General features: G+C 35.9%; 2 protein-coding genes, 1 non-coding gene and 1 pseudogene across 3 annotated transcripts; 1 reads left to right on the forward strand and 3 right to left on the reverse strand.

Annotated features, from left to right (window-relative positions):
• OR6T1CP (olfactory receptor family 6 subfamily T member 1C, pseudogene) lies at nt 6,491-7,451 on the forward strand (annotated as a pseudogene).
• OR4D5 (olfactory receptor family 4 subfamily D member 5) lies at nt 12,356-13,300 on the reverse strand. Its single transcript, NM_001391507.1, has one exon. It carries the CDS (start codon nt 13,298-13,300, stop codon nt 12,356-12,358), a length of 945 nt encoding a protein of 314 aa, NP_001378436.1.
• Nucleotides 13,301-28,513: 15,213 nt separating this feature from the next.
• Nucleotides 28,514-28,727, reverse strand: LOC111774503 (small nucleolar RNA U3). The gene has a single exon (XR_002809503.1). It is a non-coding gene; the product is annotated as a small nucleolar RNA U3 (small nucleolar RNA).
• Nucleotides 28,728-60,917: 32,190 nt separating this feature from the next.
• On the reverse strand, nt 60,918-61,853 carry OR8D4 (olfactory receptor family 8 subfamily D member 4). The gene has a single exon (NM_001391509.1). The coding sequence runs from the start codon at nt 61,851-61,853 to the stop codon at nt 60,918-60,920; it is 936 nt and encodes a 311-aa protein (NP_001378438.1).
• Nucleotides 61,854-72,089: the final 10,236 nt, after the last annotated feature.

Raw genomic sequence — 72,089 nt, forward strand, 5'->3', positions numbered from 1 at the left:
ACAAGGCTGGTTCTTCGTTCACTGCTCTTTCCTCTATTAAAAGTGAATAGCTTTTATTGACCTCATCATTCTGTCTAAGTTAATAAGACAAGATTTGAGAGTCCTAGAATGTTTGTAAATTTTTCTTTAGACAGATCATTCTGGTCAGTGCAAAATTATTTCTTATTTATTATATATTTTAAACCAGGATTTCTTTAGCATATGAACCCATAAGAGTATCATAGAATAGCTTCCTGTTTTCAAAGAGAAAGAAAAATCATAATTTACTACAAATAAAAATCACTAATACATAGTTTGACATGACTTTATATTCTGAATTCTAACCGAGATGAGACAACTATGAGTAGAACTTTTAAATATGTCCTTTAGATTTTATTGAATCTCTGTTAAGCCAATACTAGTCACAATTCACTTCATGCTCCAGAATGTGAAAAATCTTTCAGTAGAACTGCACCTAGAAAGATGCAAGCTTTTGTCAGGTTGTAGTATTGTTTTGACGAGCTTCAAGTTCAACATTTATTGGGGTGATGAAGGGTAGAATAGACAGAGGATATTGGATACTTGAACTTACAGAATTGATGTAAATGAGAAGAGAATTTTTATCTACTTGAGGATGAGCAAGATTCAAATGATTTTGCTAATCTCCATTGATCACCTTAGTGCAAATTATACACGATCCATTCTTTTGAAAATTCTGTGAAATCCCTTTTGCAGATGATGAAACTGAAACTCAGAGAATTCAACAAACATACTCAAGTTCGTGTAACTAATATATGCCACAACTACTGTGGGACTCAACATCCAGTATTTATTGAAAATAGGGCTTGTTTTGTTACTAGTACTGATTACCTATATATATGTATATATATATATATATATATATATATATATATTTAAATTTATACCTTCATTACTTTGTCAAGATACCCTAGGTCTCACTGAGTCATTACCTAGTTTCAGAGAATTTCCCAAAGTTTGAATGCAGTAGCACATTATCCTTCACCCTGTACTCAAGAGATAGCTCTACCTTTTGGGTAAAGAACTATGGCTGCCATTCTCTGACAAATCTCAAACAACTCACCCCCTGTAGCCTCAAAGGACTAATTGCATTGTTTATTTTTAGTAAAGTTGTAGGGAAGCTGTTCCCCTTTGGGATTTCAAAGCAGGTTCAAAACAAGTTAAAGCAAATTTTAATTGATTGGGTGTGGGAAGAAGTAATCATGCAAAGTTATAGGAACTTCTTTTTCAGCACTGCAAGGGGGTTTTGCTTGGTATTACTTGAAACCAAAAGACCTATTGATGCAAGAAGGCTTCAGTGTGCTCCATTGACCATAAACAGGAGCCAGATTGGTCCTCTGAGTGCACTTTCTTCAAACTCGGCAGGGGAAGAAGCTGAATAAATGCAGTATTGGAACAGGTACAAGAGCCAACTTATATCAGTCTCCTATCTCAGAAAACTTTGTATATTCAAAATTTATTCTTACTCCTGACTTAGAACTAGACTTGGAATTAATTTTTGTTTATACATGTTTTAAGGCATATAGATTTGGAGTACTGAAAAATACAGTACATTTCACTGTAGACACTAATGCAACTTCTGTTTTTCTGAGGGAGGATAGGACTGGAGGGTTATCGTTCCTCCTGTTTAATTCCATATACATACATCAACACTTGAGCCAATACAATGCAGTACTGCACTATAGGAAGCTCTGATTTTCATGTTTTGCATAGCCAGATAATGAAACTAACTTCCTCCTTTATTAAGGCCTGAAATATTAAGCCCTCAGCTTTTGGGAAACTTTATCCTTACACTTCTCACTGACGTTTCATATAAAGATCAAGTTTTGTGTATAGAGGAGTATTGTTAACCTCTTGTATTTGGGAGACACAAGACAAAGTACTCTGCCCAAAATAGCACAATTTCAGGGCAATGTTCATTCCACAATTATTGTGCTAGCCATTATATCTTAAAGCCTTTAAGAACTAATTATTTCTAATAAGAAGAAAATAACTCAAAAATATTCACTTCTCTTAAAAAGTTAACATTAATAAGATTATGTGACAATTAAAAAAGTAAGAATACCATATAATAGGTGTATTATGGCACTGCTAGCAGAGATGGGAAGGATCCAAAGATAAAGTTTAAATTTCTTCTCTCTCCAGAGTTAAGTCAGCTTATACTCCTATGAACCTTTAAGTCCATTAGGTTTAAATCATTCTTTCACTCAACAAATAGTATGCTCTGGTCTTTCTATCTTTAAAGTGAAATATGCTTTTATAATAACTATGAGTGTGTTTTAAAGAGTAGTTTGATAATCAAGACTGAATGATATTATTAATCTTTAATCTTTATAATCTCATTTTCCTATTAAAAAACTCAAAAGTTTTGGTACTTTAGGTCACTTTAAACTTAAAAGACTCATATTCCTTCTTGATCTGGAAAAAATTATTCTTAAATACTCAGTTAAATGTTCATAACTTTATGAAATGTTCCATGATGCCCCAAAACAAAACTTGTACCTTTCTCTTCTCTGACCCCATAAGACTTTGATTTTACTTTTATCACGGCCTTAAGTGAATTCCAGCGGAATTTATGAATTGCATATATCTAACCCCTACTACACTATGTGCTCTTCATCATCTTATTCAACACTGTATCTCCAGCACCTGGTAGAATACTCGGCACAAAGTGTTCATGATTATATCTAATGTCTCCTGTATGGGGGTGCTTAGCCCACATCTGAAAAGAATAATCTCTCCATATCCGTGCTTATATTGGAGGATGAGAGAGCCATAGGAATGTTGTGAGCATTCAGAAGCCTAGATTTATTGCTGCCCTGGGTCATCTGTAAAGTTAGCTCTACCACCACCTTAGATGTTTTCAGTTTTTAGTTTAGTTTAGTTTCTGAAAATGTTTTTAGTTTAGAAAACTAAGCCTCCCATTTCTAGGCTCTTCTATATCCTACCTACAACTTACCCCTATCTTACACCTCTGACATTTTCCATAATCACATTCAAACCTGTCTAACACTCTTCTTACTTTCTAAATCCAGTATTTCTCAAACTTTAATGTTATTAAGAATAACCCAAAGAAATTGTTAAAAATCTTTGTTCCTGGGCCATAATCCCAGAGAATGATTGCAGTTTTACAGGTAGAGTCTAGAAATCAGCATTTTAAAGAAACAAACTAGATGATTCTGTTGCAGGTTTTCCATGCTCTTTGGAAATAATTAAATAAGCCTGGATTTACCCTTGATTAATAAGGAGTAAAATTTATTCAAACCTCGAGATGCTAGTAGTATATCTAAAGAGTGGAAAAGAGAAACAAACCAAGCAAATATGTTCCCAGTAGGCTAAGAAGGCTTTGACCCAGGGAAGCATGAGAGGAGCACTGAATGAGAGGTTAACAGGGCTTGGAGGACTAAACATACACATGGACATACATCAGTTGGCCCAGGAGAAATTTCCAAGACCAAATGACCCGTGTGGATGAAGGGATTGTGAAAGGATCTGATAAGTACAAGTTTATGATATGTCTTGGCAGGACAGTCCCATCTTCCAGAAAGGAAATAGATTCCATCCAGATTTAGGATAATACCCCAAATGTATAATGCCATGAGGGAGTTCTTATTGGGATTGATAAAATAGGAAAGCACTTGTGTATAAAAAGTACTATATCACTTTCTACATGATGTAGATCCAGCACAGCCTGTGATAGAACTTGAAGGACAGGGAGGACAAGTTTCTATGATGTATTCAGGGAAGGGAGGCCATCTTTTGGGTATGGGGAGTGGTGACTGGGGTAAGAACACTTACCTTCCATTGCTCTGGAGGAAGGGTTGAAAGCCTGTTGGATAAGGCCTAGTCTAGCACACATCTTGAGGGATATTTTCACTTTTTCAGGATCAAAGTTTTAAATTACAATAATTAATTTCCACATGCAGAATTCCTATCATTAGCCAGCAAATGAAGCAAGGCAACAATTAGAAGTTGATATCAAATCAAATTTATAGTCACAAACTCTTTCTCATTTAAGACATGGCTTAGCAGTTAAAAGTGCAGTCTCTGAAGTCGGACTTTCTAAATTCTAATCCCTAATTCTACCACTCACCTGACATGTGTCTTTAATCTCTCTAACTCTAATTCCTTTGCCTCTAGGATGAAGGTAGTGTTACCTTGTATAGTTGCTAAGAAATTTAACAAGAAATGAGTAGAAAGTTACTGACACATAGTAACTACACAATAAGTGCAAACTGTTATTATTATGAGACATTATTAGATTGTTGCATTCCAAATCCTTGTCCTTTTTCCCCCTGTCAGGTTCAAGTTTCAAGTTCAAATAGCCATGTTTACTAGTGCTTTGGTTTGACATCAAGGTCTGACAAGTTTAAATGTGTGTCTTAGCTCTACCTCTGAGGTCTCTTAAACCTGCTGTGTTCCAATTTGCTTAATTGTAAGGAGAATAATAATAATACTAGCTATTTGATTATGTAAATTAAGTCATTGTGTAGATTGAATAAAAATGTGTGTATGTGTGTGTGTCCCTCATAGCTCTAATTCCCTTCTTGATTCTCACCTTGCCAAGCAGTGTTTTTAGTGCAAAGCGCATGGGAACAAGAAACCATTTCCAACAATAACACTAACAATTTCTCATTGCGTGACTTTAAGCAAGACTTCCTAGACATTGATTAGGTCAACCAACAAGATTATTTTGAACTTCAAAATGATAAAATTTTAATCATATGTACGCTGGGATTATATTGTTGTTATCTGAGGTAAAAAGAGCCAGCCAGCCAACTGATGAAGTTATTTAGGAACTTATATGTAGTCATTCGGGTTAACAATCAATAGAATGCTGTGTAATAACGACTTTAGTGTGTATATTTATAACAGTAGCTAAAAGCTAATATTAAATTTTTGACAGCTAGGCTTTATAAGCTGTTTTTAATCATAGTGTTTACCTGACACTTTGGAAAGAGCCACAGTTGACACATATTTCTTATCTGAAATGATTATGTTATCCTAAAATAGTGCTCTAGCATCCTTTTCTGGGTTTTATTGAGGTATTTCTTTGATTTTTGGAGATACAAGCTCTAGGCTAGCAGAATGAAGCTTTATTGTTTTCTAGCCACTTAAATCCCAGGACTTATTCCTACCAAAATGCACTTAAACAGAACACACCCTGGGTACCTCTCTCCTTCAGCCTTGGAACCAGGATCCCTTGCCTCAGCTCATAATCTTCATTAAGGTGGATTCAGACAGAATTGAGAAAATATTTGTGCTCCTCGTCTCTAATGCAGGAAGTCTGGAGTAATAGATGACCCTGGATTAAATTTTGCCACAGCTCTCAAAACTTCATTCCTTGTCAATTAAACAAAGTATCTTGATGGTAGTTTGCATTCTTTTTGTCTTAGAATATTTTCCAACATTTTCCCTAATTGACAGGTAGGATCTATGTAATACTGAGTATTTGGCACAGGATGTGAGAAAAGAATCCTGGAACCAAGATGTCTAGTGAAATCCATCTTTCAAAACGTATAGATGAATTTTACAAGATGGCAAAAGCTCCCAGGGCAAGATGAACATATCTCCAAATGCAAGCAAAACTTGAAGAGTCAAGTTGATACATCCTATTTCCTTTGATAGCATTCCCTCTTCCTCCTCATCTCACTCCATGACAACGTTGGCAGAGCTGAGGTTGAGAGACAGCTAATAAATTTTACATTAGGAAGAGAGATTTCTTGTAACCTATAGAAGGAAGTGTTGGTAAAACCAACAACAAAGAAACACAAGAAACACCTTATGACAACACTGTGGCTTTGCAAAGTTCAATTCCATGTAGGTCTCTGACTGGTTAAGGAAAATGAAATCTCTAAAGGTACTGAAAGCCCAGATTTTTATTCTCTTATTTTATGTTAAGCCAATACACAGAAGGACCATCAACACTAAAAGAAGAGTTCTTGATACTGATAAGATTGTGTTCATGGTGCATTTTTTCAGTCAGGTCTTCTCTGACCCCTCCACTCTTCTGAATTCTTCTAAGGCCACACTGCTCATGTGGTACCCAGCATAAGTGAAACAGCGGAAATATGTATGCGTTGCAGCCAAAGAAGTTAGCATGAAGTCCTGCCTCTACCACCTGCTTCCTGTTTGATCATAGAAGAATTCCTTAAGCTTCTTCAGTCATCCTTTCCTTATTTATGAGAACAGTAATACCTATCTTTAAGGAATGCTGCAAGAGGAGATGCACATATAAATTTCCTAATACACAATTAGTGTTCAAAATCATCCATGTTATTATCGGTATGCTTCCTGATATAATTGTTTCTGTCCCTGTAAGTCACTTGCAGGCACAAATATAGATTGATATATTCTCAGAATGTAAGGAAATGCTAGGTACTCAATACTAAGTTACTGGTTGATTAAATGAGGATTTGGCTATGGACCCAGTTACAAAGGTCTAGTTCATTTTCCCCACAGGTGACTGGAGATGAGCCCTGAAAACTGGACTCAGGTAACAGAGTTTGTCCTTCTGGGATTCCCCAGTAGCCACATCCTGCAGTTCTTGCTGTTCCTGGGGTTGATGGTGACCTACATTGTAATAGCCACAGACAACCTGCTAATTATTGGGCTTAGCTGGATGGACTGACGCCTGCACACACAGATGTACTTTTTCTGTGGAACCTGTCCTTCCTGGAGCTGTTGCTCGTGTCTGTTGTGGTTCCCAAGACGCTTGTAATCACCCTCACAGGGGATCACTCCATCTCATTTGCCAGCTGCATCATCCGGTCCTACCTCTACTTCCTCCTGGGCACCACCGATTTCTTTCTCTTAGCTGTCATGGCTCTAGATCGTTACCTGGCAATCTGCCAACCACTACGCTATGAGACACTGATGAATGGTCAAATCTGATCCCAGCTAGTGCTGGCCTCCTGGCTAGCTGGATTCCTTTGGATCCTTCGCCCCACCATCCTCATGGCCAGCCTACCTTCCTGTGGCCCCAATGGTATTGACCACTTCTTTTGTGACAGTTGGCCTTTGCTGAGACTCTCTTGTGGGGACACTTGCCTCCTGGAGCTGGTGGCTTTTGTGCTCTCCACGTCAGTGTTACTGGGCTCACTGGCACTAACTTCAGTCTCTTATGCATGCATTCTTGCCACTGTTCTCAGGGCCCCCACCGCTGCTGAGCGAAAGAAAGCATTCTCCACTTGTGCCTCACATCTTACAGTGGTGATCATCATCTATGGCAGCTCCACTTTTCTCTGTATCCGTCTATCAGAGGCTCAGTCCATGCTGCTCAAAAAAGGTGCCTCAGTCTGAGCTGTATCATCACACCCCTACTGAACCCGTTCATCTTCAGTCTCCGCAATGATAAGGTGAAGCAAGCCCTGAGTGATGCCCTGAGGTGGCACAGACACATGGCTGCAAGAGACTATAAGGGTCACAAGTAAAAGAAAATAGTCTTATTATATTGGGAAATTAACAATTTATTCAATTTTTTAGATGTATTTGAAGAACAAATCACTCAGACAGTACCCTGCACTTTTTTCAGATAAGAGAATAGTTTTCATAAATATACAACATGAAATATGGGAGTTAGCCTTCATTTTCCTCCCTCCAATCTTCCTTATGCTTCTACCTCCCCAAGGAGAATGCGGCACCAACTGGTCGAATTCAGAATGCTGGTTAGGACACATTTCCTTTGGGATGGGTGAGCATGGGCCTCTGTGCAGGACAGCTGCTCCTCTTATTCGTCATGTGTTCTCTTAAGTACGCTTACTACTGCTTCAACATCCTGTATCACGAAGCCAATCAGGGAATGTTAAAATCTGGAGATTCAGATATGGAGATAATAGAGGAGTAAGAGGCCTTCTGAGGGCTTCCATCTAGACTGAATATGACAAACAAGATTACCTAGAAGCTCTGTATTGGGAAATCAAATTCTGGGTGCAATAATAAATGGTTTCTTGATCCTTATCGGCTACTGTTCTTTATGTAGCCACCCCTGATGCAGGAAGGGTTAATAATCACTGGAAAAGGCTTGCCAACAAACTGTGACCCAGAGGTAAGAAGGCTGGTCAGCCAATGACAGGTAAGACCTCCAGGGGGAGGCAACCTAAGACAGGCATGGTCACCTGGGGGCACAGACGGAGACATGATATCGAGATCCAGAGCAGGAGGGGCTGTTGCCTAGGAGACCTTGCCTTCTCCAAGATAAAATATACGAGCACAGCAATAACACGATAATATCAAAACAGAGGCCAAGGGAGGGCTCCTTGAGAAATCACTAAGAATTCTTGGCATTTGCTAATTACTTCATCCAGAATGCCTGTGTATGTTTAACAGATGTAAGCTATGTATATATTGAAATGCTGGTTATAATAAAGTCAGAGTGGCCATCAGCCCTCTCCGCATCTATCCTGATGTGTACATTGGATTGTGACACCGACACTTTATGTGACTAGCAGCTCCGGCAGGAGTCTCATAAAGGAGGAGTGCTGACACCAACAAAATATTTAAATATCCCAAATTCCCAAGTCAAATTCTACCTAATAGATCCTAATAAGGGAACAATTATTCCTTTAAGAAATATCATTAAATATTTAATATCTTTAGGCACCAGGCTAGGCAGAGATGGGGTTAGAGTGAACCAAGGAAGATTTTTCGTGCATAAATTTTAAAGAGACGCATGCCCATACTTGTTCACGGAAGTGCAGGGTCAGACTGTGCACAAATGTGAGAGTAAATGCCTCCTCAATGCAGTACCTGAGGCGCCTCTGCTGCTCTTAAACCTAGGCTGTGGAGCTACGCCCTGGGTCTACAGTAGTAAACAAGGTGGAAACAACTCTCACTTTTATGGAATTTATAGTGTACTTGTGATGGCTGGCAAAAAAACCCTAAATGCATGTCAGTAGGTAGTTGTAATTTGTGATAAATGCTTTTGAGAAAAGAGTAGAGTTTTGTTAGAGGGACTAATAAAGGAAGATAATTTGAATTTAAGATCAGGAAACATACCTCTGATGTGACCTTTAAACTGAGACCTGAGATTGAGCAGGAGCTAGCCAGGCAAAAAAGTAGGGTAGGAGCATTCTAGAGAGAAAAGAAGTAGTATTTGCGAAGACTCCCAGTAAGAAAAGAGGGACTCAGAGAAACAAATGGAAATGAGGAGTGGAACTGGAGAGGTGGCTGCAATCAGTTCAGGCAGGTTTATGTGGATCTTTCTTCCTTTTTAAAGGCAATGTAAAGCCTTTGAAAAGTTTTAAGCAAGAGAGTGATCAAATCACGTTTTAAAAGATCAATCAGTTGTTGTGGGGACAGTTGATTAGAAGGAGGCAAAAGCAGATTTTAGAGAATCATCTAGGCAGCTATTGCATAGTCTAGATGACAGATGTGCTAGTTATGACTTTAGAATTGCAGTGGTGGTTGAGAAAAAAGGACAATACAAATATAATTTGGGAGTAGAGTTGATGAGATAAATACTCTTCTTGCCCATAGATCTTACAGTCTACCAGTAAGAATTAGGTTAAAGCACTACAATTTGGGAAGCAAGCATTCTATGGGACACAGAGAAGGGTACTTAATACACAAGGAAGGGGACAGTGGAAGCTTCCAAGAAGAAGTGATATTTCACCTAAGATCACAGGAGTAAGCCAGGTTTAGAAGGGTGCTGAGTGTTTTCTATAGTACTTCTGCAGGTACGAAGCTCAGAGGTGCCCTGAGTATAACCATGAAACTGAAAGTAACACAATATGATAGATTGTGGGGCAAAGAGAAGGAAGACATGAGACTGGAAAGATGAGCAGGAGCCAGTCAGTGCAGCTCTGTTCTTAACACTTTAAGACATACTGCTTAGTAAATACAGTATGGAACTAGAATCAAAACAAATTCTTGTTGTTCCAACTTGCTTTCCCTGTGCACTTGAACAAATGACTTTCTCATTTTTACTTAACTTCCTCATGTGAAAAGTAAATAGACTGAATTAGGTGGTTTTTAATATTTTGAGGGATCAATATTTAGGGTGAAAAACTTGGTTAAGGAATGGATGAAGAAAGTACAAGAGACTAGGCTAGAATGGGAGCATCACTCAGCCCTGAGCAAAAAGAGAAACCAGACCTTGAGCATATCACTGACAGACTTTATCATCGGGGTCAGAAGAACACTCAGAAACAGAATTACTCCCACATCCAGTCCTGAGTGCAGAAAGCAGCCCAGGTCAGCCACACTGCAACAGAGACCACCAAGCACCCAGAAGACACTGTGTGGATCTGAGGCCTCTGTCTTCCTTCATCACCATGGGGTCGAGTAAACTGCACTCCTACTCTATACATTTTGACACCACTTTAAAATAGGACAAAATTGGAAAGAAGAAGGCAGAATCCTAAGGAACTGAGTTATTTTCTGAATGACCATTTACTTAAAGAAATTATGTCATTTTAAGCATAGAAGTAAGTGGTATTAGACTTGCTTAAATTTTAGCTCTTTTTCCCTACTATTTAGCAAGATGGTATTTGTGCAGCATTTCATACCAGTTATTGAAAAATAAAGAAGCTACATTTTATTTGCACATATGACTTTTATAATTAAACATGTGACCCTGCTACAAATTCAGGGTATAGTGGAGAGAATTAGACTCTTGTTCCTAAATTAAACTGCACAGAAAGAGAACTCTGACTTGAATCTTCTGATTCCAAAATTCTCTTCCCACTAAAGTATATTCTCTTTAAATAGCTCAAGTATTTGCTCTATGCTGTCATATCTTCTCCTTCAATATTCCAACTCCCTTTTCTCTAGTCCTATGCCTGTCTTCTTTGGAATTTGACCCATGCCCTAGGTCCTGTATACTAGACATTCCCTCTCAGCTGGATTTTATTGTTGAAAGGAACTTTTCTTATACTAATTTACTAAAATATAAATGATGGGTGATAACTAATTGAAGATATATTTGTAAAATGCCATCCTCTTCCTGTTACACATCCCTGGAGAGTATCACTGATTGATTAAATCTGATTGATTAAATAGCATTCAACAAGTTAAAAAAAAAAAAACTTGCTTTGTTTTATTTTAAAATTAACTCCTAGGTGCAGAAGTGAGGATAAATGTGTACTGATTTCTTCAGTACATTTCAGATAAAAATCCTGTGATGCAGGTAAGAAGACAACTGATTAATTTGGTGATAGAAGATGCAGAAATCTGGATCAAGGAGTTAAGGTGTTGTGGTGGAATAGAGAGAGTATGGGAGAGAGGGCCATGACCATTTCTCCATACCCTCTTAAACTGAAGTAGAGCTGCTAAGGGTACTTATGTATTATCCGATACCACTCTTGATTTAGGGACTAGAGGATAATCCACCTTCCTACATTATAACCCAATTCTGCATTCTTCATTGGGTTCAGTTGTCCACAAATGGTCTTTTATTCCATGTCCCCATATTCCAGTATCTAATCTGTATGACTCTCTCAACCATACTAGGCTAAGATCAATTTAAAGTATCATATCTACCCATGATGCCAATTTAACTGGCACAAACTCACAAAGAGATATTGACCCTTAGTAGCTACAAGGAGTTTTAGATATCATCAAGAACTTGGGCTCCACAGTTAAATAGACCTGGGTTCCAGAAACAACCTCTGGGACTTAAATAAATTTTTTAATGTCTCTAACCTGCAATTGAGTTGTCTTTAAAATGAAGATGATACTTCATAAGAATACGGAAAGAACTAAAAAAATTAATAAATGTAAATCATTTGGTACAATGCCTGACACATAGTAACCTCTTAATAAATATTATTTAGATGATGATGATGATGATGACGATAACCTTAAGAAACTGTGAGGAAGAAAGTAATTTGCCCAAGATAATACTCTTTCCCTTCATTGACATTAAATTCAATCAGCCTCTTGAAATAAGGACTCAACGCCCCACATTTATTTTTACCTCCAGGTCTCTCCTGTCTCTAGGAACTTTAAATTGTTTTTGAGCTCTACAATGTATTTTGTGTTTAAGAAGCAATATCATAAAAGAAACACGAAATGTAGCACCTGCATGCATATTGCAGTTGGAACTTTCTCAGCAGGACCAATAACGTGCTCATCTGGGAAAGTACCATCTGAGCTAAACATTGTTTCTGCATAGCACTTGAAGCTTTTTCTCTAAGAGACGCTTGGGTGAAGTTCTAGGAACTCATTCCATTTTCTGGCTTGGTTAAAAGTTCAAGTACCAGAACTTGACTAAAACTAAGAACAATAGTGAAACAGTAGACAAATAGATTTAGCTATATTGTGGGTCTTCTCAGGAAGGTTAGTTCACTGAAGCATCTCTCAGATTCTCAGGTTCCTGTCTCTGCTAATCTGGGGGTCAGTGCTTCAGGGGATCAAGAAGGTCCTTTTGCCTCCTCCACAGCTTCTTCATAGCCATGATTACTTCTTTGTTTCTCAGGGTATAGATAGCAGGATTCAGCATAGGAGTAACCATTGTGTACAGCACAGAGACCAGCTTATCCATGGGGAATGTCTGAAATGGCCTTGCATAGATATAGACACAAGGCACAAAGATTAAGGTTACCACAGCAATATGAGAGGCACAAGTGGATAAAGCCTTGCTACGGTCCTCCTGAGAGTGGCTTCGGAGCATGACTAGCAGTGCTGTGTAGGATCCTAGGAGCACCAGAAAACACATCAGAGTCACCAGACCATTGTTAGACACCATCAGAAGCTCTAAGACAAAAGTATCTGTGCAAGCCAATTTGATCAGCTGGGGCACATCACAGTAAAAATTGTCCAGCTTGTTAGGCCCACAGAATGGCAGCTGGATAGTCAGTCCAACCTGTACAATGGAGTGGGTGAAGCCCCCCACCCAGGAGGCTGCCAGGAGGAGCCCACAAACTGTCCGATTCATAATTAGCGTGTAGCGCAGGGGCTGGGAAATGGCAACATAACGATCGTATGCCATGACAGTTAGCAGAAAGATCTTGATGCCTCCAATGAAGTGGAAGAAGAAGAGCTGAGTCAGGCAGCCACCAAAGGAAATGATGGGGCTGCCTGAGAGCAAGTCAACCAGCATCCTAGGTGCTGTGATGGAAGAGTAGCAAAAGTCCAAGAAGGAAAGATTGCCTAAGAGAAAGTACATGGTTGTGTGCAGGCGTGGATCAGAGGTCACTATGGCCACAATAAGGAGATTTCCAGTTACAGTCATAAGATACACAACAGAGAAGACAATGAAGAAGAGGAACCGAAGTTCCCATACCTGAGAGAGCCCCAGGAGGACAAAACCTGTCACCTGAGAATGATTTGCTGGATTCATCTGCTTGGTATGACCTGGCAAGAGAACCTGCTAGGGAAAATGGACATATTCATCATAAGATCAACAAGCTTCTCTGAAATAATTTCCCCTGCTTCTCTGGGGAATTCTCCCCTATCTCATTTACTATAAGAAGAATGTTTTAAGTGGTTCTATAGGACACCAAGCATTTGATCATCATATATTGATGTAATCAAACACCAGGAGCATAAAACTCAGGATAGCACTGACACTATTTACAGTTTATGAAAATCAAAAATAATCACTTGCAAAAACTGAAAAGTGGTATGTAGAGAAAATATTGCTAATTCAATTCTCTCAGTAACTAGTTGCATAAACAGGAACAATCTTCTGAAATTCTCTAATCCTCACTTCCCTCACCTATGATACAGATTAGCCAAAATGTCTGCAAAATTTACTGTGTTTAATATTTTCTAATTTATGTGTCTTTTATTTAGAAAACCTGGTAGAATCCCACATACCAGATATTTAGAGAGGGTTTCCATGGGGTGACAGAAGTCTCATTTATAGCCCCAAACAACAAAAAGGGCAAGTTTCCCCTCACTCCCTGGAAAACATTCACCTGCCTCAGAGAGCTAGCTCTACTTTGCATATAAATTTTCAGCCCTAGGAAGATGCTAAAGTCATGGGCAAGAGAACTAAATAGAAAACGCTGTTCCTGCACTTTAGAAGGGTAGTAAAGAACTACTGTTTCTGTAAAGTTAGTTAAGAAAATATGTGGAATAAAAGTTTCCTATCTGTGGCTCTAGGAAACCCAGAGGAACTACAGTCCCCAGGGAAATATGAGGAAGGGCAACTAGAATATCAAACCACCCTGAAAATTTTGAGCATCAATCTTCATTTCAGGGACATTCTCCAAAGAATAATTTCTTCTTCATATGAAAAGCAGAAAGAGGAGGCCATAAGTACTAATTGAAGTTTAAAAGTCACTATCTAGGGGCCAGCCCAGTGGCATAGTGGTTGTTCATGCACTTCACTTCAGAAGCCTGGGGTTCACAGGCTCAGATCCCAGACGTAGACCAACATACCTCTTGTCAAGCCATGCCATGTGGCATCCCATATACAAAACAGAGGAAGATTGACAACAGATGTTAGCCCAGGGCCAATCCTCCTCACCAAAAAAAAATAAATAAATAATAGCTACCTAAATGGAAAGTTGCTTCAACATTTGAAAACATTAAAACAAAAGGGATGTTTTTATGTATTTAATTTTAAAGACAATTAGAAAGCTGGCTATTTATAAGAATCCTGGAATGAATCTCTTCATATCCTTTAATAGAAATGTAAAGTATCATCCCAAATTTACCTTAATTTTAAGTATGACTTTTCAATTATTTTTTCCTTCCTTTGTTCTTTCTTCATTCGATAAGCATTTAAGAAGCATCTTCCATTTATTAGGCACTATGCTAAACACTAAGGATTTTAACAGAATAATACAAAAATGATTTAATGCAACTCCAAATGTGTCATGCTCTGCAGAGGACCTGCACCTTCTGACACCTGCCGACCTCTCCAGTTTCATTATTTCATACACAGGCCTCTCACACATTCACTATGATCTGCACACCAAACCACTTGAAGTTTCTTGAACTTGCCATGCTTGACACATGCTTCCTTGATTTTCTTTCACATCTATGTATTTATTTTGTTTTAATTTTAATGAAATATTTCAAAGACACAAAGTTGTATATCAGTTTTAGCTTCAACAAAGGAAGAGCTTGGAATTTGATACACCTATCCTTAAAACAAGAATAAGCTAAACAAACTGAAAGTCAATGACTTCTTGGATCCATCAGAGAACTGAGTTCACAGGGAGGAACACCACCTCAAAACCTGGAGAGACAAGTGAAGCAGAGAGAATCATAGTGGAGATCTGCTTACCGGGAACAGAAGCCTCTGGAATCATAAACTGGGAGAACTTAAATGGCAATTTTAGTGAATTGCTGAAACCTGAGGGTGGGAAATGCCTGATGCCTTCAATCTTAGGGAGACCCTGCAATTTAGCGTCTTTGATCTCCAAGAACCCTACTAGTTTCTCATAGTGAAGAGTCAAAAAATATATTCTCCTGGCCCTAGCAGGGAGAGGGGAGGAGTAACAATTGTGAAATCAACCCAGACAATTCTCCAAAACAAACACTTATTCTCCAGGATAAATATGTTACTAGAGTCATAGCCCACCTGGGAGAAGGAGACTCCTCCCATTCCAGTCCCCTGTAGCCTTGATGGGTCACCTAAAGTGGTGGGTGTAGGGACACAGACCCTCTAAAAGATTGAGATTTAACCACAAAATTATAGAATGCTTCCCCTTTCTCATGAATCTTACCTCCACATCAACAGGTTCCAGTATGATAATAATGGATTACACCTGAAACAGCAGCCAGACACAGACTCTCTAAGAACATGTGCTTAAGGAAGCCTAAAGACAATGGGGGAAACAATAGAATAATTTGAAGACTCTGGCATCCACAGCTACAGCAAATATTAAACACAGTGCTACTACTGACCAGATTAAAACAAATTCTCCCACTACAGTTTCTTTACCTCAGTTTCTATTACCTGGTATATCATGTCTAGTTTCAGTGAAAAATTACAAGGCATGCTAAAAGGTGAGCAAAAACACAGTCTGAAGAGAAAAAGTAAGCAAGAGAACCAGACACCAAACTCATATATCACACAGATATTGGAATTATCAGGCAAGAAATTTAAAATAGCTATGATTAATACATTAAGGGTTCTAATGGAAAAAGTAGACAACCTGAAAAAACAGACAGGTAATGTAAGGAGAGAAATGGAAATCCTACAAAAGCATCTATATGAAATGCTAGAAATCCAAAACCCTGAAACAGAAATCAAGAATACATTTGACAGGCTCATCAGTAGGGTGGACACAGCCAAGGAAAGAATAAGTAAGCTTGAAAGTAAGCTTTCAACAAAAGGTTCCCAAACTGAAATGTGAAGAGTACAATTGGAAAAGAGAAACAGAATAGAGCAACCAAGAACATGGGAATAATTTTAAAAGGTCCGACATACACATAATTGGAATATCAGAAGGAATAGTAGAATGGACTAAAAGAAATATCCAAAGTAACAATGGCTTAGAATTTTCCAAAAATAATGATAGACATGAAACCACATATCCAGGAAGGTCAAAGCACACAAAACAGGATAAACACCAAAAAAAAAAAAAAAAAAAAAAAAAGCCATACCTAGGTACATCATATTCAACAATAGAAAACCAAAAACAAAGAGAAAAATCTTGAAAGAAGCCAGAGGAAAAAATTTCTCAACTCTAGAGGAACAAAGATAAGAATTATGGTGCAGGTCTTATCAGATACCAAGCAAGCAAGAACAAAGTGGATAATATATTTAAAGTGTTGAAAGAAAGAAAAATCACCAACCTAGAATTCTAAACCCAGCAAAATTATCCTTTAAAACTTAAGGAGAAGTAAAGACTTTCTCACACAAATAACAAATGAAAGAATTCATTACTAGCAGACCTGCCCTGCAAGAATGCTAGAAGAAGCTCTGTAAGGATAAATAAAATGACATAGATTAGAAACTTGGAAAGATTAAAAAATGGAAGAGTATGGGAGAAAGAATAAATGAAGATTACAAAACTTTTAAAATTTTTCTTATTCCTAATTGATCAATAACTGTTTAAGAAAAATAACAATACATTGGGTTATGGATAAGTAAAATGAATGATGGCAAGGTCATAAAGGATGGGAATACAGTCATAATGTGGAGCCGCCATGACAAACCACCACAAGCAACGTGGCTTAAAAAACAAAAGTTTATTTTCTCACTGTTCTAGAGGGTGAATGTTCAAGATCAAGGTGTTGGCAGGGTTGGTTCCTTCAGAGCGCTGTGAAAGAGAATCTCTTCCTTGCCTCTCACCTAGCTTCTGGTGGTTTGCTGACAATCTTTGGCAATCCTTGGCAAGTAGCAGCATCACTTGGATCTCTGCCTTCATCTTCACATGGCATTTTCTGCATGTGTGCCAGTCTTCGAATTTCCCCTTCTACAAGGACACCAGTCATACTGCATTAAAGTTCACCCCAAGGACCTCATTTTAACTTGATTACTTTTGTAAAGATTCTAAAATTATGATCAGACTATGAGGCATTAGGACTTAGAACTTCAACGTATGAATTTGGGGGGGGGGCCAAATTCAATCCATTTGAGGAGAAAAGATTTGGGAATACTGTTATAAGGTACCTACAGGTGAAGTGGCATAGTGTTATTTGAAGGTGGACTTAGATTTGTTAAAAACGTATGTTGGAAACCCTAGAGTAACTGCAAAAATCTTTTAAAAAGCAGTATAAACTCCTCAAGTTGATCTACAGTTTAACACTATCCCCATCAAAATTCGACCAGGCTTCCTTGCAGAAGTTGCGAGTTGATTCTAAAATTCATGTGGAAATTCAAGATACTCGGAATAGCTGAAACAATCATCTAATAGAAGAACAAAGTTGGAGGACTTACACATCTTGATTTGAAAATTTACTATAGGGGCCGGCCTGGTGGTGCAACAGTTAAGTTCTCATGCTCTGCTTCAGTGGCCCGGGGTTCGCCATTTGGGATCCCGGGTGCAGACATGGCACCACGTGGCAAGCCATGCTGTGGCAGGCGTCCCACATATAAACTAGAGAAAGATGGGCGTGGATGTTAGCTTAGGGCCAGTTTTCCTTAGCAAAAAGCGGAGGATTGGTGGCAGATGTTAGCTCAGGGCTAGTCTTCCTTAAAAAAAAGAAAATTTACTACAAAGCTACAGGAATCAAGACCGTAGTAAGATAGACATACAGATCATTAGAATACAATTGAAAGTTTAGAAATCAACCCTCACATAAATGGTCAATTGATTTTCAACATGGATGCAATACAATTCAATGGGAAAGAATAATCATTTGGAAAAAATAGTTCTTGGACAATTGGATATCCACATGTAAGACAATGAAGACCCTTACCTTACACAATACACACACACCCACAAGCACACACACAGAAAAAACTTAAAATGGATCAAAGACCTGAATGTAAAACCTAGAACAGTAATACTTTGTAGAAGAAAACATAGGTATAAATCTTCATGAACTTGCATTAGGTAATGGCATCTTAGATATAGCACCAACAGCACAAGCAACAAAAGAAAAAACATACAAAATGAATGTCACAAAAATAAAAAACTTTTCTGTTTCAAAAGCTACCATCAAAAGAGTGAAAAAGACAACACATGTAATAGTAAAAAATATTTACAAATTATATATCTGATGAGGGACTTGTATCTAAGATATATAACAAACATGTACAACTCAACAATAAAAAGACAAATAACCCAATTAATAACAATAAAAAGACAAATAACCCAAATTAAAAAATGAATATTAGAGGTCCCTGGCTCGTGGCATAGTGTTGAAGTTTGCCCACTTCACTTCTGAAGCCCAGGGGTTTGCTGGTTGGGATCCCAGGCATAGACCTACGTACCGTTTACCAAGCCATGCTGTGGCAGGCATCCCACATATAAAATAGAGGAAGACTGGCACAGATGTTAGCTGAGGGTTAATTTTCCTCAAAAATAAATAATAACAAGATGATTAGAGGGTCCAAGATGACAGCACAGGAAGATCCTAAACTTAACTTCCTTCCATGAACACACCAAACATACAGCTACATCAGGATCATTTCTTTTGAAAAGATCTGAAAACTAGATGCTAAATGAGCTGCTCCTCTACAACAAAGGATGAACGGACCACATTGAGATGGCTGGGAAAAGCAGTGACAGGGTCTCACCAAAAACCTCACTCCACTGACGGAGGAGCCCACGAAAACAGGGATTTCACCAGCCCAGAGCATCCCTCTGAGGAGCAAGGTATTAGTGCTTCACACCAGGTACCCTATCCCTTGGGATGTGCACCAAAAGAAGAGCCCGCAAAACATCTGGCTTAGAATACCAACAGGGCAGACATCCCAGTAACCCAAAGTGCTATAGGAAACAGATTCTACTTTTAAAGCGCTCATGTGCGGTCTCACTTGCCCTCTGTCTCACTTGCCCTGGGATCCAGCGCAAAAGCAGCAGTTTGGAAAGTGACTACACTATATGTGAAGAAAATTCGGTTGTTAATCTAAAATCATCTATTGGAGGGACAGGGAACAGCTGAAACTCTCTGGAGACAGAGACTGGCAGATGCCATTATTACACTGTGAGCCTAGCTTGCTAGCACAAGTGGGCAAGCTCCAACACAGCACCCTCTGGCCCTTGCTAAGACAGGAAAGAGGGAGCGGTTGAGGAACCATCCCCCATCTAGCTGAAACCGGAAAGCCAGTGCAGTTGCAGCAACACTCCCCTGCTCCCTGGCTGGGACTGGGAAACCTGAGTGGTCACTGGCATTCTCCCGCCCCCTTCCTAAAGCCAGTGTGCTGGCTCAGAGGGAGGCACTCTCCCAATGCATAACTGAAGCCCACCTGCACTAGCAGTCAAGGCATTTCCCCCCACCCCTGCTTTTCTGAAGCCTTTGAGTACCTAGCCCTCTACACTCTCTGGTGGCCTTGCTAAAGCCAGTGGGTGTGCCCAATTTACACAGGGAACACCCCTTGATTCCCTGAGATGCAGGGGACAGTAACAATATGAAAGACAGTTTTTGGCAGGCCACCAGCCCCTGGGCACTGCACAGATGGGCAGACTGAAATACATCCCCATTCTTCTGGTAAAACAAGGTTTACTTCCGCACCCTGGAACTTCAGCCTGAAGAACAGGCTTACAGTTTCCCAGGCATCTAAGAAGCTATGCAGGCACTCCCTGGGAATATAAACAGTAGACAACATCATTGTACAGCCCCTTGGCCTCACCACAGCTTGAGATCTCCCAGAAAGGAGCTCATACTCTCATCTTGAGCCCTGATTTTTGCTTGCAACTGTCACCCAGGAAACATCTCCAGAACTCCTAGTTTGGAGGCCAGAAGAGTATATGAATGCAGCCACACAGGATTGTATTTACTGGCATACTTTCAAATGTGCTGCCTGAGGGTCTGCATTCCTATCAGCCTAAAACTAAGTGCTGAATGAGATTGCTCCCCTTGGAGTACTGTCAGATCTTGGCACACTGTCAACAATGGGAAACTTTCAAGAATAAATCAGGCTGTTTAGACAGCCACAAACGTTCAAGAGACAACCAAAAGCTAGGGCAAGGTTGAATGAGAAGACATCACCTATACAAGGCCACTCCTTCAAGTCTGAGGAAGGCAGCTGTTTCACCTAATATATAGACACAAACACAGAGAAATGCGTAAAATGAGGAAACCAATAAATATGTTGCAAATGAAAGAACAAGACAAAAACCTCAGGAAAAGACCTTAACGATATGGAAATAAGTAATCTAAGTGATTGAGAATTCAAAATAATGTTCATAAAGATGCTCACCAAATTCTAGAAAAGAACGAATAAACACAGTGAGAACTTCAATAAAGAGATAGAAAATATAAGGAGGAACCAAACAAAAGTTACAGAGCTGAAGAATACAATAAGTCAATGGGAAAATATCCTAGAAGGGTTCAATAGCAGACTGGATGAAGCAGAAGAACAGATCAGTGAACTGGAAGACAAAGCAATGGAGCACACTCAAACAGAGCGGCAAAAAGAAAAAAGAATTTGAAAAAATCAAGATAACTTAAGGGACCTCTGAGACAACATTAAGCAAAATAACATTCTCATTTTAGCGGTCCCAAAAGGAAAAGAGAGAGAGAAAGTGGCAGAAAGCTTATTTGAAGAAATAATGGCTGAAAACTTCCCTAACCTGGGGAAGGAAACTGACATCCATGGCCACGAAGTCCAGAAAGTTCCAAATAAGATGAAACCAAAGAAAGCCACACCAAGACACATTATAATTAAAATGTCAAAAGTTAAAGACAGAATATTAAAAGCAGCAAAAGAAAAACAACTTTTTCTCACATACAAGGGAAAGAGGAAGCCCATAAAGCTATCAGTAGATTTTTCAGCAGAAACTTTGTGGGCCAGAAAGGAGTAGCATGGAATACTCAAAGTGCTGAAATGAAAAAATTCTAACCAAGAATACTCTACCTGGCAAGGTTATCATTCAGAAATCAACAAGAGGTAAAGAGTTTTCCAAAAAGCAAAAGCTAAAGGAATCCATAACCACTAAATTGGCCTTAAAGGAAATTTTGAAGCGACTTCTTCAAGCTGAAAATAGATGGCACTGATTAATAACAGAAAACATACATAGATAAAAATCTCACTGGAAAAGGTAAATACAGTAAAGGTAGTGGATTAATCACTCAAGCTATTATGAAGGTTAAAAGACTAAAGTAGTAAAATTAACTAAAACTACAATAATTAGTTAAGGGATACATAAAATAAAATGATGCAAAATGTGACATCAAAAACATAAAACTTGGGAGGGATGTAGAGTTTTGGAATGTGTTCAAATTTACATTTCTATCAATTTAAAATAGACTATTATATACATAAGATATTAAACGTGAACTTCACGATAACCAAAAAATAAAAACTTGCAGTAAAAATACACAAAATGAGAAAGGAATTTAAACATAACACTAAAGAAAGGCATCAAGTCACAAGAGAAGAGAGAAAGAGAGGAAGAAAGGAACAGAGAATAACTACCAAAACAGACAGAAAACAATTAACAAAATGTCAATAAGTGCATACTTATCATAATTGTTTTAAATATGATTGGACTAAATTCTCCAATCAAAACGCATAGAGTGGCAGAATGTCTAAAAAGGAAGGTTAATCTATTACTGCCTTTGAGACACACACTTCAGAAGCAGGGACACACAGAACAAAAGTGAAGGGATAGAAAAAGGTTTTCCGTGCAAATGGAAAAGAAAAGAAAGCTAGTGTAGCTGTACTCATATCAGAAAAATAGACTTTAAAAGAAAGACTGTAGTAAAAGATAAATAATGGTATTATATAATGATAAAGAGTTAATCCATCAAGAAGATATAGCACATAATTATATATGCACCCAACATAGGAGCACCAAAATATATAAAGGAAATATTAACAGACCTAAAAGGAGAAATTGATGGCATTACAGTAATAGTACGAGATTTTAACACTCCACTTATATCAATGGCTAGATTATCCAGATAGAATATTAATAAAAAAAAAACAGTAGCTTTAAATGACACATTAGACCAGATGGGCTTAATAGATATATACGAAACATTCCACCCAAAAGCAGCAATATCAACATTCTTCCCATACACACATGGAACATTCTTCAAGATAAATCACCAGGTTAATATGCAAAAGTTATACACCTGCAATGAACAATTGGCACTTTAAATTTAAAAAAAAACAATACTATTTACAATAGCACAAAAAATTTGAAATATTTAACTGTTAATATAACAAAATATGTACAGGATCTATATGTGGAAAGCTGCAAAACTCCAATGGAAAATAAAAGGAGATATTAATATATAAGAAGATATTCTGTGTTCATAGTTTGGAAGACTCAATATTGTTAAGCTTGACTTATAGATTTCACACAATCTCAATCAACATCCTAGCAAGGTATTTTATAGATATCAACAAGCTGATTCTGAAATTAATACAGAAAGGCAAAAAGCCTAGAATAGCCAACACAATACTGAAGAAAAACAAAGTTGGGTGACTCACTCAATGCTTACTATAAAGTTACCAGAATCAAGGCAGCATGATTTTAGAGAAAAATTGAAACATAAATCAATGTAACATAATAGATAGTCCAGAAAAAAAAACAAAGAAAGACAACTGATGTTTGACAAAGAAGCAAAGGCAATTCAATAGAGGAAAAAAATGTAATTTTAACAAATGGTGCTGGAACAATTGGACATCCATGTGCAAAAAGAAGTTGCACACTGATTTTATATCTTTCATAAAAATTAACTCCAAATGAAACATAGTCCTAAATGTAAAATACAAGCTATAAAATTTCTAGAAAAAGAAAATTTATGTGACTTTCGGTTTGGTGATGAGTTTTTAAATGCAAGAGTGAAAGCATAATCCATGAAAAATAATGGATAAGTTGCACTTTCCTACAATTAATGAATTATACTCTGCAAAAGACACTGTGAAGAAAATCAGAAGGCAAACTACAGCTGGGATAAAATACTCGCAAAACACATATCTAATCAAAGATTCATATTCAAAATACACAAAGAATTCTTAAAACTCAACAATAAGAAAGCAAACAATCCAATTAAATGAATAAAAGATCTGAACAGTTATCTCACCAAAGAAGGTATACAGATGGCAAATAAGCATATTATAAGATGCTATACATCATTTGTCATTAGGAAATTACAAAGTAAAATAACAAAGATACCACTACATGCCAATTAGAATGACTAAAGTAAAAGAAAAAAAGGTGACAATATCAATTGCTGGTTAGGATGAAGAGTAACAGGAACTATGATTCACTGCTGCTGGGAATGCAAAATGGCACAGTCACTTTGGAAGACAGTTTGGCATTTTCTTCCAAAGCTAAACATTGTCTTGACATACAAATCAAGTCACACTCCTAGGTATGTATCCAACTGATTAGAAAACGTATGTCCGCACAAAAACTTTCATGTGAATGTATAGAGCAACTATATTTGTGATCACCAAAATATGGAAGCAAAGGAGATCTCCTTCATATGGTGATGAGATAAACAAACTATAGTACATCCATATGATGGAAGACTATTCAATGATACAATGACTTGAGCTATCAAATCACAAAAAGACATGAATGAATCTGAAGTGGATACTGCTAAGTGAAAAAAAAGCAAGTTTGGAAAAACTAAGTAGTGTATGATTCCAATTAGATGATATTCTGGAAATGGCAAAATTATACAGATGATAAAATGCTCAGTGGTTGTTATGTGTTTACAGAGAAAGAGTGTTGAATAGATCAAGCACAGGGGCTTTTTAGGCCTGTGAAACTACTGTTTGATACTGCAATGGTGGATACAGGATACTGCGCATTTGTTGAAACCCATGGACCTTTTCATTATAGAGTGAACCTTAATGTATGCAAATATTTTAAAAAATCATTTAGGATGTCATGGGATTCCAGGATGAAATGCAGAATGTAACAAAACAATCTAACTGTATTGCAAATGTAGGACACAACCTACTGCAGAGGGCAAGGAGAAAGGGTAGTGACCTGAGTAACTATGTAAATTAGTGCACTATGTAAGGCTAAAAGCAAACAACTATATGAAAGCACTGTATTCTAGGTGATAAAGTAATTTTCCACAGAGACATAGGATAACAATTCTGGTGCCACTTTATTTGTATACTAGTATTGAACTATTACGTAAGTGAATGGTGGATGATGAGAACCAGGTTTCTCACTGTTAGAGTATAAGTTTACATATAAGAAAGGGAAAAAGGCTAGAATGATTCATGTTGTAATGGACCAGAGTTGGAGACATCAATATGGTCTCACATTTATCTCAATAAAGATACAGACAGTTACATAAAGAAACATTTATAGACATGCATACACATAAGTAAGTATAAACTCATATATTTTCTTACTTTGTCAGCTGAAGGTGCCTAGAAGCAATGACATTCCAGCAGCAGAAAGCACACCTAGCACTCAGATCTTGGTTTTGAATATATTCTCCAACAAAAGGAACCAGGGCTTCTTGGAGAAATAGCTGATTCCAGGACTGGGGCAGGAATATGCAAGATGAACCTGGAGTGTCTTATAGTGACAGAAAGAAAGGAAATGCTCAAAAAAAAAAAAAAAGAGAGATATGTCAAAAGGACACAGGAGCCAAATTAACAGGCTCCCAAAAGCCAAAGCTGAAACAATTTGTGCAACACAAAATATAAAGTGGTGTTGGATTATAACTCAAAGCATAAAATAAACATACACGTTATAAATAAATGATTGAATAAATAACTAAATGGAGGAAAATAGATAAATCTCTCTTGAAGAAGAATACCAAATAATTTAGATAGATAGTCTATCCTCAAGGAGTTAAGCAAACTCCCACTCAAGTATAAACTGCACATCCTGGGTTTCTATCAAAGTATGGAAAGTGGGGAAGAAATAGTAAGTTTCAAGGAACGAAATCTGAAAAACATTATCTCAGCCAGGTGATTACAATAACATCATCTGTGAGGTCATGTTGATAGCATGTATCCTTGATGTATGTGACATTTATATGACATATGTGACAGAATATCATGACAAAGTAGTGTTTATCTCAGAAAAGCAAGGATGGTTTAACATTAAAAATGTAGACAATGTAAATTACCATGTTAATAGATTAAAAGAGAAAATTGCATGTTCATTTCATTTTATATGGAAAAGCATTTGGCAAAATTCAGCATCTGTTCATAATAATTAGGAATAGAAAGACATATTCTCAATATAATGAAAGGTACCTACAAACAATCCATAGCCTACCTTATACTTAAAGGTGAAATATTGAATACTTTCCTCGAGGTCAAGAACAAAGAAGTGATCGCCCCTATATAAAAGAAATACCTATATAAAAGAAAAAAAAGACACAAAGTTTGGAAGGAAAGAAGTCAAATCGTCCTTATTCGCCAACAACATAATTGTTCATGGAGAAAATTCTAAGGAATAAAAAACACTATTAGAGCTAATAAATAAATTTAACAAGGCCATAGAATACATAGTCAATATTAAAAATGCTTTTGAATATATAGATATTAGGAGCAAACATTTGGAAAATGGAATTTAAATTTTTTTCACTTAATAGTCAAGAATGAATTTAACAAATGACTTCCAAGTCCACTATATTGAAAACTACAAAATTTTGCTGAAAAAAATTAAAGGATGAGTAAATAAATGGAAAAATGATAAAGAATTTTTAAGTTTAGACATATTAATAAATAAAAATAATAATGGCTACCAAGTATTGAACTTAAATATTGTGCCAGGTACTGTGATAAGAGCTTTACACGTATTATCTCACTTATTCCTCATGATAACTCATGAGATGGATACTATTTTTATCCCTATTTTATAGATAACAAAATTGAGACATGGAGAATCAGAGCAACTTGGCTTAGAATCTAGCCCAGGAGATGTAAATCTGGAGAAAGTCTCAGTCACTCTTCTCTGGGCAGAGTTTTCAAAGGCAAGGCACAGGGATCACTAGTGGATCCTTGAAATGCTATATAAAAGTTACTTTTATTGCATATCTGTTTATATTCTTGTATATTTGGAAATATTAGCTAGTATACTAAACCTGTGATTTTAGGGATATTATTACTGAAAGTAAATCTAATGTAGATAGTCCCATAGTAGTCCACTACAAGCAGTCCACAGGAATTACATGTGAGTCATCTGGGTTTGTTTGAGCTTGTTGTACTTTGTCCAGAAATATGCAAAGGACACAAGGCAGATCTGAGATCACTATAGCCTTAAGCGGTAAGAGAGGCCTTACATTACAAAGTACCTTTCCCCATGAATTTTCACAGAAGAAAGCGAAAAGCCCAAGGAAAAGAAGATTTCTATTTACTGATATTTTTGGGGGGTGGTCACCAAAGGCTATATAACCATCCTATCATTCAAAAGTGAAGCTCATCAGGAGAGAACTCCATCCATGATCACAGAGTTTCCAATCAGCTTTTCATTGTCATATTTAAAATGTGAGCAGAGAGCCAGGGAGCACCACTTAGAAAAACCTCCCATTAAAGAGAGCAAGATAAACAAACTGGAAAAGAAAATTTAGAGGAAACAAAGATAATGCAAGGAGCAAAGGAAACTTCAAACAGTGCATAATATCCTCGGAGAGAGACAAGAAGAAATAACTAAAAATCAAGAATAGAATGTTAAGAAAAAGATCAATCAGCTAACCACAAAGGACTCAAATACTAAAAAATTTATAGCTGAAATTTAAAATTTTAGTTGGAAGTTTGAAAAATAAAGTCAAGAAAATATCCCAGAAACTTGTGGAAAAAAATGAAAGGGAAAGATATGTAAGAATACGTACAAAATTCACAGGATCAATTTAGGAAGCCGAATATCTGATTAATGGGAGTTCCAGAAAGATAGTAGAGAAGAGACAAATTGGGAGAAAGAAATTATTTCTACAAGGTAAAATAAAAAACTGAACTAAAAGTCATGGATCTTCAGACTGAAATGGTCCTCTAAATATTTAATACAATGAGTGGAGAAAGACCCACTAAGTCATATCTTCATAAAAGTTTGAAACACTTGGGTTAAAGTAAAGATTCTTAAGATTTCCAGAAGCTAAGAAATACCAAAAGAAAAAAAGGGAATAAGAATCAGACAGGCTTTGAACTTCTTAACAGCAACACTGGATGCTAGGTTAATGGGGAAATATCTCCAATATTCCAATAGAAAATAGCTTTCATCCTGAAATTCTAAAATTGGCCAGAATGTTATTATAAAGGAAGGATAGGAAGACATTTCAGATACAGATGCACATTGCTTAATAAGGGGAACACATTCTGAGAAGCGCGTTGTTAGGCGATTTCATCATTGCTTGACCATCCTAAAGTGTACTTACACAAACCTAGATGGTATAGCCTACTACACACCTGGGCTATATGGTACCAATCATATGGGACCACCATTGTATATGTGGCCCATCATTGATCTAAAAGTCCTTATGCAGTGCATGACTCTACTCAAGGTCTTACAAAAATTTTTAGGAATCTACTGATGGATATGTTCCAGTAAAATGGGGTAAGCCAAGAAAGGAAAATAGAGTATACGAGAAAGTGACTGGAACTTAAGGGCATCAGCTGTGTAGGCCTCAATAACCCAGGGTGCACCTGGGTGTTGCTCAAAAATGTAGACAAAAATGTTCACTAAATAGAGGAGTCCAGTATAATTTCAAATGCAGTACACATGATGCCTCAAAAACCTAGGCTTGTCCTTGCAAAATGTGACACTTCATCAGAAAATCTAGATTATTCAGTATCCTCAAAGTCCCAAACTGGCAAGTAAAGCTAGATATATGGTTGCTTGTTTAAGTAAATCTGACAACCAAGGTCTCCTAGACTATATCAAGGATGATCAAAGAAAACTGATTGTTAGAAACAGGGGAATGGAGAAACGAATATAAATATAAACTCAACTGGCATACTACTTTAGCTGACCTATTTAAGGAACAGAAGAAGGGACAGAGAATCTATGAAAAACACTTTCTCTTAAGAAACCACAGTATGAAGGTCCTCACTCAGACTGCAATCTTCCCTGCTACATTCTCTGGATGCGGGGAGGGAGAGTAGGCGGAATGACTACCAATGGTTAACATCAGTTCCAGTAGAGCAACCCCAAAGGCCAGCTTCACTCTTAGGAGAGAATGTTCTGTCTCTCCCTCAAGCTAAGTAGTGGAATACATGACTAGTAATGAATTATAAAACTTATCCTTGAAAATACATTCTTTACCACATCACCACAACTGTTGCTGGGTTATGGAAATTACCTACATTACACTGACTGAGACATTTTTCTCAGGTTACTTGTCTTCAAAATATGTTACATAGAGATATTTTCAAGATGGAGGCATAGGCAGACTCTGAACTCACCTCCTCCCACAAACACCACCAAGTTACAACCATTCTTGGAAAAATTACCCTGGAGAGAAAACTGAAAACTGTATAAAAAGAACCCCTACAACAAGGGACAGTCCACAATGATGTGGAAGAGCCAGAAATTCCTCCTGGAGAGAAAAAAGCCATCTCCACAAGCATCAGAGCTTCACAGCTGGCTGGGCAGGAGCCACCCTAAGGTCCTCAGCCTTCTGGGAAGAGTGGAGACCTGAGAAGGGGCACATTACTGCTATAAGCATCCTTCAGACTCAGCACAACTGAAGTGAGTGTCCTACTATCTGGCTTCACTGGCTATTAACTTCAAGACATGATACCCCCAGAAAAGCTATTTGACAAAAGCTGAGAAAACCTGGCTCTTAAAGGGCCCATGCACAAATTTCCCCATCTCAGGGAGTAACCAAAAATCACCAAAAAGAAAGCTGCAGAGTCCTTTGGTGAAAAGAGACTCATCTGATAGGATCTGGGTGCATCAAGGTGAGAGGTAAGTGCTCTCCAGAGACTGAAACATTGGTGGTTGCCATTTTTGTGACCTAGTACAGGTGTGCTGACACAGACACTGGCAGACACCATTGAAGTTCTTCCCCTGGCCTGATAGCCCAGGGGTCTGCCACACCCACTAGAGCACAGATTTAATCCAGTTAAAACCAGGGCAGGCAACCTGCCCCAGGGACCAGCCCCACCCAACAACAAGCCCTCAGCTACTTATCAGCCTGCAAAGATTGGGTGCCTTGATCCACTACAGGCAGGCGTGTGTGGGGCAAGGCCTGTGTGAAGACCAGGTGAACTGGGGGAGGTGTTGGTGGAGAGTTAGGGGCCTCTTCAGTGTGGTGACTGGGCACACTGCAGGGGGTGGGGAAGTGTGCATAGATCAGTGCTGTGTTGATGATGTCTGTGGACCTGTGGGGGGTGGGGCTTATCAGTGGCAGAAATGATGCTCTACACAAACAGCCACAAAGAGGATCAGCACCACCTTCCAAAGCCTGAAACAATTGGGTGCTCTCTGTGCCTAGGGCCAGTCCAACTCAGCTACAATCCTAAAGGAGCTGACAACAACCTTGCAGGCCTGAGGTCTACAATAACGGCTAATCCCTGAGCCTACGAACCAGCCACACTGTGTACCTGCTCAATCAACAGGAAACTGCAACAGGACTGTGCTATTAGACCTTGTAGCCAATGGTGCTAGACTCCCCAAACCCAATTTACAGACAGCCTGCTAGGAAGGGAAAGACTAGACTCCCTGGGTACCCGCAGTAGGAGCATCCCTGCCACAGCAGAAGGACATATGTAACCCACACAGGGGTCACTTCTGGATCATTTGGACTGTTGATGAGAGGGAAGCACACTGTTGGGCCTCAAAAGGCATCTCTTACAAAAGGCCATATCTCCAAGATCCAGAGACCTAACTGACTCACCTAATACATAGATGTAATCACAGAGAAAGAAGCATAATGAGGAGGCACAAGAATGCATTCCAAGCAATGGAACAGGACAGATACCAGAAAAATAACTAAATGAAACAAAAATAAGCGATCTACCTGACAAAGAGTTCAAACAAAAACTCATAAGGATGCTCACCAATATTGGGAGAAGACGGGATGAACACAGTGAGAACGTCAAGAGAGAATTAGAAAAATATGAAAAAGAACCAATCAGAAATGAAGAATACAATATTGGAAAAGAAAAATTCACTTGAGAGACTCAGTAGTAGAGTAGATGATACAGAAGAACAGATCAGTGAGCTGGAAGAAAGACTACAGGAAATAGTCAAGCTGAACAGATAAAAGAAAAAAGAATTAGACAGAATAACAGTCTAAGGGAACTCTGGGACAATATGAAGCACACTAACATTCATATTATAGGTGTCCAAGAAGGAGAAAAGAGACAAAGGGGCAGAGAATCTATTTGAAGAAATAATAGCTGAAAACTATCCTAACTAAGGAAGGAAACAGACTTCCAAGTACAGGAAGCATAGAGAGCACCAAACAAGATGAACAACTACAGGCCCACATGAAGACACATTATAATTAAAATGTCCATAATTAAAGATGAAGAGAGAATCCTAAAAGTGGCAAGAGAAGGCAACAGGTGACATATGAAGGAAAGCCCAGAAGGCTATTGGAAGACTTCTCAGCTAAAACCCTACCGGCTAGAAGAGAGTGTCATGACATATCTAAAGTGCTGAAAGGAAAATACCTACAGCCAAGAATACTCAATCCATCAATGTTGTCATTCAGAATGGAAGGACAGATAAAGAGCTTCCCAGACAAGAAAAATTAAATGAGTTTATCACAAGCAACCAGTTATACAAGAAATGCTGAAGGGAATTATGTAAGTGGGAAAAAGAAGACCACAAATAGGGATAAGAAAATTATTTTTTAAAAAACACACAATAAAATTACTGGTAAAGGCAAAAATATAGTAAAGGTAGCAGATCAACCACCTATGAAGATAACATGTAGGTTAAAAGACAAAAGTACTAAAGCTACCTATTTCAATGATAAGAGGGTAGTGGATACACACACATGAAACAGGAGATTAGATATGATTTCAAAAACATAAAATGTGGGAGGAGTGGAGAAAAAGAGTAGAGCTTTCAGTAAGAAGTCAAGCTAAAGAGACCATGAATTCAATATATATTGCTATATATGTAGAATATTATATAGGAACCTCATGGTAATCACAAACTGAAAACCTATAAGTAAACAAATAAGAGGAAAGAAATTACACGTATTACTAAAGAAAGCCATCAAGCTACAAAGGAAGAGAGCAGGATAAGAAGAAAGGAACAGAGAAAAGCCACTAAAACAATCAGAAAAAAAAAAGAAAGAAAATGACAATAAATCTATTTTTTCAATAGCTACTTTAAACATCAATGGAGTAAGTGCTCCAATGAAAAGACATACAGTGGCTGACTGCATGAAAAAACAAGACCTATTTATACTCTGCATACAAGAGACACACTTCAGACTGAAAGTGAAAGGAGAGAAAATGATACTCCATGCAAATGGCAAAGAAAAGAAAGCAGGGGTAGCAATACTTATAGCAGACAAAATAGACTTTAAAACAAAAACTGTAACAAGAGACAAAGAAGGGCACTACATAATGATAAAGGGAACAATCCAACAAGAGGATTTAACACTTGTAAATACTTGTACACCCAATATAGGAGTACCTAAATATATAAAGCAATTATTAAAAGACATAAAAGGAGAAATAGACAGTAACAGAATAATAATAAGGGACTTTAACACTCCACTTACACCAATGGATAGATCACTCAAACAGATCAATAAGCAAACATTAGCCTTAAATGACAGATAAGACCAGATGGACTTAGTAGATATGTCTAGACCATTCCATCCCAAAACCACAGAATATACATTCTTTTCAAATGCACATAGAACATTCTTCAGGATTGATTATATATTAGGCCACAAAACAAATCTTAATAAATTTAAGAAAATCAAAATAATACCATGCATCTTTTCTGACCACAAAGGTATGAAACTAGAAAACAACTACGAGAAGAAAATCAGAAAAGTCACAAAAATGTGGAGATTATACAAAATGCTACTGAACAACTATTGGGTCAATGAAGAAATCAAAGGAGAAATATAAAAAATTCCTCCAGACAAATGAAAATGAGAATAAGACATGTGAATATCTTTGTATTCAGGAAAGTTATTCCAACAGGGAAGTTTATAGCAATACAGGCCTACCTCAGCAAAAAAGAAAAATGCCAAATAAAAAATCTAACAGTGCACCTAAAAGAACTGGAAAAAGGGGAACAAACAAAGCCCAAAATCAGCAGAAGAAAGGAAATAATAAAAATCAGAGCAGAAATAAGTGAAATAGAGACTGCAAAAACAATAGAAAAATCAATGAAGTCAAAACCTGGTTCTTTGAAAAGATACACAAAATTGACAAACCTTTAGATAGAATAACCAAGAAAAAAAAGAGAGAAGACTCAAGTAAATAAAATCAGAAATGAAAGAGGAGAAATTGCAATGGACACCTTAGATATACACAAGACTATAAGAGAATACTATGAAAAACTAACGAATTGGATAATCTAGAAGAAATGGGTGAATTCTTAGAATCCTACAACCTTGCAAAAGTGGATCAAGAAAAAGTAGAGAATTTGAACAGACAAATCACCAGTAAGGAGATCAAAACAATAAATAAGAACCTCCCAAAATATAAAAGTCCAGGACCAGATGGCTTCCCTGGTGAATTCTACCCAACATTCAAAGAAGACTTAATACTTATCCTTCTAAACTCTTCCGAGAAGTTGAAGAGGAGGGGAGGCTTCCTAACTCATGCTACAAAGCCAACATTATCCTGATAACAAAAGCAGACAAGGACACCACGAAAAAGGAAATTACAGGCCACTATCACTGATGAACATCTACACAAAAATCCTCAACAAAATACCAGCAAATCGAAGACAACAATACATTAAAAAGATCATACATCATGATCAAGTGGGTTTCATTCCAAGGATGCAGGGATGGTTCAACATCCAGAAATCTATCACTGTGATATACCACATTCACAAAATGAAGAATAAAAATCACATGATCATCTCAATAGATGCAAAGAAAGCATTTGACAAGATACAGCTCCATTGATGATAAAAACTCTAAATGAGTATAGAAAGAAAATACCTCAACATAATAAAGGCCATATATGACAAACACACAGCTACTATCATTCTCAGTGGAGAAAAATTGAAAGCTATCCCTCTAAGAACAGGAACCAGACAAGGATGCCCACTGTCACCACTCTTATTTAACATAGAATTGGAAGTTCTAGCCTGAGCAATGAGGCAAGAAATAGAAATAAAAAGGATCCAAATTGGAAAAGAAGAGGTGAAACTGTCACGCTTTGCAGACAACATGATTTAATCGAGAGAAAACACTAAATAAGCAACTAAAAAACTTTTAGAACCAATAAATGAATACAGTCAAGTCACAGGATACAGTATCAACATACAAAAATCAGTTGTGTTTCTATACACTAACAATGGAGTAGCAGAAAGAGAAATTAAGAATACAATCCCATTTACAATGGCAACAAAAAGAATAAAATACCCAGGAATAAACTTAACCAAAGAGGTAAAGTATCTGTACACCAAAAACTATAAAACATTGTTGGAAGAAATTGAAGAAGACACAAAGAAATGGAAAGTTATTCTGTGGTCTTGGTTTGGAAGAAGTAAAATAGTTAAAATATCCATACTTCTTAAAGCAATCTATAGATTCAATGCAATCCCAAAGTTCCAACAACATTCTTCACAGAAACAGAACAAAGAATCCTAAAATTTATATGAAACAACAAAAGACCCCAAATTGCCAAAGGAATACTGAGAAGAAAGAACAAAGCTAGAGGTATCACACTCCCTAATTTTCAAAATATACTACAAAGCTATAGTAACCAAAATATCATGGTATGGGTACAAAAACAAATACACAGATCAATAGAACAGAATAAAGAGCCCAGAAATAAACCCACACATCTATGGACAGCTAATTTTGGACAAGGGAGACAAGAGCATACAATGGAGAAAGGAAAGTCTCTTCAATTAATGGTCTTGGGAAAACTGGAAAGCCACATGTAAAAGAATGAAAGTAGACCATTATCTTACACCATGCACAAAAATCAACTCCAAAGGGATTAAAGACTTTAATATAAGACCTGAAACCATGAAACTCCTAGAAGAAAATACAGGCAGCGTGCTCTTTGACATCAGTCTTAGTGGCATATTTTCAAGTACCAGGTTTGACCGGGCAAGGGAAACAAAAGACAAAATAAACTAATGGGACTACATCAAACTAAAAAGCTTCTGACCAGCAAAGGAAACCATCAACAAAACAAAAAGACAACCTAACAATTTGGAGAGGATCTTTTCAAACCATATATCAGATAAGGGGTTAATAGCCAAAATATACAAAGAACTCATACATCTCAACACCAAAAACCCAACAACCCAATTAAAAAAACAGGCAAAAGATCTGAACAGACATTTCTCCCAAGAAGATATACAGATGGCTCACAGGCACATGAAAACATGTTCAATATCATTAGCTATCAGGGAGATGCAAATCAAAACTACAATGACATATCACCTGACTCTCGTCAGAATGGTTATAATTAACAAGACAGGAAATAATAAATGTCGCAGAGGATGTGGAGAGAAGGGAAGGCTCGTACACTGATAGTGGGAGTGTAAACTGGTGCAGCCACTATGGAAAACAGCATGGAGTTTCCTCAGAAAGTTAAGAAGAGATCTACCATATGATCCAGCTAATGCACTGCTGGGTATTTATCCAAAGAACTTGTAAACACAAATACATAAAGATACATACACCCCAATGTTCTTCACAGCCTTATACATAATAGCCAAGAGTTAAAAGCAACCTACGTGCCCATCAAGGGATGAATGGATAAAGAAGATTTGATATATGCACACAATAGAATATTACTCAGCTATAATAAAAGATGAAATCTGGTCATTTGTGACAACATGGTGGAACTTGAGGGTATTATGCTAAGTGAAATAAGTCAGAGGGAGAAAGTCAAATACTGTTGGATCTCACTCATAAGTAGAAGATAAATGCCACAACAAACAAACACATAGCAACAGAGATTGGATTGGTGGTTACCAGAGGGGAATCGGGGAGGGAGAAAGGCAAAAAGGCTGGTTAGTCACATGTGTGGTGATGGATTATAATTAGTCTCAGGGTGTTGAACATGATGTAATCTACATAGAATTCAGAATATATTACCATGTACATCTGAAAGTTATATAATGTTATAATCCAATATTGCTGCAATAGAAATAAAATTAAAAAATTTTAAAGAGGCAAAAATATTAAAAATAAAAAATGCATTACATAATATACAGAGCATGATGAGTCTGTCAAAGGTGAATGTTCAAAAGATTACTTTCACTTACAAAATTGCCAGAAATTCTTTAAATGATAGCATGTGCAATTAATATACAGTTTCCTGACATTCAGTCATGCAGAAATTTCCTTTCAGCTGGGGAGGCTGACTTCTTAAGCATTCGAACATTTTCTAATCCCAAGAGAGACTGGAATACTCCACCTCCATTTTATTCTACCATGAACTATAAATTTTTTTAAAATTTTGTATCACTTTGGTAAATTATATATTTCAAGGAATTTGCCCATGTTATCTAAATTGTCATATTTATTGGCATAAAGTTGCACAAAATAGACTTTTATTATTCTTTTAATGTCTGTAGCATCTTGTTTGTTGAGCCAGAAATGTTAAGGCAAAATGAGTTGATCCACTTATTAGGGCTTACATTTCTCTTGCCTGATAAACAGAATGAGCTGATTTAGAGAGACAAGTTTCACGTAACTTAAATATTCATCCATCTAAACAAAAATAGTGAAACAAAATGGAATAATTAACTAATTAATTAATTAAAATGCTGGAAAATATAAACCAGGCAAATTCTATGAGAAGCAATTGTGATAATTTTAATAACAGATGAAATAAGATTAATAGCATATATTTTATCAATAGATATTGATAAAAAGTGTCACCCGACAAGATCTAACAGTCTTGGAGATTTATAGACCAACAATGTAGTTTTAAAATACACAAAGAAAGACAGATAAAATTACAAGAATAAATAAATGACAAATACAGATGTTGGAAACTACCAGATCATGTAAACAAAAAATATCTAAAGCTATAGAGAATTTGAATGACACAGTTAACCAACTTAAACTAATAAATATATCAAAAGGTGTTGTCTCAAAAACAGAAAGTGATATTCTTTCCAAATACACATTTGCTTTTTTCCAAAAATTGTCGGTGTATCACAGAGAAAAATTCAACAAATTCTAAATGGAAGAATTTATGCTATATTATTAGAAATTAGCAGTGAGTAAGTAGGCAAAACCAATTATCCACTAAGAAATTTCAAATTATCTTTTAACTAACACTTTGGTTTAAGAAGAATTCAAATGTAAACTTTAAACATATTTAGAAAATAATAGTGAGAGTGGTATATATGAAAAATTTGCAGGCAGTCAGCAAAGCAGTAAGAAAATAAAAAGAAGGAAATTATATGAATTAAGAATGTAACAAAAGACACTATAAGAAGAGAAAATATGGAGAGTCAAAAGAGCAAAACCCCTCTCCCACTTCAGCACCACTCCAAAAGAAAACTAGGGGCACAATCACTAAAACAAAACCTCTTTCTTTCAATGAAATAATAATCTAAATACAAAGATATGGCAAGTTTGAACAAAATAAAAAAGGAAACACACATATATATACACAGAAAGAACCGTCAAAAGAATAAACTATAAAGAGATTACATTTTTAAGAAAATTATGTGAAATTCACACAAATGCATTTTAAAATCTAGTGAAATGGATGTTCTAAAAAAATACAAATAAAACTAACCAATTTTTTAAATGTGGAAAATATGATTGTACAAAAAGTAATAAAATAAATTGTAAAGTTAGTCAAAGATTCACCTTAAAAGCAAAATGTTTTACGGGGAAGACCTACCAAACCATCAAGATACAAAATATTTCTATACTGCTGTGTTCAGAACCTGAAACAATCTCTGTCACATAAAAGACCAGGAACTCAGAAAGTACTTATTGAATAAATGAAAGTTCTGTTAACTTAGCAGTGATAAAGATGATGATCATTCCTATTTTTTTGATAACGGTAATGTAATTCTATTGCCACAACCAGACAAAATTACTGCATATGCAGTAAGAAGAAAATTTAAATTAATCTCAAAGTTATAAATTAATCTCAGTTTAAATTCTAAACAAAAAATTGGAAAATCAAGTCCAGGAAGAGCATTAAAATAAGTATACATCATGTATATGCTATAGGTACTTGAGTGGCTTTCCCGTCCTCCAGAAAAAGTTTTAGAAAAAAAATAAGAACAATAGACTATATTCTCATTTTGAACAATAGCAAATACTACAAAAATACCTGGAAAAAACCTTATAGGAAATATCTAAGACCCATATCAAAAATATCTAAAACTTTGCTAATTTATTTATTGACTTACTTTAAACACATGCCATGTTATAAAAGATAAGAAGGCAAAATATTTTTCTAATTTTTCAATTCTTATCAATAAATTTATGATTTCAAATAATGTTAGCCAAAATGCCAATGATCCTTTTTAAGGAATTTGACAGGATATTTCTAAATTTATCTAAAAAAGGAATATGCCAAAACCTGAGAGTACTTTAAAATATTAAAGTGGATTTTGCATTACCAGATATTTCAAAGTATAAGATATCTAGAGCAATTATAGAGATGTGATGTTATTGTAGAAAAGGACACAAGGATAAGTGGAACAGAATAGAGTTCACAAACATATCTACGCACATACACAAATACATATACTGTATGCAGGAATTTATCATATGATAAAGATAATGTTTCAAATTAGTGAACAAAGTGTAGAGTACTGAGAATAGGATTTCTGAAAACTCTATTCTTTTTAGGAAAAAATAAGGCTTTACACTGTGCATAAAAAGTAAATTCCCAGTGAATTATACATTTAAGTGTAAATAATATATAAAACATAAATGTTCTGGAAGAAAATGCAGAAGACTTTTTATAATCTTGAAGTGGGGAGGACTTTCTAAGCAAGACACAAAAGCCCAAAGTAACAAAGGAAACGACAAACAGAAAAAAGCTACGTACAACTGAAAATGTGGGTATGTCGTATACACTATGAACAAAGTACAAAAGGAAGCTTATAAACTTGGCAGAAAATATCACAAACACAGGAAATTAAGCCATATGATAAACAGAAAATTAATATCTATAAAATATAAAGGCCTCCTAGAAATCAATAGACAGAAAACCCAATAGAAATCTCCACAAAGTACATGTGAAGATAATTCACAGAAGAAATGAATACAAACATAGTAAACACATGAAAAGATGCTCAATTGCAAAAGCAGTCCAGAATATATGGCTTAATTGGAACAAAAATATATTGATTTTTATCTATCTTTGAGACAAATGTTTAAAAGGCTGAGAATACCACTGTTTTAAAAAGTGTGGAGAAATGGGCACTTAGTATGATGTAAATGTAAACTGGTATTGCATTTTACAAAGTAATTTGGCAGTTCCTATCCAAAATTTAAATGAGCATGCTTTTGACTCAGCAATTCCACTTCTAGCTATGTAACATAGAAATCCTAGGAAATATGAACAAAGATGAATGTACTAGTATGTGAAGTGCAATCTTATTTGTTAATGGAAAAATGTAAACAACTGAATTGTCAAGAAAGATTTTAAATACATAATAGTAGACTATGGAAATTCTATGAAGGATGCAAGATAATCCCCTTCTTGTTTTTGAAAGCTTTATTTATATATTATATAAATGAATAGAAATCATCAGGACACAAAATTATTAGGAGTGTTTACCTCTGGAGAGGCAAGTGGCATTATAAAGAGGATGAATTAGGGCATTTCTACTTTTTACTCTATGTACTTCCATAATATGCAATTATTTTGTTTTTATAGATTAGGATTCATTTATTATCTATGTAATTAAAAATAACAAAAAATTGTATTAACAAAATGGAGCCCTCATTGTCCCTTCACAGTGACCCCATAAGAATACAACGCCACTGTGAGTGTTCCATGTTTCAGCTTGGTTAGCTGAGGAACAGAGTAATTAGGTAAGTAATTAGACTTCCTGAAACTCTGCTACTCAGTGGTGGTCTCAGTCTAGAATGAGGCCTTCTCACTCCTAGTGTTAATTTTTTTTTTCCCAAAGAAACTTAGCATGTTTCTCCCACCCGGGGATTGTTTTAACAACACATGAGTTTCTGAAGCCACAATTTTTAATAAAATAAAGCCTTATTTTGTACCATGCTGTATCTGAAAACAGATTCCTCCCAATGGACTGCTCTGACCTCCTTGCATAGACAAGACTCCCTAGGATGAAACAGGAAATTGTCAATTTTCTGTCCCAGCTGCTTTTCTTCCTGCCTGACTCTCCATCTACCCAAGTGAAATTCCTCTGCTAAAGACGCCATCAGATTCCTTCAGGCTCTCTACTTAGACTCCTCTGTGCTCAGTCTTTTATTTGATCTCCTCTCACTTATGACTTGTTTGTCTCAGGTCTTCAGTCTAACTGTTCCTCCCTTCTTCAGAGAACATATTATGGAAAGGTCTTCTCCAACTTATCTGCCAAGTAAATTCCAGTTTCTTCGTGCACAACTTCCTGGCCCCAGGAAACAGCCTTTCTTGGCTAAATATGCAACCCTATAAACTCATTTAAACAAAGTCAGATCAGAGTAAAAGTCAACCAGAGGCAGTATATTTTACTTGCACCAAATCCCCCCTCCCATTGCCTATGCTATTGATAAGTACAATGGCTTCTAATTCAAACTGGTGCACAAACAATAGATACCACTTAATATAACATCTGCACACAGCTTCATTCTTTGTAGAATTATTATTTAAGCATTTGCCTCTCCCACCAATTTATAAGACCCTAAAGGCAGAGACTAAGTCTTATTGATCTTTCTACCTCAGGAGCTTAAAGGTTTATGACACATAATAGAAACTAAGAAATATTGGTTAAAGAAAGAAGGAAGAAAAGGGAGAGGGGGCATCAGAGGGAGGAGGAAAGGAAGAAAGAAGGAAAGAAGAGGAGGTAGAATTTCTGGCATTGATGCCTGGCACAAGGCAAGTATTTGGAGTGTGTTCTCTTCTGTCACCCTCACATCACACCACTCTTTTAGACAGTAGGTCTGCTTCTCCACTTTTGAGCTGAGTCACACAAATGGATTGTATTTATCAATTATTAAATTGCTCAAACATAATTCAGGATTTAATCCACCAATTCATTCATTCAGTCGCTCACCAGATCCATCTCTAATATTTACAGGTCCCATGGCAAGAGTACAAATGGAGACCAGTATAAACGTCTAAATATTTAAAGTTAAAACTCAAGCTAATAAACTGTTAAATGAAATATATTCTTACTCACTTGTTGAATACACTTTCATAAATGGCCCAGAAGGCCAGGTTTGATTGTGGAATTCTTGGTCACCTTGGACTCTGCTCTGGAAGGTGACAGGATGGAAAGAGGCAACTCCATCCTGCTTGTTTTCTCTTCACTCCTGCCTAAGCCCTGCACGTGAGGAGCCTCCTTTTATGTGTGTGCTCCCCAGTTTGCACATTCAAGCTCTGTCTCCTGCCACACCACCCAGAAAACAGTGGTCACCTTTTGGCTAACCCTCAGAACTAAGGGTGCACTTACTTATGTCACCACCCATCATTGGGAATACAGTCTTAGAAATGCCCCTGCTGGTGGGATTAGGGTGATTTGGGCAAAGTCCTGAGTACTGGAAGCATAGGGAGAAGAGGCAAACTAGGGTCCAGATGGGCACTTCACCCCGGCCCCTCTGATGCCTCACCCAACGTGAAGTTAACAGGTGAGAGAAGAGTCCTGGCAAAGAATTCTTCGGGGGGCCAGCCCGGTGGCACAGGAGTTAAGTTCGCAGGTTCTGTTCCGGTTGCCTGGGGTTTGCCCGTTCGGATCCAGGGTGCGAACCTATGCACTGCTTGTCAAGCTATGCTGTAGCAGGCATCCCACATATAAAATAGAGGAAGATGAGCATGAATGTTAGCTCAGGGCCAGTCTTCCTCAGCGAAAAAGAGGAGGATTGGCAGCGGATGATAGTTCAGGGCTAATCTTCCTCAAAAACATTTAAAAATTTAAAAAGAAAAGAATTCTTTGGGCCTGGGTCTAAACGTAATACCACATCCAACAAACTGAGTGCCTACTTTATACAACACTGTTCTCTCTATTATATGTTTTCAATGACTCGTGAAGGAAAATTAAAAGACACATTAAAATAAAAAAATAAAAACGAACCACCAGAAGAATGCAGAAGATAGGGAAAACTTGAAAAAATTTAGCTGGGAATTATTTTAGTGTTTACTCAAATTCCCACTTTTCAAAATGCTTCAGTTCTGAGGAGAATAATCTAAGCTTGTGCTGCCCAATACTATAGCCCCTAGCCACATGTGATAATTTAAAATTAAACTAAATTTAAAGCTCAGTTTTCAAGTTACACTAGCCACATTTCAAGTGCTCCCAATAGCTCCGTGTGGCTAGGGGCTCCCATGTTAGCCAGTGCAGATATAGAGCATTTCCATCGTCATGGAAAGTTCTACTGAACAACACTGAGAAAAAATCTAGCTTCCTCTTGACCTTCAAAATGAGCTTCATTAATGATATCGATGAAAATCATGCAATGATCTTGAAGGTTAGTTGCCTTACAATGATATGTTGCCACTTTTGAGTTCCCTATCAATGTAACTCTTACACTAAAGAGTTACTTGAAAAACTGTAGTGTAGGCACTAGCTTCAAATAATCTTATTCCAGACATGAACCTTTTATAAGATCAGCTATGGAAGCCTGAATTTCTGGACAAGCTGTTCTACCTGGGGCACCGTAGAACACACTAGTTTGGATTCAAGGTCCTACGAACAGCCTGACAAAAACCTATTCTTGTGGAAACTACATCAGAGAGCCTACATTCTAGTTCTAGTTTTGCACTAATATATGTGTGATCTTGGGAAAGTTACTTAATCTCTCTCAACCTCAATTTTCCTGTCAGTAAAAGGAAAATGATAACAATATACCCAGTTTGCCTCACTGAGATATTTAGATGTGATTTATAAATATATATGTTATGATATTTTTTACAACCTCTATCTGTTTTTAAGCAGATTCACTGATGAGACTGAGACAGGAAAGAGAGTTTACTCTAGTTCGTCATACCTGAAACCTTTCCTTAGATTTGATGGGACCTTCGCTGTAACGTATCTTATAGCTAGAAATGTAAATGTAGATTTTAGATTTTTAACTGGCATAGCGGGTTTTTCTTCAACATACGATTTTAGACATAATTCTTTACATATGTGTGTGAATTTTCTATTCAGTCCAATTCAGTAATCATTTATTCTCAGAATATTTTGTGTAAGCAGAGAGCACTAGCAACTACAGAAATAATGAATAAGTTATTTAAGATCTCCACCTTCTTGCATATCGTTTTAGATTGAAAGATAAGAAAATAATCACTTTGTAAACTAAGCATAAAACAAAAATTAAGAATAAATTTAAAATGTGATAAATATCTCTAAAACATTACAGGTACAGTGCTATTGGGAGGAAAAACATCCTTCCTGCCTGGAGAAATAAGGAACTGTGAGACCTCAGGGTCAGGAGTATGTTTCCTTCATCTCAGAGCCTCTACTGTCAAGCACCTTGCAGAAGCTCAATATCCATAACTTCGGCTAGCATTATAGAAACAACATTGATAGAGAGAGTAATGTGCGCCCAGCATCATCTGTACAGACCCTGGCCTTTGGATCCATTAACTGCACACCTGTATAATGTCTCTCAATTGTTCTAAATCTAATCTGTACAATGTGGGCAATGATGCCTACCTCACAGTTTTTTATACTGTAAAATGGGGATAATAACATTTACCCTGTAGAGCTGATTTAAGCGTGAAATTTGATAATGAATAGAAAGCTTTTGGCCTAATGCCTAGAGGAGCACTAGACAGCAATATCTTGAATATAAGTAAATGATAGCATATCTTGAAATTTAGAATGTACTTTTAGCTATCAGAAATAAGGTGGGACAGAAAGGATACATTTCAGAGGGAAGGGATAGATTAAGGAACTATGTGGAGGTGTGGCAATGGAGGAAATGTCTGGGTAAAGTCAAAATGTCTTGTTTGAAATAAAAATAGTCGTAAGAGATAATATTGGAAAAGTAGAGAGAGGGCAGATTGTGAGCCTAACTTCAGGTAAATCCCGATTTTGGATAGAGGGAGGGTATCCAACTTAACCGTTACTACCACCTAGCTGTGGCATTTGAACATCCAATATAAGTAAATGATTTAAAATTTGTGAATTTTCCTAGTAGAATCTACTAGGCTAGTAGGATCACAAGTACTTAGGCCTTTTGTTTACTCTAAGTGAACCTGTATTGCTATTAACAAAGGAAACACTTACTCTAACTTTAAATCTTCTTCCTCATCCTAAAAGTGGGGAGACCATAGCAGGAAAAGTCATCTTAAACTAGAATACAAAGTCACTCTAGTAGAGTTGAGGGCCAGAGAAGTGAAATGACATGCTAAGTTCTCAAGTTTAGTCAGCAGAACAGCAAAGACTAAACTCTACATCCTGTTGTCAGAGGAGTAATTTCAGGATCGAACACCTCCAAATGAATGAGAAAAAGCCAAAGAAACACATGAAATATCTGTGGTTCACTTACCTGGAGCTTCCCATTAAAGACACCCCAAGGACAACCACTGATATATAAATTCAGGTCAAAATATTTAAGACTGCAAAGATTCCATCAGACCCTTGAGAGGGCTTTGGGGAGTGAAAGTTGGCTAGTTTTAGTGCAAAGGGATTATTGACAAAGCAGGAGGTAAATACCAGGCATGGGGCAGGCAAACCTGCCTGGTGCTCTCCAAAGCCAAATGTCACTGGGGACCACACCCAGGACCAGAGCATGGAGGGGCAATGACTCAAGTAAACCATCCCTGTAGGATAAATTATCTGCTCTCCTTCTAACTTGGAGATTTTTTTGCATCACCATACCACAGCTTACAATTCAAAGATTAAATTTGCAATTATTTGTCTCCAAAATTCTCTTTTTGTATCTTTCTTTTGCATCCTAATTTATAGCTATGCTAAATTACTATATAGATCAAAGATTTAAATGTATAAAGTAGATCAATAAAACAGTTCCCTGAGAAAGTAAGAGTTCAGCCAACTACCTCAAACCTGCTCTTTAATCTGACTTTATTGTTCTCTACTATTTGTTTTTGGGAAATTATTCTTGTTAAAGATTTTAAAGGTCATTTATGTATTTGATAATATTTTATGCATATTAATGAGGTAAATTATTAGAACATATCCCTGAAAGATAAGAAAATTTTACAGAGTGCTTGTTATATATTGATTTTCAGAAAATTTATTCCAATTTAGGTATGTGAGATGTCCAGTCTCACCACACTCTAGCCACCAGTAGATATTATCAATCTTCACATCATTTTTCAATTGAATTTTCTAAAAATCTAATTTTAATATGCATTTCTAACTATTATTGAGGATAAATAATTATTTTGTCTTTTAAAAATTCTTTCATGACTGTCATATTGATAGGGGTGTCTCTGTTCTTTGCCCAGATTTTGCATTATTTGTTTTGTAGTCCTTGTTTATCTTATTTGTGAGTTATTTATTAAGAATAGAAGTTCTATTTACATATAAATAAGCACATATTTACACGTACATATGCATGTGTATGTATATGTAGATAGGTATATATTTATTTAAATATGTTTATGTATCAGGCCAGCCTGGTGGCATAGTGGTTAGTTCATGCACTCCACTTTGGTGGCCCAGGGTTCACAGGTTTGGATCCTGGGCACAGACCTAGCACCACTTGTCAGGCCACACTGTGGCAGCATTCCACATAAAATAGAGGAAGATTGGCACAGATGTTTGCTCAGGGCCAATCTTCCTCACCAATAAAATATATATATATAGATTTGTGTTGATATGTGTATTTATAATTTCTATAAACTGTTACGTTCTTAACTGTTTTGTGGTCAAGACAACTTTTTTTGTCTTTTGAATACTATTCCATGGTTTCTTTGTTTGCTTTTTATGTTTAGAAAGTCTTCCTGAGTTCCAATATTCATCCTATATTACCTAGGTTTTATTCTTGTGTCCTTTTATTTACTTATTTTCTGTTGAAATCTATGAATAGTCTGGAAGTTTCTCAGGTGAAGAGCTAACATTTTTCTAAGGAGCTGAATTTTCAAATTGTATCTATTGTGTAACTTACTGTTTGCCATTGGTTTGTATTATTTCTATATATTGATTTTCTATATATATCAAGATTTATTTCAAGAATATTGATTTCATTCCATTCAAAATTATGTCAGTTCTCTTACCAGTATTACCTAGCTTTACTTGTTTTTTAAATAATGCATTCATATATATTTCATCTCTTTGAAATTAGCCATAAACTCAGAAAAATATTAGAGAATGGTAATAGCAAACATCTTTCTCTTCTTTCTCTCCTTTTAGTTTTATTTATAGCTTTTCTAATCTGTTGAGGTAAAATCATTTTATTACGAGATTATTAAGTATTTTGAAGGTTTTTTTGGTTGTTTTGTTTTATTGAGATTATCAATATTTTCTAATTTTATCAATTCATATGAAATACATTTGAATACATTCCTTAATATAAAGAGATTTTAAAATTTATGGATGCAATTTTAATGTGCTCCTGTTTTTATTTTAGTATTAGTTTTAGGACTTTTACATCTGTATTCATTGGTAAAATCATCGTTTAGAGTTTACCTTTCATGCTGCCTTGGTAGACTTTGACATCAGGATTATACCCAAAGAATTTGGACTATCTTAAGTTTCTCTACATTCTGGAAAATTTACTTCTTGATGGTTTTTATAGAACACTCCAATAATATTTACTAGGGTTGGATCCTGCTTTGGAAGAAATTCTTTGTAACTTTTATTTTTTAATTTGCTTAGGCTTTAAATTCCTCTTTGAGTTAATGTAAACTTTTTCTTAAAATTGATCCATTTCACTGAGACTTTCAAGTTACTGTAGAGAGGTAGGTACACGTTTTATTTTTACTTATTTTAAAAATCTCTCTTTTATCATCCATTCCCTGTTTCCATTTTGTGTGTTTATTGTTTCCTTTGTTCTTATTTTCAGTTTTATTGGTATATTCATTTAAATAATTGGCTATTTCGTGTGATTATCAATTCTTTGATTTTCTGTTTTCTGATGAATGAATTTCAGGCTTTATATTCATTATTCTCTTTCTTCTTTGCTTAGGATATTATCTTCTTCAGTATCATAAATTTTTTGCTTAGTTCACTTATTTATATGTTTCATTTGAAAAAATTAGACCATCACTTTTCTTATGAGTATTTAGATACATCTTATAAGGTTCATGTAAAATGTTATCATTGTTGTTACTTAATAAATAAACCTCTATTAGAAATATTATTAATTTTATTAAGATCCTAGATGTCTTTAATACAATTTTTACAAGCTTTTTAATTTTATGATTGTTTCAGCAAGAATTATGGCTTGCTATAACTTTCTATGTCCTACTTAGAGTGAGAAATTTAATATTTTTCATTTTTCAGTCATTTACTGTAGTAAATTTAAATGCCCCAAAAGTGCATCAATTTGACACATAGCATTCAAGAAGTTTGTTAGCTTGTTTAAAAATATACAACCCATGTAACTATGACCACATCAAGATTTCCATCATCTCAAAAGGAAATTTTAAACTATGTTTGGAATACCTTGGCTGTATTAATCTACTTTTCAACTGTAAATTTTATGAAATCTCAATTCATATCAAAAATTTCTGATGAAAATTTAGCATCCTAATTGAGAAAAGATCTAAGTATAAAATACATACTGGATTTTGAAGTTTTCTTCAAAAACTGAAAAAAATCTTCAAATTTAGTATTTCTTCAAATACTGAAAAAAGAACATATGATAACTCATTAATGACATTAATATGTTAATGAATTATATTGAAATATTTTAAGTATTTTGGATTAAATAAAATATTTTATGAAAATCATTTTCAACACTTTATTTTTTCTTGTTTAATTGTGGCTACTAGAAAATTTAAAATTACACCTTTGACTCACATTAAATCTCTGGGACAGCACTGCTTTAGATAGTATATAGGTGGGTCTTGTTTCTCTCATCTCGACTGACAATCTCTGCCTTTCAAATGTTTTCAGATCATTAATATATAATTTAATTATTGACATAATTGGGTTTAAATATACTATTTGTTACCTGTTTTCTTTGTTCCATAATTTTTGTTGTTCTCTTGTCCCCTCTTTTCCTGTTTTATTTTTTAGATTTATTGAATTTTATTTTAATATTCTATTTTTTGCTTACCAGATACTCCTGTCTTTTTTTTAATTTTTAGTGGCATCTCTGATGTATACTGTATTAATCTTTAATTCATCATACTCTACCTTGAGATATTATACCACTTCTTGTGTAATGTAACAACCTTACAATTATATACATATCTTTTCCATCTTTTCCTCTATATTATTGTTGTCATACGTTTTATTTCTAAACATGGTAATAACCATATTATACGCAAGTTAATATTTTTATTGAAATGATTACTTTTTAAAATTGTTTAAATATAATTTCAGACCCATAAAATTTATATGTATATTCATACAGATTCTCCAAGGGTTAATGTTTTACTATATTTGCTTTATCATTTTCTGTTTCTGTCTTTATCTATCATATATTTTTCTGAAACAATTTATGCCCCTTTGCCTCTATGTACTTCATTTGTGTTTCCTAAAACAAGGACCATCTTTTATATAACCAAGAACAATTCTCAAAATTAAGGAGTTAATACTGAAAAATACTTCTATCTAATCTCAGACCTTCCTTAGACATTGTCAATTATCCCCAGAGGTCCTTTATAGCAAACGAAAATCTAAGATCATCTATTGCACGCAGTCACCATATGTTTTTAGTATCCTTTTCTCGAAAACAGTTCCTTAGACTTTCTTTGAATTTCGCACAATTGACATTTTTGAAGAGTACTGGACAGTAATTTTATAGTTTATCTCTCAATTTGTAGTCATTTTGTATTTTTTCAGGGTTGGGGTCAGGTTATACACCTTTGGTAGAAATAGAATAGAAGCAATTTCCTGTTCTCAGTGAATTGTATCAGGGGCACACGTTGTCGATTTGCCCCTTACCAGGGATATTAACTATCATCATTTGTTTGATGTGAGGACCACCACGTTTCTCCATTGTAAAGCTACTATTTTACTCTTTCTACTTTATAAGTATCTTCTGGAAAGATACACTGTGACTAATCTCCTTAAAATTTCACTTCCTAGTTTTAACATCCTTTGACAATTCTTGCATAAATTAATTATGATGATGATTAACAAATGATGATTTTCTAATTCTGTTATTCTTTCTTCATTTTTTTAATTGGCTTTGCACTGTGAGAAAGAGTGTTCATTTATTTATGTGTTTATTTACTTATTATTTATCTATTTATATTATTGTGAACACTTGAACTACTATTTTATTCAAACGATTAAAATCTTTTATTGTCATTACAGTTAATCCTCATTATTTGTGGATTAAGTCTTTGCAAATTCTTCTACTTGCTAAAATTTATTTGTAAGCCCCAAATCAATACTCCTAGTGCTTCTGTGGTCAATCTCAGACACGCACACAGTGGCAAAAAACCTGTCACCCGACACACATTCCCAGCTAAGATCAAACAAGGCAATGATGTTTTCTTGGTTCAGGTTTCATAATGTAAACAGACGCTACTTTCATGGTCTGTTTAGTGCTATGCTTAACACAAGTTTTTGCTTTTTGTTGGTTATTTCACTGTTTAAAATCTTCTCTAAGCATAGAGCTAAGTGCTGTCTAGTGTTTTCTAAATTCAAAAATGCTGTGCCTTATGGAGAAAACTCATGCATTAGATAAACTTTGTTAAGGCATGAGTTATAGTGCTATTGGCTGTGTTGACACAAGTTATAGTGCTGTTAGTTCAGAATTCACTAATTCACTGTTTGTGGTGACTTTATTGAAGACATCTTCACAAATAATTTATATTAATTCTCAAATTTTCCTGGATTTATCCAGTGGAAGCCACTTTAAGTAGGATCCTGTGTCCTTTTGGCAAGTATTCATCATTTTGTGGCACAAAATGAGATTACAGTTTCATCTTGTACTTCTTTGCCCCCAAATTGGAATCAGCTATTTCTCTAAAGAACTCTGATTCTTTTAATTTGATAATGATATGTTAAAACTAAAATATGGGCTCTGGGTATACTCACTGCTATTGGGGTGCCATTGCTTTAAGCCATCTAAGCAGACGGGGTTACTAAATAGATATATGTACATGCCTATACTTATACACGCACATCCATATACATGCAAACACATTTATGTCTATTTCTGCTCGTACATATATACATATATACATGTCATATATATATGTGTGTATATATATATATATACATGTCTGCACTGATATTTTCAATTTCAATCTATTATAACAGTGTTCATTTTATGCTTACCATTTTTCATATCCAAAACTCCCTTCCAACAGTGAGAAACTTGGTTCCCATTATTCACAATGTATTTACTTACTATTCAATACTAGAATATACAGAGTAGTTTCAGAATTGCTAACAAATGACTCTGATATAAAAGAAGCCTACTAACTAGGGTTCAATGTTTGCTTAGAACTCTTTTTGTTTTAACCTGAGGGCATATAGTCCAAGTACCATATTCAAAGTTTACTTGGATTACTAGCATTCTTGTTTTATTGTCCAAAGGTTTTTCATTTAAAATATGGTTCTGTTTATTTATTTGTGTTTGTATTGAATTTTGTATTCTCCCCTCCAACTTTATTGATTTTATTTCCTTTTGTGAATCTATGAAACATTAGATATTCTCCCAATCAGAACTTTAAGATGTACAATATGTGTATTCAGGGAGCACTAAATCCCCTGCCCATTTCTTCTAATCTCTCTACCCAATTCATGCTCATAACCATTCATTCTTTGAGTTATTCTTCCAGTTCTTATTTTTGAGCAGATCAGATTCCATACATTTTTCCTTATTTCCAATTCCTTTTTATATCAAAGAAAGAATACCATAGATACTGTCTTACTCTTTGTTTTTTTCACTTAGCAATATATCCTGGAAAGAAGAACAAAGGTGGAGGATTAAGACATAATAAAGCTACAAGACAGCATGGTATGAAGCTAGAAGACAGCATAGTATTGGTCAATAATAGACACATAGGCCTGTGAGACAGAATAGAGACCTGAGGAACAGACCCACACAAATATACTTAACTTATCCTTGATGAAAGAGTAAGGTAATTTAATAGAGAAAAGATAGTCTTTTCACCAAATAGTGCTGGAACAATTAGATGTCAATATGGAGAAAAAAATAAATCTAGACACAGATCTTACACTTTACAAAAAATAAATCACAGACCTAATTATAGACAAAATACTAAAAAACTTTAAGACATAGAAAAAATCTACACTACCTTAAGTGTGAAAATGTGTTTTAGGATACAATACAAAACATGACCTATGAAAGGCAAAAAATTACAAAGTAAGCTTTCTAAAATTAAAAATATCTGCTCTGTGAAAGTCACTGGTAAGAGAGTCCAAAGACAAGCCTCAAACTAGGATAAAATGTTTGAAAAACATATGTCTAACAAAAAATTCATATTCAAAATATACAAGGAACTCTTAAAACTAAACAGTTAGAAAACAAACAACTCAAGCAAAAATAGTCAAAATATCTGAACGGATGTCTCACCAAAATTATATAGAGATGTCAAATAAGGATATAAGCTGATGCCCATCATCATTTGACATCAGGGAATTACAAATTTAAACAAAACAAATTACCACCACACAACTATTACAATAGGTAGAATTTTAAAAAGAATAACAGTACCAAATGTTGTCAAGCATGCAGAGCAAGAAGAACTTTAAATATAATGTTACTATACTATCCTGCAATTGCTCTCCTACATATTTACCCAATTGATTTGAAACATCATGTTCACACAGAAAACCTGCACACTAACGTTTATAGCAGCTTTATTCTTAATTGCCAAGAATTGGAAGGAATCAATGCCTTTCAACAGCTAAGTGGATAAACTGTGCTGCATTCATAAACTGGAATATTATTCAAGAATTAAAAGAAATGAGCTATCAAGCCACAAAAGGAAGGAGAAATCTTAAATGCAAATTTCTAAGTGAAAGAAACCAATATAAAAAGGTTACATCTTGTATAATTTCAGTTGTATGATATTCTGGAAAATGCAAAACTGTAGATAGTAAAATAATCAATGGTTGTCAGGGACTCAGGATGAGGGGAAAGGGATGAATGCGTGGAGCACAAGGGATTTTTATTCTGCATGATAGTGAAATGATGGATAAAAAACAGTATGCATTTGTCAAAATCCATAGATACAGCACAAAGAGTGAACCTTAATGTATGCAAATTTTTAACAATCATTTAGGAGTTTAGGTATCCCAGTAAAGAATGAAGACTGTGACACACAATAGAATCTAACTATTGCAAATGTATGAAACCAACTCACTGAAAGATATCGGGGCAAAGGTGCTGGCCTAAGTATTTTTGGAAATTAGTAGAGTCTGTAAGTCTAAAGGCAAACGAACTGCACATAAGCACTGTACTCTCGTTCTGTACTCTAGAACACTGTATTCTATGGGGTATAGGTTAGCTATTCTGATACTTCAGTACACGTATACTGGAAAAGAGCAATTATGGAAATAGATGATTGGAACCAATTTTTCACTGTTTGAATGTGAGTTTACAGATAAGCAAGAGGAGAAAGTCAAAAAGATCCATATGAGAATGGATGAGAGTTGGAAACAAGATAAACCTATGTTTAACTTAATATAGATACAGATGGTTATATATGGAAATATTTATAGATACGTGTATATACACAGGTTAGAATAAAAACACATTTTTTTTATCTGTCACCTGAAAGGGTCTGAGCGATACTACACTGAGTAGCAATGAGCATGCCTGGTGCCCAGACCTTGGTTTCTAATACATTCTCCAATAAAAGGAAACAGATCTCCTTGGAGGACTCTAGGATTGGGAAGGAAAATGTACAAGATTAGCCTGGAGCATCTTGTAGGGATAGAAAGTAGAAAGTTATCAAAAAGATTGATGTGGGCATGTCAAATTGGGAGCATCAATTTTGATGGGGTAACCAAAATTGGTGGGGAAGCACAGGAGCAAACTGAATGGCCAAACCAAGCCTGGAATAACTGGAGTGAAAAGTAAAGTAACATTGGGTTATAACCCAAAGTACAAAAGAAGTATCCGTGAGTCAATACTGATATAAATAAATGATTGACTAATTAAATAAATGAATAAGTGAACAAATGAATGAATGATGAATGAATAAATAGAGACAAATCTCTCTTGCAGAAGAATTCCAAATAATTTATGTAAATAATCCACCCTCAAAAATAGGGAGTGTAACTTCCCACTCCTCTGGTGTGGACTGCATGAAGTGACTTTTTCCAAAGTGTACAGTATGGAAAGAGGGAAATACAGTAATTTTACTTTGGCGAAACCTGACAAACACCACCTCAGCTCAGTGAGCAAGGTCATCATTAACAGTCACAAATCATGGTGATAGTATTTATGCTTGCTATGATGTGATAAAAATGGCAGTTTACCTTTGTGGTCTGCCTTCCAATAACCCATTATCCCAGTCTAATCATGAGTAAAACATTACACAAATACCGATTGAGGGACATGCTGCAAAATACCTGACCAGTATTCCTTCATACTGTCAATTGTGATCTCCCAATATTGTCATCAGACAACAAGGTAATGTGGTATTTTGGATGGAATTCTAGAACATAAAAAGCCTGGTAGGCAAATATTAAGGAAATTTGAATAAAGTGTGGACTCCAAGTAACAATAACCTATCAATGGTGGTTCATTAATTGTAACAAATATGTCATACTAGGGTAAGATGTTAATAATAGGGAAACTGGGTGTGAGAACTCTCTGAGATATCTTCTCAATTTTTCCGTATATGTAAGACTTTTAAAAAATAAAATTTATTACAAAGAACCCAATCAACAGCAATTCCACATCAGTTCATAGAGATTGCCTTTGTTCTTTTTTATAGCTCTATGGTACTCCATTGTAGTGTGATGGCCATAGTTTATTCAACTGCTTTCCCATGTATTTACTTTTATATTATTTCCAATATTTTCAATTGCAAAACAATGCTATAATGAATAATTGCATGTAATTTCACATTGTTGGAGTGCATCTTCAAGGTAAATTCCTTAAACTAGGATCACTGGGTCAAAATGTAAATGCACAGGTAATTTTGTTAAATATTACCAATCTTCTCTCCACAGGATTATATTAATTTGCATTCCAATATATTAGAAAGTCTGCTTCCTTACAACCTCACCATAGACTGCGTGGTTATATGTTTTGATTTTTTCCAACATGATATGTGAGAAATGGTATTTCATTGTAGTTTTAATATTCATTTCTGCTATCATTAGTGAGGTTGAATATCAAGAACTATTTTTGCATATCTTTTCTTTGTGAATTGTCCATTTCTCTACCATGTTTTAGGTTGAATATCAAGAACTATTTTTGCATATCTTTTGTTTGTGAATTGTTTGTCCATTTCTCTACCATGTTTTGAACATTTTTCTTGAATTTTAAGAGTTCTTTATAAATCAGAGATATTATCACTTTTCTATGATATATGTTATAAATATTTTATGTTTTGTTTATGGTGTTTTTCCAATGCAAAAGTGTTTTTTATTTTTAGAGAGCCATATTATCAGTCTATTCTTTTGTTGTACATAAACTTTGAATCATAGTTTTAAAAAATTCCATAAACTCATCTTAAAGAAAAATCATCTGTTTTCTTCTGATGCTTGCACATTTTATTTCTAACGTTTAAGTATCCTTATATATTGTGAGGTCTAATTTTAGACCTAATTTTATCTTTTTCCAAATCCACAACTAGCTGTCCCAGTATGATTAAAAATTCCATCTTTGCTCCAACGATTTGAGATTCTATCTTCATCATAAGTAAAATGTAATTTGGCCTATTTCTAGTCTTTCTATTCTTTTCCACTTGTCTGACTGCTTGTTCAAGTCAGTACCTCACTTTTTAAATACAGAGGCTTAGATATGTTTTGATATTTGGTGAGGCAAGTTTCCCCTCCTGTATTTTTTTTTGTACTTATACCATTTTAAAGTCCTTATTCCTGCTTTGTTATTTAATTTTGAACTATGTGGTGTTGAATTTTTAATGGTACTCCTTAAATATCACCTATCGCCTACACAACAATTAATGAGCTTATTCAGCTTTCGTCTTCTCCTCTCTTTCCCCTCTGTTTTAGGGCATTGTTTCTAGTTTTTCAGAACAAATGCATAACATATGTTATATTCACATTACAAATTATTCTTTTATTATCACCCCAAACTTTGTTCTTTTCCTATGTCTACAATAAAATATATTAAAGACTTACCATCAGTATTTATAATAAAGTTTCTATGGTAATCGCTCAATTGGATGAAGTCCATCTTCCAGTATATTCCTCAAGAAGAGTTCATAGATATAGGATTCCTTGAGCTCTGTACATGCTTAAAACGGTTTTTCAATAGCATTGATACTTGAAGGAATGCTTAGTTGAATATAGAATCATCATTTCAGCTTTTTTTATTAGTCGCTTAAATGATACTTCATGTCTTGATGTATAAGTTGTTTTTGAGAAGTCTCATGTCAGCCTAATTCTCTTTCCTTTTTAGGTTATTTGTCTCCTTTACCTTAAGGACTCTAGGAATCTTATAACTGTATCAAGATATTACTGATAGAGAATCATTGCAAGTTAATTTTCCCTGATAAGCATTTAGCCCTTTCAATATGTAGATATAGGACTTCTTTTATTTTTGGAAAGATTTTGTGAGATTATGACTTTAAATATTAGTTCTGGCCATTGTTTTGTATATCTTTTTCAATGACTCCAATTATATGGATCTTAGATATCCTTCACCTGTCTTTCATTCCAACCACTTTCTCACTGGCCCTTTCTACATATTTATTTATCTAATTTTCATTCTCTTAGTTGATTTCCTGCTCCTCTTCAATCCCATTATTACACTTTTATTTGAATCTCTTCTTCCTTGACCACCTTTATTTATTTTTTTAAAGATTTTATTTTTCCTTTTTCTCCCCAAAGCCCCACTGGTACATAGTTGTATACTTTTAGTTGTGCGTTCTTCTAGTTGTGGCATGTGGGATTCCGCCTCAGCGTGCCTTGATGAATGGTGCCATGTCCGTGCCCAGGATCCAAACGGGCGAAACCCTGGGCCACCGAAGTGGAGCACTCAAACTTAACCACTCGGCCGTGGGGCCGGCCCCTTGACCACCTTTATTTAGTCTTCATTTCTGATAATGATTTTGTCATTCTCTTCTATATCTTTCCTGAGTTTTCTTCTCATTTTACTTCTTTTTTTTAATCCATTTCTATGTTTAGTATGGAATTTCTGATTTAAGGAAGTTTCTCATATGCCCAGACCCTTGTCTGAGGAAATTTAGTTTAATTTGAAGTGTTGCATTGCAGTTTTCCTCTGCTTTGACATTGGATTTTGGAAGAGGGGAGGGACTTATTGCTATCTAAATTGTTTGGACTCTCATTTTCTGCTTTCTTGTTTACTAGTTGTTACACAGATAAAAACAGTTGGTGCCTGTCCATTTCTGTGAACAGGTATAGTCATTTGGGATTTGAACAAGTTTCCTAGTTTAAAAGAATCCTCTTCTATCAGTGTATCAAAGCACAGTTCTTCACTAGCTGGCTTTGGTGGAGGTGGAAAGGTAGAAGAGGATATAGAAAGATTACGATCTTCCAGTTTTTGGCCTGTAGAATCATAAATTATCTCCTACTTCATATTTCCATTCACCCTACAGTTTCCAAAAGGACTCTTTCTCTTGCTTTTAATAGCTTCCTTCTCCAGAGTATTATTTTCCCAAGACTGCCTCCTCACATCCCCCACACACTGTTAAACTCCTTCATTATCATAGGTGCTCTAATCTACAGGTACACATTTTTAGTATTTCACAAATAAAGTGGACTTTCTTTTTCTGGTTATTTTAGATCAATTTTAGTTCTGCTTCTAGTGCTCATCTCTACTCTTCCATACAACGTTTTTCAAACTGCTCCTACTCTCTACAAAGCCATGTGGCAGAAGCATGGGAAATAGCAATCTCAAATGTGCTGTATATGTCTTTGCTTAAATGCACTTTGAACTTTCTAAATCTTATTATAGTGCTATGGGCTTTGTGTGGCTTCGTTTTGTCCCTTTGTCATGTTTTATTCGTTTTCTGGAGGAAATGATGGGAGTTTTAGATTTGTGTGGCTTCCATTACCTCAACTAACCAGAATACCCTTACTTATATATATTTTTTCTGAAGCATATTATTTATTACATTTTGACTAGAATTTTAAACTACCATAATCTTGTTTTAATTATACTTTTAAATTTAAAATACTTGTAGATCCATATACTGTTGCAAGAATGATACAGGGGATTACATGTGTCATTTATCAAGTTTTCCAGCATAATAACATCTTAATAAACTATGTAAAATATCGCCGCCAAGGTATGAGTATTGATTCTTTCAAGATGCAGAACAGTCCCATCGGCACAAGGATCCCTTATGTTGTCCTTTCATTGTCACACCTACCACCCTTTTCTCCCCCATCCCTGATTCCTAGCAACTGCTAATTTTTTCCATTATTATGTGTGCCATTTCAATAATGTTATATAAATGGATTTACACAGGATGTAAACTTTTGAGAGTAGCTTTTTCTCTCAGCATAATTCTCTACAAATTGGTTTTGTGTATCAATAGTTGATTCCTTTATATTGCTGAATACTATTTCACAGTATGAGTGTTTCACAGATTGCTTAACTGCTCACTCACTAAAGATCTACATTGCTTCCTGTTTTTGACCATTACAAATAAAACTGCTATTAACATTTGTACACAGATTTTTGTGTGAATATAAGCTCATTTCTCCGGGATAAACACCCATAAATGCAATTCCTGGGTCTTACAGTGGCCACATGGTTTTATAAGAAATTGCCCAACTTCTTTCCAGAGTGGCTATAAAATTTTCCGTTTCCACCGGCAATCTATGAAATTGCCCAGTTTTTTTGGCATCCTTGCCAGTATTTGACGTTGTCATTATTTTTGTTTTAGTCTTTCTGATAGGTATGTATTGATATCTCCTTTTAGTTTTAATTTACATATCCCTAATGACTAATGATGTTTAACATTGTTTCATGGCTTATTTGCTGTTTGAATACTTTCTTTATGATAATGTCTATTCATGTATGTTGCCCATTTACTATCTGGATTATTTGTTTGCTTACTGTTGATATTATTTTTTTGGTGAGGACGATTGTCCCTGACCTAACATCTGTACGAGTCTTCCTCTATCTTTTGCATGTAAGATGGTGCCTCAGCATGACTTGATGAGCAGTGTGTAGATTCATGCCAGGGATCCAAACCTGAGAAAACTGGGCTCCTGAAGTGGGCCACGCAAGCTAAACCACTATGCCACCAGGCCAGCCTGAACTTTACTGCTAAACTTTGAAAGCTGTTTATATATTCTAAATTCTAGTTCTTTTACTTTTGTGTGATTTGAAAATATTTTCTCTCACATCATAGCTTGTCTTTTGAGTTAACTTTTCAGGTGTGTGGATTAGGTTGAAGTTCCTTTTTTTTTTTTTTTTTTTTATAGATGTCCATTTGCTTTAGCACCATTCATTGAAAAGTCCCCTCTCTGGTGCACTAAACTGATTTTACACCTTTGTCAAAAAGCAGTTGGCCATATTTGTGTGGATCTATTTCTGAATTTTTTACTTTGTTTTATGTTTCTGTATGTCTTTCCTTTCTTAATAACACACTGTCTTGATTACACTATAGCTATACAGTGGGCTCAATAATGTGTAGAGTGAGTCCTCTCACTTTATTCCTCTTTTGTAAGGTTGCTATAGCTATTCTAACATTTGTGCTTTTCCAAATAAACTTTAGAAAAATTTAATCAATGTCTACAAAAAAAAAACCTTGCTGAGGTTTTATGGGAATTATATTAAACCTATTTTGGGAGATTTAATATCTTTACTATTGAGTCATCCAATCCATAAGCATGATGTGACTCTTCATTTATTTAGATCTTCTTTGATTTTTTTCATCAACATTTTGTAATTTTTAGCATAAAGCAACTGTACTTAAATGTATACCTAAATTTCGACTAAGCATTTCCCCTCTATTTCAAGTTTGCTGATAAACATGAATGGTTGTTGGGTTTGGAAAAATGCTTTTTCTGCATCACTTAAGATTATCATATGATTTTTCTTCTTTAACCAGTGTGCATTGTGGAGATATATCCCAGGAATATATATCCCTGGCTCAGCCTGTTTTCTTGCCTCCTCTTTCGTATTTTTCTCAATTGACTTTCTAAACATGGGTGAGGAATATCTTCTTTTAAATAGAAAAATATTCCAAGCCCAACCAACCTGTCAGTAGCATGGGAGAGGCATTCCATGAGGCAGAAACACTGCAAAGAGGTATAAATACTTTATACAAAAACACAACTTTCCTTCTTTCAAAAGCACTACCTACAAGCATCTTTTAGTAACCCATATATAAATTCTATGTAAATTATTTTTGTTTCTTTGAGAGAGGGGGAAGAAGTTGGAAGTGATTTTTTACACCTTTACAAGTAAACTTTGTTTACCAGGAATAATTAGAATGCTTCCTTTTTTCCAATAATAAGAATTGTATAACCAACTCTAATATAAAAAATGTCATTCTTTTGTCTACTTAGAAACTCAGACAGGTATGAAGCCCAAACATGGCAACTATTTAGGCTTTTATGATCTATTTATGTTATTTTATTTTGACTGGTCTTGGTGTATTTTATTAGTTATATTTTCCTAATTTCTATTTTAATTTTATCAATATTTATCATTCTCAGGCATCAATCATTGAATTCAACAGAAAATCTTATTAATTTAAAATCAGAAGTGTGACTAAATCCATCCCTTTTTTTCCATCTCTACTGCCATTACTGTAATTAAAATAACATCTAGTCTTACCAAGAGAACTGTAATGGACCCAAAGTGTTGTCCGAGTGTCCATTCTGGCCAATAGTCCCTCTTTTCCCTATCAAAACTTCCCCTAAACATACACACAAACACACACATACATTCTAAGTCTTTTCTAATCAACAACTAGAAGATATTTTTAAATGTAAAACAGACTATATCACTGTGCTTACAAACATACTTGTGGCTTCTCTTTGTACTGAGAACAAGATTCCAAGTCCTTGCATGACCTGGCATTTGAATTAATCAGCACATTGCATTCTCCACACAGTGCATTTTGGTTGATTGTCTAAGAGTTTATTATTGAAAACCATGAACGTTTTGATTGTGTTTAATTCAAAATATATTGTAAGGAGGAAATTAAAGACACCTAGTTTACAGCCTAGACAGAAACTACTACTTAAATAATAAATAGAAAGTTGTAAAATACTGCACCTATACTGACCAAGCTGAAAAAAGTTATATTTAGATAAGACTTATAAACATCATCTTTTCATCTAGATGTGATATCTTATCCTTAGAAGACCAGACACCAAATACTGAAATCATATTAGCCAAACACTTTGCTGAATCTTCTTCATTGAATTCCACTTTGATAGAACATTGGCCTTAAGCCCTTTACAAGAAACAAGCAAGAAAAGTTCTTCCATATTGTTGTGAAATTGTTGTCATGATTTCCATCACACTACCCAATATTTCCTATATAAATATCCATAAGAGACATGTCTTTTTGAGTGAGGTAAATAAGAAGAAAGACTTTGTCTCACCAAAGAATTTGGTGTTTTTTTTTTTTCTTTTTTCTGATATGCCTATACAGTCCAGCATGATTTTGTTCTCCTTTTTGGCTTAGATTCACAAAGCAAGGTAAAAATTGATGTTCAACAGGCAATGATATAAATGTTTAAATTTATAATACTAGCTACTTCTCACTTTCATTGCTGTTGTCTTACATTTTATTAATCCTACTATATGTGAATATATTTAGTAATCTGAATATCTATAATTTCAGATATATATATTCCTAATCATGTATATCTAATTTCACCTCATTTCAAATTATTTTTAAAGACTAAGGACATAAACACATACATACATATGATTCTGGAAACAGAAACAAATCTCAATGAAGAGCATATTAATTATGAAGATGTTTTCCTTCTTACGAGTTTCATCAGTGCATTTTTCACTTCCTTGTTCCTTAGGCTGTATATCAGGGGATTCAACATGGGAATCACGGTGGTGTAAAATACTGAGGACACTTTCTCCTGGGTGAGTGAACTGCTGGAAGCAGGTTTGAGATACATGGACATGAGAGATCCATAAAATATAAGAACAGCTGTCAAGTGGGAGCTGCAGGTGCTGAAGGCTTTGGACCTGCCTTCCTTAGAATGGATGCGGAGGATGCTGGACAGGATAAAAGCATATGAAATTATGATTGTCAGGCTCGTGGCTACCATGTTAAATCCACCAATGACAAAAATCAAGATCTCATCAATATAAGTGCTGGAACAAGAGAGTTTAATAAGAGGGATGATGTCACAGAAGTAATGTTTAATGATGTTTGATCCACAGAAAGTCAACCTTAATATACAACCTCCGTGAATCACAGCATCGGTAACACCTACTGAGAAGACAGCAGCCACCAGCAGGGAACAGACTCTAGGGGACATGATGACATTGTAGAGCAGGGGTCTGCAGATGGCCACATAGCGATCATAGGCCATTGCTGCCAACGTGTAGCACTCAGAAATGACAAAAATACAGAGAAAAAACAGCTGAGTCATGCATCCAGAATAGGAGATAGCTTTATCTCTGCATAAAAACCCTGCCAGCATTTTGGGAGTAATGACAGAAGAATAACAGAAATCTAAAGCAGACAAACTACTGAGGAAATAGTACATGGGGGTGTGAAGTTGAGAACTCAACCCAATTATGGAGATCATGCCAAGATTTCCCACCATGGTAACTATATAAATCCCTAGGAAGATGCAGAAAAGGGGCAGCTGAAGCTCTGGTTGGTCAGTTAATCCTGAAAGAAGAAACTCGGTCACTCTGGAGTGATTTCTTATAGCCATTCTCCTCTGAGAAATCTGTAGAGATGAGAGAAAAGAATCAAATCAGACAAGGAGAATCCCAGCTTCTCTCCAATTCCCCATAGCCCAGGTATTTCCACCTGTGAAAACACTGAAGCTAGGTTATCTTATCCCCTTGTCACTAAGCCTGTGCCTCCATTGATGTGCAGGGAATTTGACCCACCAAAAGTCAGCACTCAGACAAAACAGAGTAAGAAACACCTATAATCTATAAGAACCATAAATACACTTTCCCATCCCTGCCAGTGTCTCAAATTCTTTCAGGAAAATATACAACCTTTAACTACAGATTAAGAGACAAATCTAATGCTAAAGACCATGGGGGAGGTTTTCTGAGGCAAATCAATTGCAGAGGTACACCTGAAATTTATGTAATGTTAAAAATCAATGTTACTTCAATAAAAATTAAAAAAAGAAGAAGTGACTGCGCGCTGAGAAAATACTTTTGTTAATGACATATTTGCCTATGGCTGACTCTGCCTCCAGGAATTCCTACAGAGCAGATGTCTATCGTTAAGGTCAATTGTGATTTCCACGTCAAGGTTTTCGAGGATGTTCAGGAGAACATTAATTCTAGGGACTTGTTCCAAGGTGTTACATGAAATAAGCAGCCCAGTATCACATGACTTCAGACAGGCAGAGTTACACAAAGTTAAACAGATTTCTTAACTGAAGGATGTTTCAGGATATCCTAGAGGGCTACGTAACACGCAAACTTAAAAAAGCATATTGTAGCACTATGTGGCTCAGAACATGTTTTAGGAAATTGTGTTTGCACTTGTGTGTTTGTTTTATTTTAATCTAATTATAAGTTGATTTCCAGTTGGGAAGCTTATTCTTCTTACACTTCAGTAAAGAGACCTCCCGAAACTGTTTCTGCCTTCTGAATCTCTGGCTGTCCTCTGGGCTAAACCTACCTATCCCACCAAGGCCATTGAGCACAACTTAATGCACTACTAGTGCATTTCTTTAGTCCTAGTACTACTTACTAGTAGTAGTTCACTACTAGTGCACTACTTAATGCACCTTCAGCAATGCAAACAACCTAGATATTGGTGTTTCCATTGGAGACTCCCATGCAGTGCTTCCTGTCTTCCACCCGCATTTCTTCTAGGAAGGAGCAAAGATGAAATAATTTGTAGTTGCCTGTTTTGGAGTCAACCAAGGCCTTGTCTCTGAAAAATCTGACAAATTTTTCTTTTAGTGTTTCATTGCCCAACAGACCCTTCTGTTCTATGAGCAGGTTTCCAAATTCTAGAGAATACATGACTTTTGCTTCTGCTCTTCTCTCATCCTGGGGGATGGAGATAGGGAGATCATGTGTAAAAGAGAGATGGTGCAATTGCCCTTACTGTGTTGCTGAAATACATTGGAGACCTCCTTTCCCTTCATCCCTCACTAATTGGGATGCACAGGTACAGTCTGGTCACAGAGGCAAATAGCAAAGGAATGTTCAAAAAGACTCATACTCTCTGTTTTTTGCTTTTAATCTCTTTTTGTGCATGCCTTCAAATGTTCCTGAGTGTCACAAACAGAATAACCACTCTATCACATATCCAGTTTTCAGACATTTCAGCTACTTCCTGCTGGGTTCTCTATCAAAGTGAAATGTCTTCCATCCTGCCCGTGTTCCTTGTTCTGTTTCAGTGCTCTGCACCCTTCTGCCCTCTATTCAAGTCAGGTAGGTTTCTCTCTCCTATACTTCCTACTTCCCAAACATTTCTGTACTTTATGTCTTTGCCACTCAATGTGTAGTCCACCGACCCAGCACCAGCATCATTTGGGAATTTGTTACAATGCACAATCTCAGAACCTAACCCACACCAATTAAATCAGGATCTACATTTTAGCAAGATCCCCACATGATGTGTATGCACATAGAAGTTTTAGAGACATTATTTTAGGTTATTGTCTCCTAAAGCTAAAGCGATCTTTCTTACCTCTTGCTTTCTCCTCTGAACCCCTCTCTTTGCTTCTTCTCTGTGCCGGAAAGCATTACAAGATCATGGAAGGCTCATCTTTGAAAATAACTTCTCAAGAAGAGCCTTTTTGAGTGAAGGATAGAACTGTGCGATTTCACATTTCCGTACTTTGCCACCTATATTTAAACTCAGAGATTCCATGGCAGTATAATGTGCATGTCCAATAGTTTATAATACCACATTGTATTGTGCTTTTGTGTTTGTAGGAAGAATTGCTAAACAAATTACATCTTAGTCCACATATAAATGAACAATGCTAACCAGCAACTACTTCACTAGCCATCTACTAAACATTAAGTACCACTAGGCTAGAGATAAAATTTTTTGTCATCTGTCTGACCACCCTCTAAAGTAATCTACTACACTGACTCACCTGATTCAGGTCACGAAATTTTTGGAATTCAAAAGCAATTTATCATCGTAAAAGGAGATTTTAAACGTTTCAATGCACCAAATAGTATTATTAAAACTATGGTAGTTGAAAATATTTTACAATGCTGGACTCTAAATCTGCATTGCCCAATAGAAATATAATACAGATACACGGGTAATTTAAAGTGTACAGAAAGCCCATTTTTTAGAAACTAGAAACAAACAGTTGAAGTCAGTATTAATATTAAAGCTTAACTTAGTGTATGTAATTATCACTTGGTATATGTAATTATCATTTCAACATGTAATGATTTAAAAATTCTAATAAGATATTTTACATTCTTTTTTTGTACAAATCTTTAAAATTCATATGTATTTTATGCTTACAGCACATCTCAAATCAAACTAGCCACATTTCAAAGACTCAGTACTCACATGTGGCCAGTGGCTACAGTATTGGACAGCACACGTCAGGAATATGTTTTTCTAAATGTGACTTAATTGTCATATCATGATTGCCTCTTTTTAAAAAAGCAATGAACTATGATTCTTAATATTTGCTTTCAACACCAACCCTAAGATACACAGTGTAACATTTGTCTCTGAGCTCCATGTTTTATTCTGTAAAACTTAATAAATATTTTAAAGGATTCTTGTGCAAATTAAATAAGACAATAAATGCGAACACATTTTGTGCATTGTAAGGTCTGTATAAATATATTTGTAGTATTATAATTCTTATTTTAGAAGCTGATGACTTCACAGATTAATTAACAGATTGGACTCTAAGGTACTTATGTAAGGCAAGTGGACAATGCACAACTGAGTCTCAGATGGATGCCCATGGTCTCTTCTCTCTACTCCTGTAGCTCAGGGAGCTACAAACATCAAAAACTCTAGAGCTTGTGTGGACAATCAGGAGTTGATTTGACAACATGTTTTTATACCTATACTATACAAACATCATAACTCTGAAACTTACCTTCTCCTCTGAAATGCTAGCTGAATGTCTCTTCTCCTATCCTCATCACTTTAGGAGTAAAGATGGGTTAATTGTACCTTTTCATCCTTGAGTTAACAAGAGTCAGGTCTAAATGAATCTGTGCCTTCTATTCTCAGTTCAACTATTTTATGTCTGGATCTATAAAGGTGAGTAATCCCCAAGGGTTTCTTGTCTCTGAGGTTTAGCAGCCTGTGTATTTGTAAGAACTGTCCCTGAGCTGGCCTATCATACTCATCTTACATAAGGAAATCTAACCATGTAATGCATCATATTTCCAGAGTAATGCAATTAGTATAGCCAAACATTAGGAATATATTTAGAACACAATGATAAAGAAATAGAATGGATGAGGAAAACAATATAATTTTCTCACAGAAAGTATTTTAAACTGTGGAGGTAGATTTCTAGTTACACATTTTTAAATGACAAATTATGTGATCTTATTTATTTATTTATCTAAGTATATTTGGCCTTATTCCACAGATTGGGCACACTGAAAGGAGACTCAATGTTAGAACCTTCAGAACCTTGCAATTTACTACATGAGAGTACTACCCAACCCACATCTTGCCCTGACAAGGTGTTGAATGAATGAAACACCATATATACTGCTCTATGTAGTAAGCAGTAGGTATCTTTTGAACTCAGAGATGGAGCAGATTACTACTGCCTATAGTGATAAAGAACATCTTTGTGGAAGAGCATGTTTTAAACTGTGTCTTCAAAAGTGGGGAGAATTTATTTAAGCTGAGAGGATACGAAGGGATATTCAATATATAGACTAAGTCATCTCCACCAAGCATCTAGATCAATCAGAATACTCTGTTTTCTCCTGAAAAGGAAATCATGACCTGAAAGCCAGGTAAAAATGGGCTAACTTATAGAGGAGGATCTTCATTTACTAGAACAATCACAAAATGAGATCAGCTTTTTGCCCAGCTATAGAAGTGTAATTGGTAAATATTGTACATATTTAAAGTGTACAATGTAATAATTTGATATACATATACATTGTAAAATGATTACCACAATCAAGCTAATTAACATACCCATCACCTCATAGTTGCCATGTTCTTAAACTTTCAGTTATAAGATAAATAAATTCAAGGGATCTAATGTACGGCATTATTAATCTAGTTCGTAAAACTGTACTGTGTACTTGAAATTTGCCAAGAGTTCAACTCTTAACCAAATCAGTCATGAATGATGAAGTGTATTTTATTAGAAGAGTAGATACTTATGGCACAGTATTCTATCTTATCCTTAAAGTCAACCATTATAATCATCTGTTCTACTGCTACATGACCTAGCAAGTTTATTGCATAGAGGTCTACTGGACTCACATATTTTAAACACAAAACTTCAAGTTTAGTCAAGACACCTATTACCAGCCCGTGAATCATATATATTGTGAATAACGTTTATTAAAATAAATCTCAGTTCAGCCTATTTTGATTACTGTGTGTGTGTTGTGTCACTGCTTCATCACCACACAGTTTATTTTGTAACAAAAAGTATTCATAATTTGTTATGCGAATATCATGTGGGAGGGCTGATTGCAAAATTTAAATGAACAAACATATGCAAAGGTAAAGAGAAATGTGCAGATTGTCTGATATTCTTCTGTGTGATGTGGATGAGTCAAAGTTGGCTAAGCTAAAGTTATAACAGCAGTTCCTCCCAATCTGGAAGATGCTAATCTAGGTGATTCACTCTGTTCTAACTTTATCATTGCTGAATGGTGAGCTGAGAACCTATACACAAGTGTGAATATGTTATTTGACTTAGAATGATCATTTCTAATATATCAAACCCTTTCTCTAAGAGGCCCAGCAAGTCATTGATCCTTATTTCCACACATACGCATTATTTATTTTTCATCATTGGCATGGAATAATCATCTGAAAAAATGCTATCAGGTACATGTACCCCTAGGAGGAAGTTCGCTTTAACTTTTAGCCAAAAATGGTACAGGATTTGGGGTATTGGGGTCAAGTGAGATCACTGATGTGAAAATGAACTCAAATACTGCTTTGGAGATAAAATTACAGAAGATTTTGCTGATTCTATTCCCATCACTCTCCCTTGCTTCCTCTGGGAAAATTTTTACAATGAAATAGGACATAGAAATTAAGGAGTCACCCAGAAATGTAAGTGTTCAGAGTAAAGACAGAATGATTTGAGCACAGCAATTCTCTCCTTCCTCTTCTCACTTTCCTACTTTTGAATGTCACGATTCAGGATGCTGTGATAAGGTAGAGAAAATAAGAAAATTATAAATACAGCTAGGACAGCTAAAGAGATGGTTTTGTTTCTTTGTCTTCTTGAATTTGGTGGGTTTTTATATTTTTTGGTTTTTACTGCTTTTCAAGTTAGAGCTTTCTGAGGTTTTAGTTGGAGCATTTAAGTTTGGGAAGGAACTCAGGATCCATAAACAGCCTCCTCCCAATCCTGCTCTTACTATCATATATAATAGAAAATAATCTAGTAGGAAGAGTCACTGCTCCACCACCATCCAGCAGTGGGAGGCAGCCTCCACCAGGGAGCTCTGGTATTCATTCCTGCTCCATCAGGCTCTGCTACTTTAGCCCTAATGGAGCCCAGGGCCAGTGAGCTGTGGAGTAAAGACTCATTGCTTACAATTGGCCTTCGAGATGTAGTTTGCTAGATGTTTATCCAAGAAATGCTAATGGTGCAGCAACTTCTTACAGAGATTTCTTCTAGAATTACTTTTTTTAAAATATTAGTTCCATTGAATATCATGAAAATGCAAAAGGAGGTGGCTCAGAGTCAAATATCAGGGTGAGTTTCATACTGCTCTCAGATTTCACACCTCTCTGAATGTGGACATGGCTTATTTTACTGGGTCAAACTCATCAAATCAAGTTCCCACTTTCTCTGCATTTGAATTCTTCAATAATTCCGGGTCTTGAAGATGGCCCCATTACACCACCTGACATATCCAGATCTGTTTGCTCTGCCTACCTGCCTACAGAGACACCCAGGCAAAAACCAACCTACGTGCACACACACACACGAAGGGAAGAAAAGATAAAAGGAATTGATCTTTGTTGAGCATTTATCCAGACATTTTATAAACATTATCCCATTTCCTAACAGTAACTACTCAATGTAGTAAATATTTAGCTCCATTTTACCTTTCAGACTACCAGAGTTCAGAGTGACTGTGAAATTTGCTCAAGGCCACACAGCTGGTAAGTGGCAGAGACAAGAAGCAAATCCAGGAGTGCCTCACACCAGAGCTCATGTCTTGCTGCCCTAAGAGAAGAGCAAATGGGAATATGGCTACTTATATTTGCAGAGAGAGAAAGAGAACGTTTAGTGTCCTCCTAGGTGATTTAGCACACATCATTAACTTTGAAAAGCAAACATAGATTTGGGGCCAAGATCTACCCAGTAATAAAGCAGGTTCACATGGCTAGGAAAATATCTACTAATTTTTTGCTCGCTGACCTCTCTACAACATAATGCACCAGACTCAAAGTTTGGCATAGGTATAAAGGAGATTTGTGAAAAGAAGCTCCAGAAGTAAAGACTCCCTAGATGCAGGATCCCGGGCTAGTGGGGTCCTGTTACTCCATCTTGAAGGAAGTGTACACTGTGGAAAGGGGCTGAGAGGATAAGGAACACATCCAAAGACTGAGTGCACAACACTCCCAGGTGTCAGTGCTGTTGCAGCAAGAGATTCTGAAATGTCAGTGTGCTGAAAAATCCCTCAAGGCACCTGCTAAAAGTGGGCCACACACCAAAGTTCTCATTCTGTAAATCTGAAGTTGGAAGAAGGAATCCTCAGTGTCAATAAGCATTCCAGAGAGGTACCTAATCAAGAAATCCTGGGCTGAGTGTAACAAAATACCATCACCCATTCTGCATATCAGGGAAGCCTATCCTGAAGGCCCAGGTCCACACCTCAGGAGATATACTGATGTAGAGGGCACAGGGAAGGCAAGTGACAGGAAATAGCATCTGGGAGGAGGTATAGATCATAAGTATATGCTACATAGGTACCATCTGCTCATGAAACCACAATTGCTACCTTCACTAAGACCCAACAGGCAGAAGGGGAACTTCCACTTCTATATGTGCCCCAGGTTTCATATTGACCTTCTATGCCTTTCCCTTCAGGAAGGTGTCAGGAATGTCTGTTTCAGTGCAGGGAACATGATATATTATTCCTTGAATACGTGGCCCTTGGGCAGGATACAGACTACCCAGGTCTCAGGAAGTTAGCATCTGGTCTAATCTCAAGCTTAAATACATCTGTGTATCTATTGGAGTAAAGGGAGGGAGTCATCACCCTTTCACTTTAAAGTAAAGAGAAACAAGTACTCATGTGGGAGTCCCAGAAACAATAATTATAGACTTCCCCATGAAGCCCCAGGCCTGGGAGACAGAGGATCAGAAGGTTTTCCTGTTCTTGAAATTATTATTCAGATCACAAAGGTAAATACCTGATCAAGCTAAAAGTGAGGTAGACACTGATTTAGATGAATAATTATTTCATGTCATTTATGGTCTCCAGAGCTCACAGTCTTTAGGAAAAGTTTTAATTGCCCCAGATGGGACTATGTTCAGTTATTTACATATGAATCTTGCAATCGTGAATACTACAATCTCACAGTCTCTCTTCTCCAAGACACCTTCAGATAGAAAAATATTTGTACACAGTCCCAAGTGGATTCTAATTTTTATGATTATAACTGGACCTTTCATAGTTATCAGCAATAAGACACATGATTCATGATTCTTGTTGTGCATTCTCTTGTGATCTGTGCTAAATTAAAGGCTAGATATCTGAATGAAACAGATATTCAGAGAAAGAGAGTGGGAGTGAGAGCAAGATTGCACACACGAGAGAGCACATGCATGCATGGCTTTCATTTGAAGATGCATTAGGAACGATTTCTGCTACTTCCCAGTTGTTGTGCGGCCTTTGGGCAAGTTATCTCAGCTCTCTAAGCCAAGATTTCCTTATTGTTAAGAGAGATATAATTCTAAGAGGTGTTCTATCTGAATTTTAAAGGTTTTCTGAAAGTCAAATAAATATACAGAACAGTATTTTATAAAATATAACGGGCTTCATATTAATGTGTGTATTGGATACCTTGGGAGGGGTTGGGGGGCAGGAAAGATACGGTGAGAGAATCAGCCATGTAACCACCTAACTCCTCTGATTCCATCCCACCATTCAAGAGGGTGCCAGTGCATCAGTGAAACAACCTAAATGTTACAAGAGAATGTTTTCACACACTTTTGTGTATCAGCACAATGGACTGTTGTGCATTCATTAAAATTATCATTTCAAAGGCTTTCTAGCTGCCGATGCTATTATCTACGTATAGTACAAACATTTTGATTACAATGGTGTAGATCCATGTAGAACACAGGTGCATATAATCAGAAACTGGAAGGTAACATGCAAAGGAAATTAGTTGTTGTGGTAGGATAGTATGATTTATGGATTTTTTTCCTTAATATTTTTTCATGTGTTGTTGTTTTCTTTTCTTCTTTTTTGACTTTGATTTTTTCTTTTCTTTTCAATAATAATTTTAAGCCCTTTCCATTTCTCACAATTTAGATCTATCTGCCTTTTTCAATAGAGATCTGTTCTTATCTTTGTCACTTCTTAACTTATCAGAGAATAAATAAATTTGCCTTTTTGAGATCTCCATCTTCAGTTCCTGCAGTTAAAGCTAGGAGAAATCAATCTTCATTGTAATACAAGTCTGTGGTTTGAGATGATTTTATCACCAGTGGGTCCTCATCTGCATTTTGGCTGGAGCAGTAGCCTGAGAAAGAAAGCCCAGAGTTTCTCAACTCTCAAGAGAACAAAATGACAGGGTAGGAAATCACCTTTATAATTAAAGGTGTTGGTAGCTTGGAGAGACAACCAAGTAGATGAAATAAAGCAAGGATTTATATTAATAACTGAGGGGAGGAATTACCAAATTGAGTAATTTATGTTTTATAAATTGCTTTGGTGACTATTTAAGTACTAAATCCATTATATCTAGGGGTGGAGATGAAGAACATAAATAACTAAGCCCTCCTTGCTACTTTTCTAACACCATAGGTTAGATCTTTGGGGTACTGCTCCAATTAACTCACAGGTGTACCCTCCTACTGCTTGTGGGGGCTAACAAAGGTGGATTAAAGGTGGACACGAGCATCTAGTCAATGTCAGGGCAGCGGAAATTCATCTACTCAAACATATCTTGTCTAGTGCATGACAGGTACTATTTCAGGAACTGAAGAGAAAATTATTGGAAAAAATGGCTTAAAGGAGCTTATGGTCTAGGAGAAATGCACACAGAAAAAGTATTTTAGCATTTGTGACAAATAATTTCAGAAAGTATGCACAGGGTAGAGCAGAAGAACACGTTTATTGTCAAGTAAGTTATTTACTGAGATGCTGGTCTCCTTAAAAATATGTAACCTGAATGTGAGTGATTGAATGAATGAATGAATGAATGATTAGATTCCTTCTCCAGTACCCCAAACACACAGACATTGTCCTGTCTTAGCAAGGAATAAGTTACTGACCCAAACTTTGGTCTAATTTCAGCCATGCAAACCCTAATCCTTGAATTTAAACTCAGACCATCCCATTTCTTTTTCTACAGAGATTTAATATTCCACACCATGTAAAATAATAATAGCATTGAAAGTTACTTGTAGAGATGATGAGAGAGATCAAATAAACCCATCCCATTTTAACTTAAGCCTCAGAAGAATGCAGTTACTTGCCCCCTAACAAAAATGATCACTTAGTGGCAGAATGGGAACTAGAATTTAGGTCTATTTTAGTACCTCATTATCACATTTTCTTGATCCACACAG

Source organism: Equus caballus, chromosome 7 (genome assembly GCF_041296265.1).
Source record: "Equus caballus isolate H_3958 breed thoroughbred chromosome 7, TB-T2T, whole genome shotgun sequence".
Classification (NCBI taxonomy): domain Eukaryota; kingdom Metazoa; phylum Chordata; class Mammalia; order Perissodactyla; family Equidae; genus Equus; species Equus caballus.

Excerpts from the sequence above, each read along its gene's own strand:
- OR4D5 (NM_001391507.1), bottom strand. The coding sequence starts at position 13,300 with ATGAATCCAGCAAATCATTCTCAGGTGACAGGTTTTGTCCTCCTGGGG.
- OR8D4 (NM_001391509.1), bottom strand. The coding sequence starts at position 61,853 with ATGGCTATAAGAAATCACTCCAGAGTGACCGAGTTTCTTCTTTCAGGA.